This window comes from Gopherus flavomarginatus, chromosome 5 (assembly GCF_025201925.1).
Source record: "Gopherus flavomarginatus isolate rGopFla2 chromosome 5, rGopFla2.mat.asm, whole genome shotgun sequence".
NCBI lineage: Eukaryota > Metazoa > Chordata > Testudines > Testudinidae > Gopherus > Gopherus flavomarginatus.
The window spans coordinates 63,778,704-63,832,972 of record NC_066621.1 but is presented as its reverse complement, the minus strand read 5'-3'; the positions used below and the strand labels follow the sequence as shown (position 1 = coordinate 63,832,972).

Below are 54,269 nucleotides of genomic sequence, written 5' to 3'. Positions count from 1 at the left end.
TATTTAATAATGGGCTCTTCAGTTTAGAAAAGAAAGATGTAACGTGATTCAATGGTTGGATGTTGATGTTTGACACATTCAGACTGGAAGTAAGGCATAATTTTTTAATGGTGAGAGTAAGTAGCCAGTGGGACAATTTACCAATGGCATCAATGGATTCTCCTTCAATGACCATTTTAAAATCACAATTGGATGGTTTTTTTCTAAAAGATCTGATCTAACAGTTATTTTGGGGAAGTTCCATGGCCTGTGTTGTACAGGAGGTCAGACAAAATGGTCACAATGGTCCCTTCTGGCCTTGGAATCTATGAGCCATAATGGCCCACAAGCAGTTAGACTCTACAAAAGTTCATGCAGCCATTTTCAGTGCATAACTGTTTTTATTATACGGTCACATATTATATATAAAAATATTGAGCCAAATCCTACAGTCCTTTCTCAGTCCTTCCAGTCAACATGTCCATTTCTGACTGAGTCACTATTAAAGAGGGCAGCCTAACAGAAACTAATAGATGAATATGACTGATTTCAAGCCTTCTATCAACAATTCATAAAGTGTAGTTTCAAAGCCAGACACAATGGACCTGATTCTCCTTTCACTTAAACTGATGAGAGTCATCGCAATCAATGGAGTTAAACTGGTGTAAACAAGTTAAAGGCAAATCAGACCCAGTAAAATGTACCAAAAAAAAAAAAAACCAAAACAACTCTGCTAAATTTACAGGATGTTGATATTATTAAAAAGATGCAAGGGATTAAAATGAATATGAGCCCATGAAATGCATCCCTTATCTTACAGATCCACTGAGTTTTCTAAATACAAAATGAGGAGCTTAATGTCCAAAAGCCACATTCAAAGGAATTTTAATCTTTACTTGGAAAACTGTAAACCACCCAGAAGTCACAGAAGTAAGGTCGCTAGAGGTCATGGCGAATTTCATTGTGAAGGCAGAACTGCTGAAGCAGATGATGCGAGGTACCAGATCTTCACTGAATTTAGCTGTTGTCTTGAAAGTTTGAGTAGTTTGGAAATCCTTATGCCTTGCCTGCATATGGTAGCAATGCATTCATATTAGTGAACAGCACAGAGAGCAAAGCTGTTGCATCAGCTCTATACTGATTATATTTTATGTAAACAAGCCCTCAGCAAGAATTTCTGTAGTTAAATATGTTACCAAGACTGGCAATTAATGTTAAATTATCTTAACTAGCAGAAGTATTGCAAAATTTAAAAATTGCTGCTAAAAAAAAAATCACCCCATGGGGCAGAGAAGTGGATTATTCTGCATTTTAACTCAGCTTCCTTGCTGTAGTGGCTATCACAACAAGTTTAGACACCTGCAGCAAGATCCTCAATTGGCACTAATCATCACTCCTAGGCTGAAGTCAACAAACCTGCTCCAATTTATACCAGCTGATGATCTGGCCCATAAAGAGATACTGTCCCACTCAATTCATGTTACTGAGTAAAATGCAAAACCACCAGTACTGTAACAATTGTCTTCTGTACCTGAAAAACAGATCTCAAATTGAAAAAGCTGGAGCCTGATTCTACTCCCATCGAAGTTGATGGTAAGATTCTCATTGACTTCTGCGGGAGCTCCTGAAAACTAGCCTTTTTATTTTAGTCAATACAGGTCCTTACATGACCCTCATCACTGTCATATTTGAGCACCTTCCAATAGTTCACTGAGTGACGTGACTCACAAGCGTCACATTCATTTCATTCCCTCCCTCTCCTATCTTCCTTCTAATACCTGCAGATTTCTGAAATTATGTTAACCTGTAATGTGTGACTGCCCCAAAAATACACAGGTTAAACAATGGGTAACTTAACTGAAGCTAGACTCAAGACTATCAATGAGTTTGGAATTTGGCCTTTACTGTATGGGAACGTGTTCAGACAGATTAACACACTATAGGTCAAATTCTGCCAACAGTTACACTGCTGGAACCCTACTGACAGAGGAGAAATCTGCTTTCCTTGACAGATTTATATGCTAAGTTTGTATTTGTTATTTGGGGATGCACTACAACAAGGCCTGTTAGAACTGGTCTTTTGAGCTGTATAGCACAAAATTGAGTAGTTCTAGAAAAATGACAACTGGAAAAACTTTTAAAAGATTCCCTGGTGAAACCTTCCAAGGGTTCTCAACTAACCTGTCAAGACTATACGTTCATACGCTGGAATAAATGGAGATGCCACTGAAATTGTTTTGTCATCTAGTGTCATTACATTTCAAAAAATTGGAAAAGCAAAGTAGATTAAGGAAACACACTACTGACTTGAAGAAATAGAATCAAAGGTAAGAATAATAATATATGACAGGGGTAGCCAAACTTACTGGCCCTCTGAGCTGCATACGATAACCTTCAGAAGTTCAAGAGCTGGGCTCAGGATGCGCCTGTCAGGGCTCAGGGCTTCAGCCCTGCAGGGCGTGCTTGCCTGGACTAAAGGTAGGGTGACCAGATGTCCCGATTTTATAGAGACAGTTCCAATTTTGGGGTCTTTTTCTTATATAGGCTCCTATTACCCCCTCGCCCCCTGTCCTGATTTTTCACATTTGTTGTCTAGTCACTCTAACTAAAGGGGAGGGTCTTGGGCATCAGAGCTTCAGTCGCAGTGGGGCTGAAGCCCCAAGCCCTGACGGGCATGGCCCACAGGGCAGAGGCCCCGAGAGCCCCCCTCCCACTGGGCAGATGCTCAGAGCTCTCTCCCCCATCTCCAAGTCTGGTAGGTGGAGAATGGGGTGTGGAGGGCTCTGTGAGTTGTGCTTTAACTGTAAAAGAGCCTCATGTGGCTCACAAGCTTTGGTTTGGCCACCCTGATATATGATGAAGAGTCAAGGCTGAGATTTGCAAAAGTGACTATGGATTTTGAGTGCTTCCATTCCCGAGTGCCTAATTTGAGACATGTTAAAGGGGTCTGCCATTCAGAAAGTGCTAAGGACCTGCCCTCTGAAAAGGACTAGGCCCTTTTAATGTGCCTCCGGCTGGGCACCTAAAGCAAACTCTGTGGCTTCTCTCCCCCCCCCCCGACCCAATACATACCAGTATTGTTAATATAGTGATTGATCCAGTCAATGAAAACAGCAACGTTTGTATATACTCCTGGGTAGTTTTTTCTTCCACAACCAAAGCCCCAGCTTATTAGTCCACTCAGAGTGTAAAATCCTGACTCTTCTGAAGGACAAACTAATGGTCCACCTGAGTCACCCTACACGGTAAGAGAAATTAGTTTATGTTACAAATTAACATTGCCTTTTCAATATGCTGCCATGACAAACCTTGACTCATTTTATGTTTGATTCATACTTAACTCATTTCTTTTCATCCTTTTTTATCAAAGGCTCAAGATGTGCCATTTTGGGGATATGTGGGTGGGTGTGTAATATGAATAGCTGATGGCACTGTTGGAATGCCAAATTGTTTCACAATGTACCAGGTAAGTAATTTTTGTCCACAGTGAAGCAAACCTTTCCACTTACATCTCAGCACTCCCTATGTCAGAATCAAAGATCTTTTCAGTTCCCTGCTAAGTACAATAGTGGCACTTTGTGTTAACTTACTGTGCACGAGTCCTTTCCCTCCTCCAGAGGGAATCCAGCACAGAGCATCCGCTGGGTCACCTTGCTGGGATAGTTTACATAGTAATTCTGACATGTCTCGGAGACTAGGATTGGGACTTCCAGCTGCTGAAGTTTATTGGATTTTTCTCTGTCTTGAAATGAAAAATATCTTAAAATCAGCAAAAACACAGACCCGTGATGAACACTGATATATATCTACCTCCTGCCATAGACACGAGCGCTGAAAAATACCCCTGGGATCACCAAGCCCTTCCTCCTGACAACGCAGGATTGCTCTCTACTAGACATTCTGTCATGCTTTGTCCTATCTTTTGTTGTCAGAGGTGTGTTGTCAGATGCTACCGGTGTGGTGCTTTGCTCCGCTCTCTCCTTGTTGGTATCACTCGGCTGCGTGCGTGTGTTCCCTCTGTGTGCTGCCCCAGCTCTGAGCAGATAGCTGACACAGCAGACCCGAAGAGAACCCCCAATGACCACAGAGTCTAGTAAGGTACGAAGGCACGTCAGCCAGGTTTATTGCCGCATTGGATACAGTAGTAGTTCTCCACAGATTACTTAGTCTACCAAGCATACTACAAATATGTACGCACAATCAATGGACTCGGCTCAGTCAGTGGCGGGACTTTCCACTGCCCCCCCGGCCGGACAAAGACATCGCCCCAAGGATGCATTCTTATACACAGGTACAAACAAGTTACACATCACTCCTGACGTATTGAGGTACAACCCTTCTACGTAGCAAGGTACAACCCCTCTACGTAGTAAGGTGCCGCCTCTCACCTTGTACATGTTGGTTTGAACAAAACAACTCTATCCATCATATTACCCTTTTGCCCCTGTCATTGGGATGGGTCAGTCTGTTCTTTGTTATCTATGTGGAATGTGCAAGTATGTGAATGTTCTGATCTCTAGTGTCCAGTACCTTTTAGGTACGTATCTTCTTGCAGCATCAGCCCTTTCCTTGCCAGCTTCTGTGAGCAGGGCCTGCCTCTGGCTCACAGCTTCACTTTGCTTTATGTTAGCAAAGTCTTGGCCATTATTTTAGTTCAGGCCTCAGGCCTCATACTGGGCCTTTATCAGGGCCTTCACTTACTACATCTTTAAATGTTTCAAGTGACAATGTTTCCAGTACTCCCATTCTGCAGACTGTACCACATTTTAATATATCTGATTCTTACCATGCCCCATTCATACCTCACCATCCATGTAATCAAGAACAGCTCCCAATTAACACATTACTTTTCTAGGAGCCAAATAAAGATACGATTCGCTGTCTCATGTGCCCTATAGTGTTTGTTAAAATATATCTGCAGTATGCAGTATGCACAGCTCCATGAAATGAAAAGACTTGCATACCTTCATTATGAGTACCCCACCCTGTGGTGGTGCACACCCTAGAAGGCTGAACCACCTCATTCTTCTCAGGCAGGCACACTGGACGCACGTAGTGATTAAACTCCAGGGGCTCAGTCAATTGCAATAATGCAATATCGGAATCCATAGTGATCTCGTTAAAATCTTGATGAATAATGTACCGCTTCACTGATCTTCTCTAGAAAAGGGAAGACACAGCAATTCATTAAATGATCTGGGAGCCTGGTGCTTTAAATCATTCCAGTTTTATGAATGTGCCTGGAGCTCTGGTTATGGTGTATGAAGAACCACCAAGATTATTAATGATTAAGGCTGCATGTCTGTCACAGAGGTCATGGAAATCATGGATTCTGTGACCTTCCATGACCTCCGTGACTTCTGCAGTGGCTTACCTGGGGGCGCTCCCTGGCTCCCACCAGCATGGCCCTGCAGCTCCTAGGCAGCATGGCCAGTGGGGCACCACCCCTGCAGCTCCCATTGGCTGAAGTTTCCAGCCAATGGGAGCTGCAGAGCCAGTGCTTGTGGCAGAAGCAGCGCACAGAGCCCCCTTGGCTGCCCCTCTCCCTGGGTAGGGAGCCTGTCAACCCCACTGCCTAGCCCCCTCTCCAACCACCAATGAGGGGGTCCCAGACCAGCACCACCCAGCACCCCAGCCTTTCTCCCTGACACCCACAGTCCCCTGGCCCAAGTTTTAGTTAGGGGTATATAGTAAAAGTCATGGACAGGTCATGGGCCATGAATTTTTGTTTACTGCCTGTGACCTGTCTATGACTTTTACTAAAAATACCCGTGACTAAAATGTAGCCTTATTACTGATTAACTGCTTGAAAGTAGTTGTCTTGTCATGATAGGTAAGGGATACACATGTAGGACATTCAGGAACTAAAATCAGCAGAATGGGATGCGGAAGGGCTGCACACAGACTGAATTGCCACTGTTCTATGACAACAGACAGCGTCTGTATTGGCAACGATCACCAGGTCTTACAGAACATAGAGCTAAGATACTGGAGCAGTTGTGGCTGAGCCATTCCTCCACCGTGAGCTTTCTCCTTTGCACCATGCACACTTGTGAGTTGGGAGCAGTGCTCAGAGTTTGGGGCTCACTGCTGCTCATTTCCAAGTTCTGTGCTGGCACCTAAACTTCCTCATGCGCATGTGTAGCCTCCATTAACATTTGCGCAGCAGCTCAACAATCTGCTGCATCCTCCATGCTGCCAGTTAGTGAGAAGTAGTTAATGTACAAACCAGGTTTAATTCATAATACCTGACTGTGCTCTTGCTCTGTAATATCATGGAGTCCAGCAACCACCATCCATAAATCTCTGTACTGTTCCCTAAAGAAGAAGAAGAAAGCAGGAACATTCTCAGGGCTGTTCTCACCATGAAGTTTATTTAACAATCTCTGGCATGATTAATCCTTAAGAATCTAAGATTAAAATTCAGGGGCCCAATCCTATCCCATAAATCAACGGGAATATCTTCAGTAGCAGCATGATCAAGTCCTGTAACTTGGCAGTGTGATTAGGCAAAATAATAATTTGGGCCAGGAAGAAAGAGCTTGTGGGGTCTGATTCTCATGCAAAGCATCTAGAGAAGCAGCAGGACACAGACATGCTTGGAAATGGCAGAGATGCTTAATGACTTCTTTGTTTCGATCTTCACTGAGAAGTCTGAAGGAATGTCTAACATAGTGAATGCTTATGGGAAGGGGGTAGGTTTAGAAGATAAAATAAAAAAAGAGCCAGTTAAAAATCACCTAGAAAAGTTAGATGCCTGCAAGTCACCAGGGCCTGATGAAATGCATCCTAGAATACTCAAGGAGTTAATAGAGGAGGTATCTGAGCCTCTAGCTATTATCTTTGGAAAGTCATGGGAGACGGAGGAGATTCCAAAAGACTGGAAAAGGGCAAATATAGTGCCCATTTATAAAAAGGGAAATAAAAACAACCCAGGAAACTACAGACCAGTTAGTTTAACTTCTGTGCCAGGGAAGATAATGGAGCAAGTAATTAAAGAAATCATCTGCAAACACTTGGAAGGTGGTAAAGTGATAGGGAATAGCCAGCATGGATTTGTAAAGAACAAATCATGTCAAACTAATCTGATGGCTTTCTTTGATAGGATAACGAGTCTTGTGGATAATGGAGAAGCGGTGGATGTGGTATACCTAGACTTTAGTAAGGCATTTGATACGGTCTCGCATGATATTCTTATCGATAAACTAGGCAAATACAATTTAGATGGGGCTACTATAAGGTGAGTGCATAACTGGCTGGATAACCATACTCAGAGAGTAGTTATGAATGGCTCCCAATCCTGCTGGAAAGGTATAACAAGTGGGGTTCCGCAGGGGTCTGTTTTGGGACCGGCTCTGTTCAATATCTTCATCAACGACTTAGATGTTGGCATAGAAAGTATGCTTATTAAGTTTGCAGACGATACCAAACTGGGAGGGATTGCAACTGCTTTGGAGGACAGAGTCAAAATTCAAAATGAGCTGGACATATTGGAGAAATGGTCTGAGATAAACCGGATGAAGTTCAATAAAGACAAATGCAAAGTGCTCCACTTAGGAAGGAACAATCAGTTTCATACATACAGAATGAGAAGAGACTGTCTAGGAAGGAGTATGGCAGCAAGAGATCTCGGGGTCATAATGGACCACAAGCTAAATATGAGTCAAGAGTGTGATACTGTTGCAAAAAAAGCAAACGTGATTCTGGGATGCATTAACAGGTGTGTTGAAAACAAGACATGAGAAGTCATTCTTCCGCTCTACTCTGTGCTGGTTAGGCCTCAACTGGAACATTGTGTCCTGTTCTGGGCACTGCATTTCAAGAAAGATGTGGAGAAATTGGAGAGGGTCCAGAGAAGAGCAACCAGAATGATTAAAGGTCTTGAGAACATGACCTATGAAGGAAGGCTGAAAGAATTGGGTTTATTTAGTTTGGAAAAGAGAAGACTGAGAGCGGACATGATAGCAGTTTTCAGGTATCTAAAAGGGTGTAATCAGGAGGAGGGAGAAAACTTGTTCACCTTAGCCTCTAATGATAGAACAAGAAGCAATGGGCTTAAACTGCAGCAAGGGAGATTTAGGTTGGACATTAGGAAAAAGTTCCTAACTGTCAGGGTAGTTAAACACTGGAATAAATTGCCTAGGGAGGTTGTGGAATCTCCATCTCTGGAGATATTTAAGAGTAGGTTAGATAAATGTCTATCAGGGATGGTCTAGACAGTATTTGGTCCTGCCATGAGGGCAGGGGACTGGACTCGATGGCCTCTTGAGGTCCCTTCCAGTCCTAGAGTCTATGAGTCTATGCTAGGGACAAAACCAACACTTAACACCATTTTTTTAGTTTCATGTCAGTTTTTTATTAAAAAAATTAAAAATGATTAACAGAATCACAGAGATAAAAAAAACACAACAGAAAAACCCTGCCATACCCTTTACAGTTGTTTCTCTTTTTGTTGAGACAACAAAAACGCTGAAGGATTGACTAAATCAATTAATGCAGAACCACTAGAGGTCATATAAAGATTCTGATGGGATGATATCATGCAAAGTAGAATTTTCCTCTGACCACAGTTCTCATAGGGTTGTTTTCTTTTGTTTTTTTAAATAAAGGAAATCAGGACACGTGGGGTAAAATTTCCAAAGCCACCTAAGTCCCATTTTCAGAAACGGCTTAGGCAGTTCAGAGCTTAAGTTCCGTTAAAAAAAAATCAGTGGGGTTTAGGACCCTAAATGTCGAGTCACTTCTGAAAATTTGACCTCTGATCTTTAAAGACAATCTCAAAATTATTTGAAAATGGACCAGAATTTCTAGGGTGAACCCTGGGAGAAGAAGCTCTTGCAGAAAGAGAGCCCCTGCTGTGGAAAGAAAACCTGATAGTAAGAACAGGAGGATATATATGTGCTTTTCATTAAATTAGAAAATGAAAACAGTCATATAAGATTCATTACAAATGATCTAGAAAACACTTAAAAGAGTTACAGTACTTATTGGAAAATATATTTTTAGAGGGAGCTGCTGCTGTCCAGATCTATGATTAACTCCTTCCATAAAAGTGTCCCCCCCAACACCGGTAACAAGGAATAGGATCTGTGGGTTTATGAGTTTCTTAATAATGACAAGCCTATCACAACCCTCTGGGCAGATAGACCAGGCCTCCTGTTGATATCTCAGAGTCTAAACAGATTCTGAGGGATCTTCTGGATTTGTGGATGGGCCCTGGCAGTTCATGCTTTGGAGAGGCACAGGACAATCAGGGAGGAATTCCCCAGGGCTGGCAGATAGATTTGGGGACTATAAATCTTGTCAGTATCCCCTAGTGTCAAATTAATTGTATGAGAAGATGTTAGCTGCCCATGCTTTACACCAATCTAATAGAACAAAATCCAAAAGCATACATCACATTGTACATGACATCTTGTGATAAAGAACTCCCCATAGAAATCTTATAGTATCTTCTTCCCACGTGTACCTACTTATAATTAAAGCAGTGAGCAGCTGTGACAACCCACTCTTTGGTAAGAGCTGCTCCTCCACAGATGTGCTCGGCTGAAATCTGTATGCTGACCTGCCAAGGCCATGAGTAAGGGACAGCTTCCTCACCACCCATTATCCTACTGAAGAGAAACCTGGGCTGATTTGAAGGCACTCCACAGATGTCATCTGTTATATGGAACAGAAAGGGTTTATATACTCAGGGAGAGTTCAGTTTTCAGTTGGGGACAGAGTTTACATTTGCTTGACTGCATTTACTGTGGCGGTAGCCTACCCTAAACCCTAAACCTCCCCCACTGCAATGCATCAAAACGTGTAGGGACACCACTGCCAAAAGAAGATGTTCATTGCAGAAACAGAGCCTATTTATAAGAGTAAGATCATCTACAGTACAGTTAATTAGCCTTAGGTCTGCAGTAAATTAAGGATTCATCTCAGTCTATAAACCTTTAGGTGTAAGAAGATAATTTCTAAAAGTACAGGCATGTTTCTCCAGTGCCTGGTGTTATCATTTACACTAGTACAAAGTGGTTTTTTGCAAAACGTTACCAAATCAAAATAGTGGCATTTTAAACCCACATTTTACTGGTGTGAGTGACTGCACAAGGTGCAGCACCAGAGAATCAGGCCCTACTACTCTAAAGCCAACTCTTTATTTCTTTACACCTTTATTTCTTTAGTTCTTCTTAACTGGAGCATCTTGGAGCAACTCAAGGTACAATCATAAGCCATTCTTCTCCCCTCCTTCCCCCCCAAATTGTACTACATTCCCACTGAAGAAGGCGTATCACAGGCTCACTTACCTAGAATTTCTGTGGTGGTATTTAGACCCTCAGGAAGTGCTGTTTCATTGTTCAAATCTGATATGTTTAAATCTAGCAAGTGAAAATAGCATATTAGTGCATTTCTAATGAAGTTACTCCTGGTTTTGTCGCAGAGACAAACTAGTAATTTCTTGTGATTTTAGAAACCTGTCTACAGGGGGACAACATCTGATGATGGAAATCTTCAGTTACATTTTACTGGGAGACTTACCCAGAGCAAAACCAGGTGAAATACCAAGATTCACTGTAGAGCCCCCATGCTGCCCCCAAGGCAAAGCAGGCTGTCACATATACATTATGTTTCAATTCTTTTACCTGTTACATGAATGAAGGAGAACATGGCTCGGAATCCCCCAAAGGTCTCGGTTTCATCTGAATGAAAGATGATCAGCATCACGCTGGATGTGCTCAAAACGGGTGCTGGGACAGCAAACCCACAAGACCTAGCTAAAGACAGACCCAAGATTTACAAATGATTAAATATAACTCTTATCATATATTTTACTGGCAACAGAAGAAAAGAGCAAGGAAGAAAGAAGCAGCACACTTTTTCCAAAACACAGATATGATTGGAAAGAAACCTAGTTTTGTATATGTTAAAAAGATCTCTCATGGAACTCAGCAACAATATTTCGATCCAAATTCCGAACTTCCCAAAAATCCAAGGAGTTTGAATCCAGGATTTTGGTTCATAAATATAGAAGCAATTTGCAAAATTCAATTTTGGGTTTAGGTTTTCAGATCCCTCCCAGGTCTCAGGATAATTAGATCTTGGTCCATGTCTAACCTCAGCTATCAAGATGAGGATTTGTGGAACATTCGTTCATAGATTTATATCTGTCAGTTCTGTTGTGGGTATTTTGTGTCCTCTTCATCATGTTTCACAACTGTGGGAGTAATACATTGGGGATTTGGCTTTCCTTGCATCCAAGCATCCTACTGTCATTAACTGATCAAGTTATTACAAAAAATGAATATAATTTGTTATTTACAAATGGTACCATACCGTTAGACATTTGATGTCCCTTTTCCTCGCACCTTCTCATCTCAGAAAAAACTACTGTTACCTTCCAAAGACACAGAGCTGCCCCCAATAGTACAACAACACTCTCCAGCTGCTTTCAGGTTCCTCCAAAAAAAGCCAATTTTGGTCAGTAAAGAGCAATCAAAGCCTACAGATGAATTCAGCCTTGCTGTGCTGCCGCAAAGGGGCTGAAAGTAACCATAAGACTATCCTGGGAAATATCCCTGGTGCAGGAATCCCACTCCACCCAATCCCATGGATGAGATGGCTGGAGTGGCCAGGCATTGGCCATGGCAGTCCTGTACTCCTGCACAGCCTATGGGAGTCATTGTGGGAGGTGCACGTTAAGGCAATTCTGAGGACTTCCTTAGACCATCAAGGGCCCATCTGGTCCCCAGCAGTCCCTGAATAAAGGGAGGCACAAGCTACATCCCCTGTGCCTTTGCTCCAACACTAGCACCAGCACAAGCATGACTTGGGCCTATTATGCATTCCAAGCCCTGGACAAACCAAAGAACAAGTCCTTGGGCCCAATTCTCCTCTAACTTACTGGTACACTGCCATAAACCAGGAGCAATTCCAGTGAAGTTAATGAGAGTTACACCAATATTCAACAGGGATAGTGAAGAACAACAAGCCTCTGAAAAGCAAACTGAACTCAGGTCACCTCAGGTGTTTTGTATAATCAATGCATCAAACACTAGTGCTGCAAAACAAATATCTGGCAGTATTTCCTAAGCACTGCATTTAGCATACAATTTAAATATCTACATCATTAAAATCTTGGATATATGTTTCTCTATCTAAGTAAATGGATAGTAGATAATGTTCCTCTGAAAAGGATCAGTGGTGAAAAATGTCAGTGTGTACCATACTGAGAATAGTATTCAGTTCAGCATCTAGTGGCAGTAGAGGGGAATTGCTCTTTTTTGATTTGTTACTTGGCTTTACAGGCTATCAAGTTTTTACTTGCTAAATTATAGTGTTTGGAGATACAAAATGAGAACAACAGAAGCCAGGTCTGAATTAATGACCTGGATTCAAAATAAAAAAAAAACCAACCTATTTCTTCCTCTTTTGTTACATCCTCATATGCTGTTACAGAGTCATAGGAGCAGTCTTCATTTTCCTCTATTTCAAAATACTCATATGTAAGCTTAAAAAGAAAAAGGAAAGAATTAGATTATAGAGCTAGTAGTAAGAGATGGGAAGACCGACTACTGATCTTTAATACCCTCTAAGGTCCTCTTGCTCCTCTAAGGATAGGATACAGTCCCCTGACAGAAGATCTATGCGATGTTAAACTGATGCTCTGTTTTGTCTTCAACAAAAGGCTAATAGGAGGAAAATCATTATGTTCATAGCTAATAAGAGAAATATACTTTTAATTTACATTAGTAATGAACCAAAACACCCAATTCAAACATCTCCAAAACTTTGGAGAAATCTGCATTTAGACCTGGATCCAGATCCACAATTTACAACTAGTGCAAGCAGACTGAGTCTAAATGATTCCAAACTTTGTTACAGTTCTAATAAATCTGAAATATCATGAGAACACAGCTGGTTTTGGGGTGGAATGTAACAGCCATGCACTGGACCCAGCAGCACAACACAAGAATTGAAGGTGCAACTAAAATAAGCTTTCGTTGCCAGCTCTTAGCGTATGACTTATTTCTTTCCAAAAGAAATGATCTGCACAGAATGAAAGGTGTAAGACCTTCCTGCATTGTACCTTGATTACGTGGCTCTCTGGAGCATGAACAATCCAGTGACAGTCTGCCAGATTGTTGTAGGGCTCAGGATAGTTCATACTTTGTATCACTCCTCCTTCAAAGAGGACAGCTAAGGACCTGCAGCCAGAATCTAGAAACACATAGGAAAACAAAAATCAAAGGGAATCAAGTGTTTTCCTATTAATTGTCCGTCCATTAACTTCAAATCCTGAACAGCACTCTCACAGGTGAACTGCAGAAAAAGAAAGGGAGAATGATTTGGCCCATTAGTGTGATCCATGCATAGAGGGAACCCTCTCCCCTCAGATTATCCCTCTCCCAGATGGAAGAGAGAGCCATCCCACTGCAGTAATGTAAGGTTCTTCTCCCAGCCCTTCAGAGAGCACTCTGCAGGTACTGGGATCCAAGCAGAGCCACAGCAGAATGAGGGTGACAAGAAAAGGCCAGGGAGCTGCACTTCGCCTCCACCCTATACCCCTCACGTTGGAAAGGTAACATGGCCAATGGATGTGCTTCCTCCAGATGTCAATCTCCTTTAAGAGGAGTGCTGGAGGGAGTTGCCACACAGCTGCAGAAGCCTTTGAAAAGGAATCACTCTGCCAAGGAATGAAGCAGAGTCACAGAGACACAAAGCCTCTCTCTGTTCGATATGGGGATCTTCCAGATTTGGAGGCTGGCCCTGGGACTTGTTCCATGGGGAAAACAAACCCTACCCAAAAATATTTCCTCCTACTTAGCAGTCTCCCTTAGATTCCCTGCTAAGAAGGAGTGATTGGACTCAGGATCCTTTATAGCATCTTTTGCCTGAGGATCTCTGTCACTTTACAAATATTAATTAATTAAATAAGCTTCAGAATACCCCTGTGCTATAGGGAACAGGATGTGATCCCATTTGGTTGGTGGGGAGGAAATTACAGGGGGGCCTCTCACTGCGACAATCTCTCTCCTAATTCCTCATAGCAAAAGGGTTTTTCAGGACAGCCCCCTGGTAGTCCCATTTGCAGCTAGTTCCCTTGTCCTCTCCATCCCATCATCTGCTTAGAAAGAGAACTCACACACCATCATCCTTTATGCTAGTGCTTTTTCAGCCTCAACCCAAGCCTCAGTCTGAATTTAATCAAGATCCATCCCCACTTCCTCAGGCCATGTGCCTGACAATGCAACTACATAGGTCTCAGAACAGATAACTTCATTGTATAAAATCCAATGCATTCTTGAATTAACAGGGAAGATATAATACAGCACTAACACTTACCAGGAAGAGCATCTGGTGAAAGAGCTCTGTACACCATTGAAAATCCAGTTCCAGATACCTTGTTATCAGAGACAAATTTCAGCTTTATACCATTGGAGCTGACCAAAATAGGTAGTGGAGACTCAACCCCACAGAATCTCCCTGCAAATTACGTATTTATTATTAGAAAACGATCATTTTAAAAAAAAGATAGTAAAGTTAGTTGAGAAAATATATACACATCAAAATAATAAAACCTCAGCTACAGTATTTGGTCATAAAAGAAATCAAAAGTACACAGATATAACTAGAATTCTTACAGCCCCCTCAGTTTGGGCTTTTCAAAAGTCCAAAAGCTTTTACAGCTGTAAAAGCTAGAAAAAGCCCCAAAGCTAGAAACTATTATCCTCTGTGCTGGCTCATTATCATTTCACTGAACCTCCAGTTCCTCCTGCAAACATTTTCGCCCAATAAATTGCAATAACTAGGTAATACCACTCACTGCTGCATGAATGGTCAGCAGGCTTTCAACCAAGGAACTTTTTGTTTTTAAAAAAGTTTTTAAAAAAAAGGCTAACAGGCTTTATTTTCTGGAATTTATAAAATGGCTCAAGGCAGCTCCTGCTTTAATATTTACAATGCAAAACATATCAGTAAATGCACAAGGGACTGTACAGCATGGCCACTGCCTGGCAGAGGGCTAGGAACGCTCCAGTAGCCACGCTCAAGGCCAGGAGGGGTTGTGTCTATTACTCAGCAGACAGACAGCTCCCTGGCACTCCAGACAGACAGGGTGGGAGCACAGCAGCATAAGCCAGATCACTGGGAGAGCACACACTGAGGCAGCACAGCCTCCCGGAGCTCACAGCAGCAAGCACATCACACTGCTGGTCTGTACATTTCAGCTCCCTTTCTCGGACAGTGGTCAGGCTCAGGTCTCACTGCTCCGAACCTTGCACTAGTGCAGCAGAAGGAAGGGACCCCAATGGGGCTGCAGTGGACAGAGCTGCTCTCAGACAAGTCTTTACCACTTGAGGTTAAAGGGTAACACCATTAGCTAGCAGAAGTAGTAAACTGCTATCATCTAGTGGCCAAGCTCTTGAGGGAGACATAACATATAACTTGCAAGCATGAGTTCAGTGGGATCAGTGACATCACACACACAGTCTGACACCAGTGGATCCAGTTTCTATTATAACTTTAAATTTTATTGAAGGACTCTATGAAAATATTTCATAGAATCACTGAAAAACAACTCACCAACAAGTCTGTCATCTTTCGAATACACTGACAAAGAATCATAGTCACAGAACGTCTCTGACTCCACATCAAAGTGGGAGAAATTAAGTAGTATATGCATTCCTTCTGGGACCAGCAGAGTCCACACACACAACCTGCAATGACACAAACTGGATGAGTTCTTGTCTTCAGTTAAACAATAAGCTACAGCTGCAAGATCATTGCATGTAGCTTCTGAAAAAGGAATGCTTGCATCTACTCACTGGTTGTTTTGATAGAAAAGTTTGGTACTTTCTGGGAAATGTAATTCACCTTCATTGCTGGCGAGTTTACCATCCTGGATGCTACATGATGCTGCATTGTGGGGGTTTGAAATGAAACAACAGAAAATCAGGTTTGAGACACATTCATCTGCTACTCCCAAAAGCTCATCTAGCATGTAAGGAGGATTACGAGATTACAGTTTTAAAATTTCCAGATACATTTTTGTCACAAGATTAGATTTGTATTGTGTCCCCCTCCTGCTTACCCCTTTATTCACAGATATGTGAACAGACAGCAAAGTTTTGATGCACAGTGAGGCCCAGAAAAAAAAAATCTAAATCCCTTTATATTTGTACTATAAGAGCATTAGTGCAACATTTTTATCGTAAGGACTGTCAAACAATTAAAAAATAATGACAAGAAATTAATTGCAAGATTAAAAAAATAGTCACAATTAATCACAGTTTTAATCGCACTGTTAAACAATAATAGAATACCAATTTAAATTTATTTAAATATTTTGGATGATTTCAACTATAACACAGAATACAAAGTGTACAGTCTTCATTTTATATTATTTGTGATTAAATATTTGCACTGTAAAAAAAACAAAAAACTATATTTTTCAATTCACCTCGTACAAGTACTGTAGAGCAATCTCTTTACAGTGAAAATGCAATTTATAAAAGTAGAATTATTATTATTATTATTATTAACATAACTGCACTCAAAAACAAAACAATGTAAAACTTAAGATCCTACAAGTGGAAGCATGAAGAAACATACGAACGTTTAGCGTATCTGGCACGTAAATACCTTTCAATGCCAACTATAATAGTGCCATGCAAATATCTGTTTTCACTTTCATGTGACATTGAAAATAAGCAGGCAGCATTATCTCCCATAAATGTAAAACTTGTCTTAGCGATTGGCTGAACAAGTAGAACTGAGTGGACTTGTAGGAGGTAAATTGAAAAATATACTATTTCTTTTGTTTATCTTCTTACAGCGCAAATATTTATAATAAAAATAATAATATACAGTGAGCACTGTACACTTTGTATTCTCTGTTGTAATTTAAATCAATATATTTGAAAATGTAGTTAAATAACCAAAATATTTATAATAAATTTAAATTGGTATTCTATTATTGTTTAACAGTGTGATTAAACAGTGATTAATAGTGACTATATTTTTTAATCTAGTTAATTTGTTTTGCATTAATTGCATGAATTAACTGTGATTGACTGCCCTATAAATAAACCTACTTGTTTACTAAAGAGTACAACTACTTAGTAGAAAAGAAGAATGCAAACCCCAAACTCTATTTTTTACACATAACATTTTAAAATATGCTCACTAAGTTTCTGGTTCTCATGTACTATTTGACTTTTCATTCCTACACTGCAGGGGAATATTTAACTATTTTTAAAAATATCTGTTTACAAGGAATGCAAATAAAAATGAATGAAAACATTTCTTTTTTTATATTAGGTGCTCTAAAGGATTTTTTTAAAAATCCCATTGACCTTTCTGAGGTCAACTATATTTAAGCACACTCTTAGGTGCTTTCGTGAGTAAAGACTTAAGCATGAGCTTAAACTTTAAACACATGCTCAAATGCTTTGCTGATTCAGGGTTTAATTGTTTACAAGATCAGACCATAAATATGTATTTTTCCCCATCATACCTAATGTAACAATAATAGAGTTTTTATATCATTTGCCTTAATATCGCTAACACAGGTAGAAGTTTAAAGAACTCACCTGTAGAACTTTTCATTTTCAAATCTGATTTGGGGAAGGAAAAAAAGGGGATTTTAGAGAAGCACATTCAGTGTCATGACAAATCGTCTGTACACTTTGCCTTTATTGGAATGAATAAGTTTGTAAAAACTACAGTGAATTTTAATCAAACTTCTATTTTCAATCAGAAATTGCTAACTCTGGGCCAGACTTTGCCATCTGTAGGGTTTGTCCGCAGTCACATGAAAGTAATTCTGGAATAAGATGGGGGTGTGAATTTTAAAATGGGTATTCCAGAATAACTCCATATGTGGACACACCTATTCTGGAATAATAGCACTTTTTATCAGTTTAGTTTAATCTATTTTCAAGTGGATTAAGCTAGTTCAGAAAAAGGCACTCATTCCGGAATAAGAAAGTGTGCCCACACACATAGCCATTCCAGAATAACTCATATGCAGACAAGTCCTTAATCAAGTAGAGTAGCATCCTATTCTGAGTAGTCCCATTGAGTTGAATGTGATTACTTGTGGAGTAAGGTACTACTTAGCAAAATAAGGGGGGCAGAATCTGGCTGGTAGTGTCATAAAAATGACATTCTGGGCCAGATGCTCAGATGCTCAGATGTTGTACTGATCTGACATTGCGAAGGGGCCATAAGGTGGGTGCAAATGGAATTTATGATATTTTATGGGCTGCTTCTAAAGCACCCCTTTTTATGTTGAGCTAGGTTATTTCCAAATAATTTAAGCAGAATAACCAATGTAAGTAATAAAGAAAAATAGTATATGAATAGGGCTAATAAATTTTCCATTCAAATGTTTTCTTGATGGAAAATTGGAATTTCAATTAAATGAAAATCTGCATGGAAAGCAGATGCTTTCCTCAAGACATTTCAATTTTTCATTAGAAACCAAAACCCTGGAAACAAAATGTTTGTTTTTTTATTTGATTTCAGTTTTTTATATTTCAGTTTTTCAAATCAAAAGTTGAAACTTTGCAGTGACATTTTCACTAAAAACTTTTTAAAAATTTTTTTTGTTTAAATATTCTGTGGAAAAAAATGTATTCCAGACAGTATATGTGAATCTCAGCTAATGCATATTTGTCTCCACTCATACTCCCACAATCCTTGATCTCATTTAAAGAAAATAGCCCAAATTTGAAGAAAATATTAGCTCAATTTATAACTGCTCTTTAAGTAAAATTCACCCTTATGTAGAGTGACAGCAAAAAGCCTATGCACCATTTAAGTAATCAGCCCCATTAATTTAGAAGTGGTGAATAATCCTTATGCTGACCCTCTGCAAAACAGTGAATTTCACCCTCTGTTCACAGCGAGGGAATAGGTGTGAGAGGTGGAGAACTCATGCGAGTATGGACTTCTCCATACAGTTACAATGCCTGACCCAGCACAGCTCACTCAAGAAAAGCTCCCATTGACTTCAAAAAGTGCAGGTTTGGGGCCAAAAGATCACCAATATTCTGCTGTAAATTAATGAAAAGGGTGTAAATGAATGAAAGTTCCACTTTAACATACTAACTGAATTCAATCCTTGAAACTCAATTGTTTTCCAGGGAGAAGATAAAATAAAATGATAATAAAATACTCACCATTTGCAACAGTTCTAAACAATTACCTTTCTATTCTATCAGCAATCAAAGTGCTGTCCAGCTAGACACATAATGAAATCCATAATAGTTATTTGCTATGAAGCAAAGCTTAAAAAAGAAAAGAAAAATTTGGAACCATGAAGAACACACCAGGAAGTCTTTACTCCTACTTATTACTAAAGTATTTATGAAGGTTTTATTACCAGTATTGACGTTTTCTTGAATCCAGGAGAGCACCTTACGGAGATCTGTGAAAACCCCTGGTGATCCTCTCTGATTATACTTTTTCCTCATGTTATCATTCCAGCTCCGAGCACATCCCATACCCCAGGAGGTCACCCCCGCTAGAGTCCAGGCACCATGCTTACGCCTACACAAAAGAGGGCCTCCAGAATCACCCTATAATAAAGGTAACCCATCTTAATATAAAGCATATATGTGACTAAGCAAGCATGAACTCCCTCTGGATGATTCCAGAAAAAATCCAGCTGTATTTTGTACAGGAGTAATCCCCCTGTTATTTTAGGGCATGTCCCTTTAAGACAACCAAGGAAATGAGACTGTGCCTCCATAGCTGGACTTGCTGTATTTAGTCAGGATCATTGTGGGAGGGAGTTAAAAACAGATAGACAAACATGTTCCCTGTCTCCAAAATGCATATCCACATTTTTTAGTGCCAGAGTGGCCTTAGCACAGAACTGAAGCGAGGAACTCTTGAGTTCTAGTTTTGATTTTGACATTGACTCCCTCTGTGGCCAGGAGTGTGTCATTTAACTTCCATGCCTCAGTTTTTCCTTCTTGATAATCAGAGCACCACTTTGTTTGTTACCTCCCTGGGATATTATGAGGCTTCATTAGTTAATGCTTATGAAGTGTTCTGAATATGGGAAGTTCCAAGTGTGATTGCACTGGGACATGTTCCAAAAGGCTAACCTGAAAGGTTCTCCAAACCCTAAGTAAGTTTGAGGAACCCATACCACAAGGGATGTGAGAATAAAATGGAGTGAAGTCATAAGTGGATTATACTGGCCATCCTTGAAGAGTTAAAAATATCAAATGGATTACAATGCCTATCATATTACAGAGTATGTCTATTAACTCAAACACAGACACACACATATGTGAGCTACAGCATGGTCTGCAAGGCTATCTGTTCCACCAACCTGGCATGCATCCTTTCCTCCATCTGGAAATCCAGCACACATTAAAGTGTCTCCTCGGATCGGATTCCGTAAGGTTGACAAAGCTCTAGAACATTCCTTGTTGTCTATGATTGGCAAGTCTACTTCATGCAAGACCTGAGGGAGGATTCCATCTAAAAAAGAAAAAATAAGGAAACTAGTTTGCTAGACATACTGAAAGGTGAACTGAAAGTTCAGTGGATAATGATAGTTTTGGTGGGGGGGTTGGTGAAGTTTCATCTTCTAAATGTTGTATTTTGAGAAACAGCCGTTGTGTATATGAATGTGTGAGTTTTATGTGGATGTATATATTTCAAATCAAATATTGATCCTTGGCTGCATAAAATTTCAGCTGTCTTGATTTGAAAATGTCAGCCACTATCCAGTAGTGACATCTGTGCAGGCACTGGGATCTGCCCATGCAGAGGCCATTGCAGGATATGAGCCTTAGAAAACATGTTTTCATTAAAAAGAGACCACTTTTAAAACAAAAATCAGCTTGTTCCCCCCACCCAAAAAGTCCTGTTTTCATGCAAAACCTCTCCCTGACCTTTTCACCCTATGAAACTGGATCATTTTTGTAACATATGAAATACAGCTCCTGATGTTAAGATTTTCATATATACCGCAGATGTATTTTAAGTGTGTTATAAAACCCTTATTGATACATATAGAAAGAATTTCAGTTCTCCTTTAAAGAAAAAGCAAAACTATTCCACCCTCAGACAGTTGAACTAAAAGAAAAGTTCAAATGTTCAAAATAAAATACTTGGATATGTAGGAGGACTTGAATTTATACCGCCTGCATCCACAATCTCCTTTGGCAAACTACCAGTACTTCTGTAATGCATTCAGGGTGAAATTTACTCTTGTGCACAGTACAGAGGGGCCACACAAAGCCATTGTACCACTTAAGCCCTGTCTTGAGGTTCCAATTCTGATTCATACCTGCTGTTTTCTTCCTGGCCCCCTTGTGGCCTAGATGCCTAAATTGTCTGTTCTAACTTTCAGATACAAGCTGACCCAACCTAATATGTTACAAAACTGAAGAGTCAGAAAAATGTCTAATGCAAAGACTTATAATCCCAGTTAAAAGAACTCTCTCTCACAGAGTTTACACCATTTGTCTGGTCTGTAGATCTGATGGGCTGCACATACCGCTAAACATCTAAATAGAAAAGAAAATAAAGGAGCTTATAAGCAGTACTAAGAAAATTAAAAAGTTACTTCAGTGGCTTACTCTCTTTTAGACGGCCCCAACCACAAGTGGTACAAACATCTCCTGGATCAAACTTATCACCCACATCAGGAAGGCAGGCTGGCAAAACTGATGAACCTACCATGAATATACACGGTATTTCTTGTTAAACATTTGAAAGAAGAGCCTAAGAACATAAGCTTTGTTTTACTTCTCAACTAATCCTTTAAATAAAATAGCACTGTAGTTTATCGTGACATCTATCAGAGGGTTAATCTGAAAAAGACACCTGTTACAAGCTGCTGGAAACTCATTCATGCCCTCAGCATCTGATAACCAATGCCTGTTTTTCAAAGCACCTCTGAGGAGGTTACCTTCTTTCCTGGTGCTTTATTGGATGAATGTATTCTTTTAACCTAAGAATTCATTGGTTCATTGTGTTGCCATTTGTTGGTTTGACAGAATGGAAGACCAGATTAAGTTAGGTATTACAGACCCAGGCCCTCAGATCCTCAAACTATCTGTCTATAACAGAATCTAAATTTTCCTATTAAAAAATAATCTGGTGGTCATGGTTGCAAAGGAAACCATGCAAATGTGAACCAAGTGTAAACAACACAGTAATGCATGCCCGAGTCTGCAGAGAACCTGAAACAATAGGTCTGAGAGAGATAACTGGCTCATGCACCTCAATGTGGTGTTAACATCGAGACACACTGCTCCAGAAGGCACTGTCAACACTACTCCAGGAGACACCCCTGTGTAAAATGAGAGAGTGCGGTGGGCCCAGCTCGCCAACCCTGACTGCTGGAGTAAGTACTGAAAGAACGAATGAAAGCTGCTGTCCCTGCCTCTGTTTCCTACTCCCAAATGGAGGTGGGTCCATGCTGCCACTACTGGGGTTACAAAGAACTCCATGTCCTTTGTCTGCCTCTACGGGAAGGAGAGGGGAACTCCAGTCACCTCTACTGCAAGTGGTTAGTTGGTTGATGACATGGCAGCAGGGCCATAGAAACGGCCTATGTCATGTTATGTCTAGGGCCATAGATGCTGGAACAAAGGGTGCTACCACACCCCTGGCTTGACATGGTTTTCATTATATACAGGGTTTACAGTTTGGTGCAGCAGCACTCACCATCCCCTCTATACAAATTGTTCTAGCACCACTGTCTATGGCCCTGAATTGCCTTAATCTGGCCCCGCTGGAACATACTGGGAGTGCCACTCTGTGGACACACAAACCTAATTTCTTTTCAACACAAGCCTTTCAGTTAAATACTTAGGGCCAAATTCTAACACCTGTACTTCCAATGAGTAATATCCTATTCTTCAAGGTTCTGCTCCATGTGAATAAGTCTATTCAACTCAGTTATTTTTCTGACTTGCCTCCAGACCTTTAATTACTCTTTCTCCAAAACACAAAGGACATGCACACTGATGTATTCTTTTTTCTCCGTCTCCATTATGGTACAATTATTTTTTCTGTGAAGAAATGCATTTAAAATTATGCATAAAATATTTCTCCTTAGGAGTTATGCTTTAACAAATATGTTTAACAGGGAGGTCTATGAGCTTGATATTTATAATTGCAAACTATTGTATAGAATTGTGGCCTTACTAAAGTTGAAAGCACCATCCAGCTTCACAAGGGCAATATCATAATTCATTGGTCTTTTGGGGTTGAAATTTGGGTGTTTAATGATGGCTTTAACTGGTAGTGTCTGCTCTCCTTCGTCTATGAGACTTAAATCATGTTCTCCGGCAGTGATGTTCAGGTAATCACGTAACTGTCTGTAGGATAGAAAGTAAAAGTTTAAAGAGTAAAAGTAGAAAAATGCAACAATGAAAAATATAGGCATTTTTAGGGATGTCTGTACTGCAATCAGAGGTGTGATTGCAGCATGTGCAGACACCTCCAAGCGAGCTTTACTTTAGGAAGCAGTAAAGCATGGACTTCACCATGGGCAAGCTGTCTGAGTAAATACTCAGCATCCTGAGTGGGCTTGTACAGCCCATGCTGAGGCCTGTGCTGTTGCAGATTGACTGCTGTTGGTATTGAATCCAGCTTGAATCCAGCTATATCTACACATGCTGCAGTCACACCTCCAAATGCAGTGTAGACATCCCCTCAGGCTTTATAACATACAACTCTGATAAGGACTGCCATTATGTAGCACTTCCCATCCACAGATCTTAAAGCACTTTACAAACATTAATAGATTATCCTCACAATACCCATGTGAAGCAAACAAAGATAGGGAAAGTGAGGCACACAGTAGTGACTTGCTCAAGCAAAACAGCAAGTCAGTGGCAGACTCAGGAACTTCCTTATTTCTAGCCTTGTGCTCTCAATATTAGATCATGGATTTTTTTTTCCCTTCAGATGGGAAAATTAAGCCACAGAGAAACTAACCTGTGACTTACCCAGGATCATCCAGTGAGTCAGTGGCAGAATCAGGACTAGATCCCAGATCAAAATATTCCCAGTTCTGTGTCCTAACAGTAAAGGTGAAATTCACCACTGTGCAGAGGAAAGCACCTCCTATACACTATTTAATTCCCATTTGGACCCTATTGTGAGGACATAAGTGCCATTAAGTGATATATCATCCCTGTGCTGGCTCTCTGCATAGAAATGGATTCCATCCTAGATCTCAATGAAATTAGCAATGCAGTACAGTAGTTACACAAAATTACTGCACATATAGATTAGACACCAGTAGTTAGGAAGTGCTGGTTTTCTACAGAGAAATTCAGTTTTCATCTCCTTAGGCTGAGATTTACAAATGCACATAAAGGAGTTAGGTGCTAACTTTCCACAGAATTGGCACCTAACTCACTCAGATGCCTCTGAAAATCCCAGCCTAATTTGTTAAAATTATGTAGTAACCAGACAAGGCATTTTCCTTTATTAACGTTCAAAACTGAACCCCCGTCCCTTTGATGAATCTGCTCAGTGATATGAGTCATTCTTAATTTTTTAAAAGTAACTGCTATACATTGATAAGCATTGGTAGCTTTCTGATCTCTTAATGAAAGTGCTACTTCATAGGGCTTAAGCCAAGGGACAGAAACTGAGGCTAATTCAGCTTCTACTTCTCCCCTCAGCTCCCTGCTGCGCAGGGCCGGCTCCAGGTTTTCTGCCGCTCCAAGCGGCGGAAGAAACAAGCAAACAAAAAAGGCCAATTGGCCACTCTGTTCTTCAGCGGCAGTTCGGCAGCGGGTCTTTCACCCCTTTCTTCCTCTTCGGTGGCACTTCGGTGACAGCTCAAAGAGGTAGAGAGGGATTGAGGGACCTGCTGCCGAATTCCCACTGAAGACCTGGGACGTGCCGCCCCAATAGCGACCGGATGTGCCACCCCTTTGTATTGGCCGTCCCAAGCACCTGCTCCCTTAACTGATGTCTGGAGCCGGTCCTGCTGCTGCGGGAACTTTAATTACTATGTGTGACCCAGGGACCCCTTGATGCCAACTGGCAGAGGACACAGGGAGTATATACAGTTTTATAGGGATCCCTTGATTCGGATAGATTCATAATAGTTCACCGAAAGGTAATATGTAAGGTCTCTACTGAGAGCCAGTACCTCATAATCATCATTGTGACATGTATGGATAGATAATTAAGGAGTTGTGTATCTATACTGAAAATTATGTTCTTAAGGTCTTGGAGGCAGGTCACCAGGAGGTGACATACCTCAGAAATGTTCCTTTCAGGCAGGAAGTAACAGACATTTATCTCCCTGTCTGGCCATTTGGGTAGTGTGTATTGTATGCCTCCCAATGTATGCCTATTTGCATACTGAGCTAAGGGCTAAGTAAGGCTGTGAAAAAACACCTCCTGAACGACAAAAGTTTTAGCACTGAAAAGTGCCAGTATAGACAGCACTTTATCACCAGGAGAGTGGCTCCCAGCAATAAAGCTATCACCCCTCATTTGGGGTGGTTATTTATCATTGCCAGGAGAGCTCTGACCCAGCGATAAAGCATAACTACACTGCCCATGTCACAGTGCTGCTGCTGCCATGCTGTAACGTGGGCAGTGTAGACATACCCTAAGACTGCAAAAATTGACAAGAGAGGAAATCTACAGGATGAAACAAACAACAGGGGAATTCCCTACTTATGAATAAAAGATTAAAGGTTGTTCTGGTATATCTTGGAGTGCAAAGGAACACACTAGGCCTGTCACCTAGGAAGCAAGTTGACAGCGAGCTTGTCTCAGAGAAGGTCATGGCCAAGCAGAGCTGTAAAGTGCTGCAAGGATTTTGGGTGCTCAGTACTCTACAAGACACGATTATGTGTAGGCTCTAGAATGTGTGTTATTTTATATTTTATTTAACCATTTGTTTCCAATACTTCTCTTTGATACTACCCAAATCTCTGTACTTTGTTAAATAATCTTATCCTTGATTTCAAAATACACATATCTAAGTGGTGTGTGTTAGGTGGAGTGGTGATCTGAGGAGGAACCGGTAAGCTGGGGCATGCTGCTTCTTTGGAAGCAGCGAATCTGTGACTACTGCAAATATGCAGTCAGTGGACCAGAGGCTGGACACTCCAGAGAGATGCTTGGTGGGCTCAAGGGTTGGAGTGTACCAGTCGCTAATCTATAGAGTGACAATGGAACCTGCAAGCCTTAAAGAAGAGAAAGTGCTTGTGTTGCCCATGGAAATGGGGAACTGACCTACCACAGGCATAGACAAGGCTTCCTCACGCTAAGGGCAGGTTGTAGAGAGGAGCTTCATAAGTCTGGGTTCCCTCGAGATGGGTCATACCATGGGAGGCTAGGTCAAGGGTATCAATCATTGCTAATTGCAAAGAGACTCTCCAGCAGCAGTGCACTCCCTGGTGCTATAATGGGATCCAGTTTGTACTCAGAGGTAAGAGTGCCACCTACTGAGTCTCTAGCTCTCTTCCATTAGCACCTTAGATTTTATTGGACATCTTTCATCCAGCAAGATTCCAGTTTTTGTTAAGGTCTGTTTCTTTTGAAGAGCCTGATCCTGCATTTCAAAATTCCCAGTTATTTCACTGGAAGTTTGTGGCATGCAATTAGTCAGGATTGAGCCCTTAGTGTCTTGCATTATGCTGCTTCTAAGTAACCCTTACAGAAGTATTACACTCCACTGGTATTACTGGATGTATATTCCCACCCCCGAACAACATAGCTGCTCCTTACTACTCTTTGGGTGTATTTTCCTCTTTTAAATTGCTTGTGAACTTTTATGAGTTCCTTTCCACACACACCCCCCACTCGCCCAATAAAAATTCAATTTGCAAGCAGTATTTTTCAGATGGAAAGGTTATTGGTGTCTGTAAACAATTTCCACAGACAAATGCCATAGCGCAAGCACTTTTACTAGCAATACACTTTTCTTCACTTGCAGCCCTGTAGCGAAATTCCTCATCCATACCTGTCTAAAACACAGTGAGCTGCCGTGACCACCCATTGAGCAGAAACAATGGTGCCTCCACAGAAGTGCCTTTGCCATCGTTTCAAGGAAACCTGCATTATAAAGAATGCCTGTCATGTTAAAAATCCGTACATCTGATCTAATCTAGGAGAGAGAGCATTCTCAAAGCCTTCACCACATTACAGTTACCACTGTTTAAGAAAATTCAACAATACTTCTTGGCATTTGGGCGGGGTTTGGCGTCCTCAGCTCTTAGAACTCCCACTGAGCCCCAGTAGGTGCTTAGTTTTATCTCCAAACAATTTTGTGACATGAGTACAAATTATATATATTTCACAGAGGCAAAAAGACGGACATATTCAGCAGGGGACTGGGTTGTTTAGACTCTATACATTATTGATCCTAACTGAGACAAGTTGCCAGAAGCCTTCACAGCTGTTTGGTGTCCTGTGTGAAATGAGTTTGCGGTCTCAGACCACCAAACAGTACAAGGCACCCCCCTCTTCCCAATCACTACATTCTCTGGAGGTATGTGATGGTTCTTTTATTTTCCAAACAAGTTCACCCATCCCTATTTACAAGAGACCAGCTACAGACTCCCTTTAAGACCCAATAATAAACATAACAAAAGTTTCTAGGAACTTGGAGAGAGTGGAAATTATTCCTGCCTTCTGTCTGCTTCACTGCTCTTGCTAAAAGCAGCATGGAACTCAACAATAGAGCACCAGATGTGCCAATGAGCACAAAGTACCCCTGCCTTTCTGCTTTTGTTACATCTATGAAAAGTTGGGCCTTTGTTCCCAAAGTGGCACAGGATAAAACCGCATTCCCTTGCGCTAACCTGCCATGGATGCGAGCCTTGTTTCACCTGGTTCCCACCAACAATGCGAGTGAGGTGGTTGAAATTATTCCATGGCTTCATTTCATGTGGCTTCTGTCCACACCTAGAATCTGAACAGTACCAAAACCAAACCAAAGAAAAGAAAAAGAAAAGAAAAGAAAAGAAAATGAGTTTGTGTGGATCATTCTGTTCTTGACTCTCTAGCATCAGAGATTTCAACACCAATAAGCATGCAGACATTCAGGGGTAGAATCAAGTAGGAGACATAAGGGACCAATCCTGTAGTCCTCTCATATAATCAACTCCCACTGAACACTCATTAATGTGCTTGGTCTCTATAGGATAAGGAGTAATTCTGTGTTTCCTCATTGCCTTTTTATTCTGGATCTAAAATGCTGCAGCTGCACCACTGTAGCGCTTCAATGAAGTAGCTACCTATGCCAACAGGACAGGCTCCCCAGTCAGCGTAGGTAACCCACCTCTCCCAGAAGCAGTAGCTAGGTTGATGGGAGAATTCTCCTGTTGACCTAGTGCTGTCTACACCAGGAGTTAGATCGGTTTAACTGCATCGCTCAGGAGTGTGGATTTTTCCCCTAATGTCCTCGTGTAGATCAGGCCTCAGGTTCTCCATTTTTTGTGCCTGCACAGTCAGAAAGAAACTTCAGCTTTCAAGTTGACAAACGTTGCTCCACTGCTGCTTTTCTTCAGCCCTGCTTTGAAGCACTCACAAATCCAGGGAACAGTTTTAATACGTTCTAATACATCATGGGACACTGATATTATGAGTTGTCTGTTTGCTCTGATCTGTGTTTCTGAGTAGTGGCATCAGCTTCCTTTATTTTGGGAGGAGAGGGCAGATCTGCATTTTTTCTTACACTATGAAGCCATTTTTAGGCATTCCCAGCTTTTCCTCCGATAGCTGCACTCCTTGTTTTTCAGATTGTAAGCATTTTATGGGGTAATTCATGGTAGAGGGAAGATGGGGACCCATTTCTACATCCCGTGAGACAAAGTGAACCTATCTTCAAGCCTGATCCTCCAATCAGTTTCACACTGGAAGACCACTTCACCTGTCCAGAGCCTTACTGACTTCAGTGGGGCTCTGCTGAAATGCAGGAGTGCAGCTCAGGCTGCAGGACTAGAGCCTCAGTATTTGTCTTGCATTCTTGAATTTGCCACCAGCAAAGTGCACTTTATTGGCTAATTAATAGAGGGAAGCAGTGGAGCAAAAGTCTGACCTAATTGGTTTAACCTGCAATTGGTGTTATAGCTTATAGAATCATAGAAATATGGGGCTGGAAGAGACCCCAAGAAGTCATCTAGTTCAGCCCCCTCCATGCTGAGGCAGAACCAGTAAACCTAGTCAACCCTGACAGGTGAGTGCCCCCTCACCTAAAACCAGCTCTATTTCTAAGTACTTCATGCATGAGACCAGTGACTCACGTGGCTGTATGTTCTGAGATCTGAAGGCAATCACTAATATAGAAAACCTGTTAGACCAGCCGAGAGCAACTGTTTACATACTACAGGAGCTCTCCATTCGGGTGTTCTCATGTTTTATTTTTACTAATATGACTTTTTTTCTGCCATGAACAAATATCAGAAGGCAAACAAGGAAAAATATATTTAGGAACACTTAAAACCCCTTTAATCTGAAATTCCCTTTTATAGAAACTTTGGGAATGAATTGCTGTTCCACTAACTCCCTCAATTATTGGACCATGCCTTTAGCCAAACTTTTTTGCATCCCTCAAAACATTTTGGACAAATGGGGTTGAACTACCCACTACATAGGCTTTGATAATCAACAATATATGGGTGGACTTTTCAAAAGCATTCAGCACTGGCCTAACTAACTCTGTTCCCACTCAGTTCAGCTCTCTAAGGCAGAGATATATTTATATTTTTTAATGTGTGGTGCAGAAAAAACATTTACAGCAATAATACTGAGTTTATAGAGGTTTATTGCAAAGCTAAACGCAATCCTTCCAACTTCAGCAACTACTTGCAATCTGTATTAATGAAAAGGGCATTGTTCTGATGCATTTTCCAAACCCAGCATATTACCCATAATTCCCATTTTTGCTTTTCTATTTGAAACTGTATGAAAATTTTCAGTGAAGTCCAAAGTCTCCAAAGCACTTAACAGACCATGTATATAGGGTTCTCTCAACTATCTCTGCAATGCAACCACTTGTGTGGCAGAATGCTGCAGTAATAATATGTGCCATCATTTAGGATACCAAGAGTAGCTGGCCATGTTTGTAATAAAATGCTCCAGGGACACTTCTGACTTCAGTATGCGTGAAAACATTAAAATAAAAAAAACAACAGTGGAACTATGGTAATTTGCTGGGTTTGAGCAATGCAACTCCAAAATTTCCCTTTTCACTAGTTCAGCTTTGCAAGCATCTGCCAGAACTGGATGGTTTGCTGCGAGCTTTGGCGCTCCACCACCAATAAAACTTAGTCCCATTGCTATCAGAATATTTTGTCTACACATACACACACACATTTTACAAAACAACAATTATATTGCTGCCTCAGTGAATCAAGCATGAAATTTAATTTATCCTTTTGCACAAGTGAAGTTGAGTTCACAAAAAAATAGAATTGGCCTGATTCTGATCTCATATGGATTTACTGCATTGGAGTTTCTCTGGATTCTCAGACTGTAATTGAAATCAGACCCAGCTGACCACAGGCATATTTTTGTATTATACAATAAGAAACTGATGGAAATCCACAACGTGACTGTTAACACTTCTAATAATGATTGCCATATTCCTAAATCAAACAGCAATTAAAAAAATCATGAAATGTGATTAAATTGGACACAGTTGCGAAAATAATCCAGATTAGTCATTATATTTCTACCTGGTGTGGCTGGAGAGACATTTCCAACAGTGGCTTGTGTCTTGACACCCATATAAAAAGTGAAACAAATAATCTACATAAATGAAATAATTAGGAATATTCAGGATTTTTTTTCCCAAAAAATTGGTCCAAATGGAGTACACTCTGGGATTTTAAAATACAAGACAATTTAAAAGAGGAGCTAGTCCAAGTCATTTCATTTCAACTGAAGTAAAGACTGTGGGTTGGTAACGTACAATTGGCATTGAAATAATGACAGCAGTTTTAATCCACAGCTTTTGTTATTTTGATACAAACCTGTGAAGGTCTTTTTTTGATTTAGTTCAGCGTGTTAAAGGAACAATTAAGCTAAACTGAAAAAGACTTTTATTCTCCAGTGTCCACTCATAGACATGCAGCGACATAACAAAAGGAGTGGATTAAACCTCATACTGTAGACCAGCGGTTTTCAAACTTTTTGAGCTGAGCTCCCACCCTTTGAGTTACAATTTTTGGTTGCGCTCCCCCCTTAACCACACAAAAAGAGATTAGTCAAGGACGGAGGTGGCGTTCCGTCTCTGAGCCCTGCCATGCCAGGCTGAAGCCCAAGCCACCTGGTGTTGCTGCTCACCACCCCAATGTTCCTCTGTGTCCCTTTAGAGGGGCGCACCCAACAGTTTGAAAACCTCTGCTGTGGACAGACACGACCTAGGGTCAGATTCTCAGCTGGTATAAATTAGTGTAACTCCTTTACTTCCATGGAACTAGACTGTTTTACACCATCTGAGAATCTGGGCTTTTGCCTTTAGAAAATGATTAAATTTTGATCCTACCTTTTTGTAGACGCAGTGGGACGGAGTTTCCTTCTCTAAGACAAACTATCCCAATCATGAATAAAAGCAGCTCGCCTAGGGCTACTGACATTTTGAGGCTGTAAGTGACCAAGTAAAGATGGGAAGAGTTTTTATAGGGGGAAAGAAGAAAATAACGCTGTGGGAGACCAGCAACTGACTAATTAAAGTGAAGGTTACTCATTAATCCAGCCATAAAGCGTTTACTGGGCACAACTAAATTTTCCAAATTTAACCAAGCATGATACCTTCATAAACCTAAAGTTACTGAGGTCTTTGTTGCTAAATATTTTCTGAAGTCTCACAGAAAAAATAAACAGCCAATTCAAGACAAATGGCAGAACCATAAATTATTGCATGCTCCCCTAGCTGATATCTAGCTAATACAGTACACATATAATAGCATCACACCAGAGAAAACCAATTGGTTGTAATTCTAGGTCACTACAGTTTTCACAGTTCTTATTGCTGGTGTATGTGAAGTTCACTTACTGTATTTTACATGTTAGCCAACACAGCAGATCTGAGAAATATATTGATTATGGTACGCCCACATCTCGAATACTGTGTACAGATGTGGTCTCCTCACCTCAAAAAAATATACAGGCACTAGAAAAGGTTTAGAGAAGAGCAACTAAAATGATTAAGGGTTTGGAGAGGGTCCCATATGAGGAAAGATTAAAGACGCTAGGACTCTTCAGCTTGAAAAGAGGAGACTGAGGGGGGATATGATAGAGGTATATAAAATCATGAGTGATGTGGAGAAAGTGGATAAGGAAAAGTTATTTACTTATTCCCATAATACAAGAACTAGGGGTCACCAAATGAAATTAATAGGCAGCAGGTTTAAAACAAAAGGAAGTTCTTCTACATGCAGCGCACAGTCAACTTGTGGAACTCCTTGCCTGAGGAGGTTGTGAAGGCTAGGACTATAACAGTGTTTAAAAAAGAACTGGATAAATTCATGGTGGTTAAGTCCATAAATGGCTATTAGCAAGGATGGGTAAGAAATGGTGTTCTTAGCCTCTGTTTGTCAGAGGATGGAGATGGATAGCAGGAGAGAGATTACTTGATCATTGCCTGTTAGGTTCACTCCCTCTGGGGCACCTGGCATTGGCCACTGTTGGTAGACAGATATTGGGCTAGATGGTTCTTTGGTCTGACCCGGTACAGCCATTCTTATGTTCTTATTATGTGTTCAAGCTGTACAAGACACAAAATAAAGACTGTCCCTGACTCAAAGAGCCTATGTGTAAAATTTTCAAAAGTGCAGAATCAAAGTCCTATTTTCAAAGGGACATAGGCACCTAAGGCCCAGATTTTTAAAGGTATTTCAGTGTTGTTCAACTCAGCGTTGCCAGGTCTAATTGATATAGATGACAAGGTCCCATTTTCAAAAGTGCCCTTGACACTTAGGAGAGAGAGAAGGTGGGTGAGATAATCTCTAATATACTGGAAACAACTTGGCTACAGCACCACAAAACAAAATTGACACTTAAGAGTCTCTTTGAAAGTCAATGGGACTTAGGCTCCTAATTTTTGAAGTATTTTTGACTCACAATGACACTCAGGTTCCTAAATGTTGATCTCATTTTCAAAAGTGACTTCAGTACTTAGGAAACTAAGTCCCACTGACTTTCAAGGAGATTCCTAAGTGCCAAGGTCACTTTTTGAAAATGGGACTTAGGGCAGTGCAACACTTGTAATGCTGAGTGAAGCAACACCTAAGTACCCTTAAAAACCTGGACCTTTGGACCTGATATCTCACAGGACCCTAAGTCTGATTGTGAGTCAAAGTGTCTAAATCATTCTTGAAAATGGGGCTTAGGCTCCTAAATCATTTTGCTGTTTTTGAAAATTTTGTACTAAGGAGCCTAAACAAGACAGACAGAGTAGACAGGTTGCACTGGGAAGCCTAGAAAAGAGAATGCATCACCATTTTTTCCTCATTAAATTAGCAAGCAACTGTAGTCTGGTTTGAAATATTTGGAACAAAATAAAACAGATTTGACCAAAATATCAGTATAGCAAAAGTGAACTTGAATGAAATACATAAGGACCAAAATTAGGTATCACCACAGTTTGAGTTATCACTGAAGAAAATAAATAATCCTAGGAAATCTGAAAGACACAAATAAAGGTACAAGTCTTATCTAAACTGGGAAAAAAGATGTACTCTTACAATGATCACTAACAGATTGTAAAATCTTATTGCAGTCAGGGCAAGTTATAGTTTTACCTCAGTTTAGCTTGCCAATGTAAATCCTAGGCTCCCTCAGCTGTCATGTTGTAAAAGACACCATTTTTCCTAGTGTAGCCATACCCCCCAAAACCAAAAGGCAATAACACTCTTTCCTGCACAGGGTGTACATTAAAGTCTGAGACAAGATATGAGATGAACAATACGTATGTATTTCTAAATATCTAGCTATTTAAAATCTTGAGCAAATTCGGAGTCCACCAAAATACACATATCCACACAGGCTCTAAAAAATGACATAACTCCACACTGCAAACAGATAATGTGTCAATTTTTTTCCCTTTACAAGAAACAAAAAGGACATTTCATTACTAAGATTATGATTACCATTTTCATAGGGGCACATATATTTTCTTTCATTCATTCATGCTCTGAAAATAAATAATTCCCCACTGATCACATAAATATGATTTTGCCTGTTAACCTCTAAATCTCTTCCGAACATGTTCTCATGTGCACTGCACATGCCACTTTCTAATCAGCCATTAATTTCACAGTAGCACACTCCAAACTTCACCGCTTCAGCATTGACCACATGATCCAATATTCTGTTATAGATTCTTGCCATTCGCTTCCTGATTTTCAACCAAACTCAACTGTATACAGATCATATCCTAGAAACAGCCTTAAGCAGCTGCTCTTCTGCTGAAAAAAGACCCCGTTTCCTTGCTGGTCCTGAGGGCTGCCTTTTTCTGACCCCTCATACCTGCTTTGCAAAGTAAAGAATAAAAATCAACAGCATATAATGAAGAGGTCACTGATTAGCCCATCACAGTGACATCTTTCAGGATCACAAAGCCTAACAGCTATAGTGTAACGACTTATTTTTCCATTCGTCACTGAGCCTGACATATCTATTTTTCATTGGTAAGATGACAATGTATTCACACAGTGTCACTTACAATGAGAATAAGCAGTCAGCTCGTTTGGAATTTAGAATACAGACAGGAAACACTTACTGTGCAGTGACCTAGGAGGTCCAAGGGGAACGGCACAGAACAACATGGACTATACACTCTGTCTCTTGTCTAAGACAACAAAAGAGGAGCATAGGCTCTTGCCTTCTCTAACTGCTCTTTGTTCTCTTCTTCCACTGCCTATTTATCTTTGCCCTACTGCACATTGGATAAGATGCAATAGCAGCTCCAGACAAAGGTACTAATAAACCCATCCTCATTCTCCATTGCTTGGCTGCTGTCGCTCCCATACCTTGCAACCTTGGCAATCAGCATCACAAGTCTCATTCCATACACACTAGACATGGGCCGGAACAGAAACTCTGAATTTGATCATCCTCTTCTATGTGTTCAGAATCCAAACCCAGATCTAGATTTGTATTTTCCAAATGGTCACTATATTTATAATAGGTCAAACCAAACCCTTGAACCCAAAAGTCCAGGAACTTTGGGATGTTTGAAATCCAGGTCTGGATTTAACAGCTTGAGCCCATCTCTAATCCCAGTATTACAGTGCTGGCCAATGCCTGACTGCCCGTTCTGTCACTTTTCCAGCTGTATATTTCATTTTCAGGTATTATAAAAAAGTTTGCATTCCATTGTACTTCAAATGCACCAGGGCCTTGCTTCCTCCCTCTCAGATTATCACACAAAGAACATACTTACCAGCAAGAACAGGCAAAGAAGATGGAAAATCCCTGTCTTTAGAACTGAGTCTTATTCAGTTGAAGCCTAAACACTTTTTTAGTACTACAAAATTTGAAACAACTCTGGCTGTTTTCCAGAAGAACAAAAAATACTCAAAACTTTCATTACATAGCAGCTAAAGTCAAACAGCAATGGGCAATTGTCTTTATTTGATCACTGCTTGAGCAAGCGGTTATTTGTTTCAGTGGCATAAAGTTTTGGACCCAAGCAAAGGCAGGGCCCCATTTGCAGACATCAGAGTGGCAGAAAGATCAGAGGCTGTGATTTGCCTCCCACTTTATCCCACTACCAGAAAAGGACACTGGGTATGGAGTTTGCCTCACTTCCTATCCAACACAAATGATTAGTACGCTCACCCTTTGGTCTTACTGCCAGAGGACAAAAAACAAAACAAAGACACCCCAAGCAGTTAAATTTACAATCAGTTCCAATGCTGGAGGGTATTTAGGCTGCTAGAGGTCTCACAGGAAAGACTTAAATGAGCAAAACATTTTTACAATGAGTTAAAGCTTTTAAAAGGTCACCTAGTCACACTTGTTAAATTGCTCATGAGAGGTCATTGGCAAGAATTGCAAGTTTTAATGGTTAGACAAAATTAAAACTTGGAACTCCACTACGTCACTCATCCATAGATATTACAATTTCATTACCCTTGTAAATCCAACCCTTCTTATTTGAAAGGAATTCGATTCAGGATGATTTAGACAGAGCTGCCCGTGGAATTTAATTCCCTAGGGCCTGATTTTCCTCTCATTCCACTTTCACCCCAGTGTAACTCTACTGATTTCAAACTGAGTGCTTGTCTACACTGGCACTTTACAGCACTGCATCTTTCTCGCTCAGGGGTGTGAAAAAACACACCCCGAGCGCTGCAAGTTTCAGAGCTGTACAGCATCAGCATAGACAGTGCATCAGCGCAGACAGTGCATCAGCACTGGGAGCGCAGTGGAGGTGGGGGTTTTAAGAGTGCTAGGAGAGCTCTCTCCCAGTGCTCTGCTGTGAGTACATAAGCAATGTTAAAGCGTTGCCGCGGCAGCGCTTTAACGCTGCCAGTGTAGACTAGCCCTGAGTTACTCCTGATTTGCAGCTGTATAATTTAGAGGGGACTCAAGTTTGTCCAAAAGAAATAGCTGCAACTATTACATAACATTTACCAAAGAATATAAAAACAGTTGGTTTTACAGCTTCTGTCATTGATTACACACAAGGAAAGAGGCCCTTAATAAAATAAAAGCACATCTGCAATTTCAATAGGCTAGTTTCCTCTTTTAGAGAACATGTACCATACAATATCTGAGAAAGGTTGACCTTTCATCCACTTACATAACCAGACATTCCTTACCATATTTCAGTGATTTATTTATAGGAAGGGGAGTCAAGGAAATTCCCCTCTTGAAACTATCCAATCTTTGGCTGTAAATGTTTAATAACTTTCCAGCCAAAAAATATACTTTTCCCCTACCTCCCTTATACATTTAATTGTGGGTTGTGTTATCATTTGCTAAGTATATTAAGACATGCAATTTAACTCCATCTATGGCTTGGAGATATTTACATAACTTAGTCCCCACCTCTAGGAAATTTACAAATAAATCACTGGTGTAGTTATGCTGTTTCAGACAAGAATATAGGGCCTGATCTGAAGTCAGTTGAAGTCAGTGGGAGTTGCTCCATTTGGATCTGATCCATAGTTGTGTTCTACAGTTTCTCTTTACTTTTTTGAGGAGGTTTAGTTTTAATTTATCATACATAACAGTCAACTTCAGCCCTCAGCAAGTGGGTGCAATTCTCACAGACTTCAGTGGCAATTGCATCCACTTATGCCAGGGCTGAATTTTGTCCACCTGGATTTTATATTCTATCACATCTACTATCACAGAGGAGAGTGGAGGAGACACAGAAATGGTAACAGCTGCAGACTCTGTGACACACTTTGTGAGGGACCAGGACTGGGATCCTAAGGTGTTGATCAACACTACTAATGATTAAAACAATCATAACTGTGACATATTGAAACCATGCTCTACATAGCATATATGGCAGGAGTACTGAAGTACCCTTTACTAGTCGGTTGAATAATCCACCAGATTGGAGTCAGTTCAAACTGCACACTAAGTATGTACAGTAAGTGCAGAGAGGCTGGTGACATAAAAAAGAGAGTGGGTGAAAATGACCATGAATGTATGATCAGTGGTAATTTATAGCAGTGGATCAAGATCACAGTATATAGGATTAAAATGGAACAGGCTCAAGCCTACCTACTCTAAGCACTCTCCAGAGATTAATTGTAACCTGGAATATCCTCCTACCACATGAGGACAAGAATTGCATAACATCAGAGCAGAATCCATAATGTTCAAGATTTTCAGATTGTAAGGCTAGCAGGGGCCCTTCTGATTAGGTAGTATGACCTGTATAATACAGGTGATAGACTTTCATTCAGCAATTCCTGTGTCAAGTCTGTGACTTCTGGTTAAGCTAGAGATGTTTGATCATTTAGGTTCATAGATAGAGCTGGGTACATATCGCCAAAAGGATTTGTGGACAGTTTTTCAGATGGGAACTGGGAATTTGAACTGAGTATTTGCAATCCTTTTTATTCGTTTTCCACAAACATTCAGACTCATGATTTTTAAACTGCACGGATGTTTCTGGAAAGTGAAAGTCTTGCTGATGCTCAGTCAACTACATATTTGGGCAAAACCTGATGTCAGAAGTGTTTGTCAAGTGCCACTTTAAAATCTCTTTGATTTCCCTTTGTCTGTTAGTAAGAATTTTAATCATTCAATTAAGAAGAACCACCAATGGCTTAAATGACCAATAACATGCCATGAATAACAAACAACAATAGCTGAAAACTCACTTTGGGCAAATAGTTTCCAAACAAACTGTGAGATGTATGTTCACACAGAGCATCCATTTAACTATTTGAAATCCCTCGCCTTTTGTTTTGGTGGGGTTCACTTGTTTCTTGTTTGTGATGGAGGCTTTTCGAGGAGGCTGAAAGTCTTTATTTGCTTTAATTAGAACCCTGGGGAACATACTAGGCATGCTACAGCTTAAATTTCTTAGTTCTGTCAATAACTCATACACACTTACTAAAGGGATCCATAACTTTTAACAGTGTCTTTCATCTTTAACCTTTACTACTGTTTGCTATTGTTCCCCCCAACTCCCAATTACTACATGTGGCATTCAGAATGGGCATAGATGTGTTAAGTGAGTACTTATGCAAAGAACCACTAAAAACCCCCATTAACCGAACATCTCAGGAACCATAAGGAAAAAGGTAATCGTGCATTTTTCTCTTCCTGATTGTTCGTATACTAGCACATATTTTCAGTCTATTGTGTATTATTAACAAAAATTGAAAAGCCCTATGTAAACCACAGAGACCACATCTTCACAGCTTGTCCTACTGGCCCCCTCTCCTCCCACCCAAGATCCCACATGTGACTGCAAAATATCCCTGCTCCAATTACCATTGCTTACAAAGAAAAGTAAAGGAGTGAAATCCTGGCCTCACTAAAGTCAACAGGAATTTTACCATTGACTTTAGTAAGGCCAGGTTTTCACCCAAGGCGTTTAGACATCTTAACTTTAACATAATAACCACTTTGTCCTTCTTGAAAATAATTGATGACTCATACTGTCTCCTTTGGTTCTTCATTTAATCCCTCCCTTCTATCTTCTTTGTTCCTCTGTCCTCCCTTATTCCTCTATACAGGCTTCCTGTTCCCCTTCTTTCCCACTCCTCTGTACCTGCTGTCCAGTGCATGGTTTACCTGGCATGTATTACCTTGCCACTTGCTCCTCCTCCATATGCAACCTGACTATCTGGCTCCTTTCTCCCATATTCCCCCTGCACATGCTGTCAGAAGCCTGATCCCATTCACCACTGGACACTGCCTCTTCTGAAGTTTGCTCACTAGCAATTGCTGGCTCCCCTTTCTCTCCCACTAGCAGCATTGGTGCTTCTGCTCCCTGAGGCCATGTCTACGCCAGAAATACCTAGATACTAACACCAGCCTAGGGGCCAAGAGGGGCTCCTTGATGTGGCTTTTGCTTTGTATACAACAATAATATGAAGGAACCACACATAAGCGGAGCCCAAATTGATATGTTACTGAATATACACAAAATGTGAGGTTCAGCTACATATGCACACTGGTATTCTTAACAGGCTCTGGAGACTCCTAAAATATAGAACATGGTGAGCAGCACTAGGGCTCACAAACTATATCAAGGGATATTCCTATTCACCAACTCCTCTTTCTGACCATAGCAACAGGCCATAATACAGCCAGTAGGCTGGCTCCTTCTTGTTTTTCCTGAGATTGATTGCTTACTCACAATGAAGAGCTTAGAGCCTTTAGAAGAACCTGGAAACAAGAAGCAGGTGCCAGCACCGTGTGAGCTGCCTGCTCTCTGCAGATTCCCAGGCAAGTGCTCTTCAGTTTGAGAATCACTGCATGAGAGCATTTAGCTATTGAAATGTGTGTTTAAGCACTTTATCTTTGATCTGAAATAGTTCACTCTACCTTATCTAATGTGGGGTACATGAAGTGGAGTGCAGAACAAGATCTGAGAGTACTCCATTGTGGTGCAATGACAGAACATTTCCATTCATCTGTTTCTATTTATAACAATAATGTGCTTTCCACCTGGGTCTATTGTACCAAATTTCTTAAAGAAACTCATACTGCAGGAAATAAGTTTCTTATGGAGGGAGTGTTGCCTAGTGATCAGAAAGGGTAACTGGGAGCCAAGTGTTATGGGTTCTATTCCCGCTCTGCCAATTCTTTATTATGTGGTTTTGGGCAAATTGCAGCATTTGTATGCCTCAATTTAATCCTCTGGAATATGGGAACAACAGCAGCAGCCTGACAGGAGCTGCAAGGTTTACTTTGCTAATGCTTACAGTGGTACTTGGAACTCGCTGGATGAAAACCAGGAAGGTCTTATTTATTTATTTATTTTTAAAGTAAGGCCCCTTTGGCAGCATTAAAGGAGCCTTAAAATGAGAGTAAATGTAAGTTAAAGTTAGTCATAAGTCTCTTTTTACACTTCCAGAAAAGACTAAAGTGGCCTTAATGTAATTGAGAATCTGCACCCATATACACACACAAACACCCATATACACATACACACACACACACCCATATACATGCACACATGCAAACACACACACATTAAGTATTATTTAAACCCAAAGACAAAATTCTCTTGGACTGAGACTGCTTGCTAATGACTTGGTTCATTCACCAGTTCCTCTCCCACTACCATTGTACTCCCACTATCACCTTCTATGTAAGCTGAAAGGGCTAATGTTCTTGCTTTACATGGCAACATTTAGTCATGCTTTATTGCTTCCAATTAATTAAAGGAAGGAGGCAGATGGAGATAAAATTAGAAAGGCTGGTGTCTGACAGTGTTTTCTCTTGATTTGCTGTACCCTTTAAGTACTTATGCTGACCCTTCAGAGCACAGAAACAGTACAGTGGCAAGACAACTGACTCCGTATTCAAAGGGCTGTGCACTTGCAATACACACACAGAAATTCCATGGGCATCACTTAGGACCTTTCTCCCCAGGTTTTCAACTTTCAAAGCTAGCTTCTAAAATTGCAACAAGATCAATTTGCTTGCACAAACAGTGGTGCAATTTTCAAAGCCAGCTTTGAAAATTCCACTACCTGTGAATAGAGGGCTAGCAGGGATAGTACTCCTTCCCAACTTTACTCTTTTGAGACCACTTCAATTTTTCCTGGTCTCCAGTGAATTTCTGTTACTCCTGAGCTAGCATGACTTATTCTATTAGGACAGACATGTGCTTCTCTATGACAAAAGCAGACAAAGCTACACTTTGAAATAGTTTATATTTGAAGCTGTTTTCTTACTAGTACTGATTTTACCCTTAAGGTTAAAATAAACAACAACCCACGCACACATCTTTCTATCACAGAAAGGTGACCAGTGTCAACAAATGCAGAGTAGTTGCAAATGCTATGAACAGTACAAGCATTTGAGACTGACAAAGACCAAAAAGACTTCCTTTGGGTTAGAAACTGCCCCTAGATTTTCCGCACAACTGAATAATGAAACAGGTAATAACTTGCACTTATCTACTTTCTTCCTTTCATTTGAACATCTCAAAGTGCTTCACAGCCAGGCAGTGCCCCAGCATGGAGACCCAGGGGCCTGAGCATGCCGGGTAGCTCCTACCTGCTTCATGTATGTCAGCTCTCGGCAGGAGGCGACGGTTTTCAAACTATGGGGCGTATGAGTCCACATGTTCCCCACGCCACCCCATTTTTCCACTCCCATGGCTTTACACCCTGAGTGGCTGCCCCACTCACTCCACCCTGGTTACAGCCCTGACACCCATGTTACACAGGTGTCATTGATGATACAAGGTAGCACAGAATCAGGCCACATGTTTCCAGTTAGCTTCTCTGCTGTTTTGCATTAAGTTAATTGCTGTCCCATATTTCACACATTTATCTCTGCAATGCTCATTATCCTACACATACAGAGAGTCTGAAACTGCTTTGCCAGTTAGAAGCTGCATAACATTTTTTTAAACTTATTTTACACCATACTCGTGACAGGGAAAAATCACTGCTATAATTTCACTGGTTTAGCAAAACAGATATCTATCAGCCAGGCTTAGTAGAAAAATGTTATCTTCATGGACAGCCTGTATCACAATAGTTCTGAATGTGAGAATCACAGAGCTATGACATTTCCATTATGAACACATAAAGAGGGCAGTTTTCTAAGGCAACTGGACAGTGAACTCTCCCTGCCAAGAACATCCTTTACTCAGTTTTCTGGACATATGTTTCTCCTCTTACTCTCTTGATGGCTCTCATGAGAAGGATTCTGAGGAAGTGATATTGCTGCTCTCCATAAATGTTTCATCCAGATCATGCACAGCTGTGGACATTTTCTCTCCGGCCCTAATCCTGTGAGAGGCCGAGTGCACTCTGTAGTCAAAGGTTTTCAGCACCTTGCATGATCAAACCCTTCTCTGACAGCTGGGAAGATCAAAATGAATGTCTTTTCGACATACTGACTTGAGAGCATGTAATATTTCTTCTCAATTACTTATTTCTTCTCTTCGTTTTGTAACATCAAGGGAGAATCAGCAAGTCATTCTTACGTGCAATTTTACAAGAGACAGGCAAAGGAGGACCATGGAACATATTCTCTTCTTGAGCACTTCCTCCTAGGACTGTTCTAAGAGGATATTCTACCTGTGATTTCACAGGTCACAAGTTTGGATTGTGCCAGCACATTTATTTCTACTGAAGTTCAAAACAATTCCGAAGAGGAGCAATTTCTGCTGATGCTCATATCTACTTAGATGACATTTATATTATACAAATAAATTGCACATGCCTCCATCTAGCCAAATCAATGGGGGACACATTCATGGTTCTACATAAAAATCTAACAATGTGATTATTTTGATTGCCATGATTTTTCATACCCCATGCTGAATGTGTTTGGAATTTAGATTAATGTATGACTAGACTGGAGGAAGGAATCTAAGTTGTCATGAGATAAAAGGGAAGGTCCTTTCATGGACTGAGATCTGGTTAAAAGATAGGGAACAAAGGGTAGGTATGATACAATTTACCATTGTATATTTACAATGGTAAATTCTCAGAATGGAGAGGGGTAACTTGTGTTCCCCAAGGGTCTGTCCTAGGACCAGTCCTATTCAACTTATTCATCAATGATCTGGAGAAAGGGGTAAAAAGTGAGGTGGCAAAGTTTGCAGATGATACTAAACTGCTCAAGATAGTTAGGACCATAGCAGACTGTGAAGAACATCAGTAAGATCTCATAAAACTAAGTTATTGGGCAACAAAATGGCAAATGAAATTTAATGTGGATAAATGTAAAGTAATGCACACTGGAAAAAATAACCCCAACTATATATACAATATGATGGGGGCTAATTTAGCTACAACAAATCAGGAAAAAGATCTCGGAGTCATCGTGGATAGTTCTCTGAAGACATCCATGCAGTGTGCAGAGGCAGTCAAAAAAGCAAACAGGATGTTAGGAATCATTAAAAAGGGGATAGAGAATAAGACAGAGAATATATTATTGCCCTTATATAAATCCATGGTGTGCCCACATCTTGAATACTGCATACAGATGTGGTCTCCTCATCTTAAAAAAGATATACTGGCACTAGAAAAGGTTCAGAGAAGGGCAACTAAAATCATTAGGGGTTTGGAACGGAGAGATATTAAAGAGATATTAAAGAGGCTAGGACTTTTCAGCTTGGAAAAGAGGAAACTAAGTGGGAATATGATAGAGGTATATAAAATCATGAGTGATGTGGAGAAAGTAGATAAGGAAAAGTTATTTACTTATTCCCATAATACAAGAACCAGGGACCACCAAATTAAATTAATGGGCAGCAGGTTTAAAACAAATAAAAGGAAGTTCTTCTTCACACAGCACAGAGTCAACTTGTGGAACTCCTTGCCTGAGGAGGTTGTGAAGGCTAGGACTATAACAGAGTTTAAAAGAGAACTAGATAAATTCATGGAGGTTAACTCTATTAATGACTATTAGCCAGGATGGGTAAGGAATGGTGTCCCTAGTCTCTGTTTGTCAGAGGGGGCGATGGGGGTTAGGTTCATTCCCTCTGGGGCACCTGGCATTGGCCACTGTTGGTAGACAGGATACTGGGCTAGACGGATCATTGGTCTGACCCAGTACGGCCATTCTTATGTTCTTATGTACAATCTTAAACTGCTGAGGGCTTGTCTACATCAGAAAGTTGCAGCGCTGGTGAGGGAGTTACAGCGCTGCAACTTAGGAGGTGTACACATCTGCAGGGCACCACCAGCGCTGCAACTCCCTGTTTGCAGCGCTGGCCGTACTCCCGTTTTGTCTCGGGTGTAGAGGATCCAGCGCTGGTGATCCAGCGCTGGTAATCAAATATAGACACTTACCAGCGCTTTTCTTGACCTCCGTTGAATAAGCAGGTATCCCAGCATACCTGAGGAAGCCTCTGGTAATCAAGCTGGTCTCCTTCCCCGGTTTGCTCTCGTGTTCCCCGAACCCCGAGCAAGCAGGTCTCCTTCCCTGAGGTTTGCTGGGTGGTTCCGGGAACGCGAGAGCAAACCGGGAAAGGAGACCAGCTTTGCCGCGGTTTGCTCTCGCGTTCCCCGAACCCCGAGCAAGCAGGTCTCCTTCCCTGAGGTTTGCTGGGTGGTTCCGGGAACGCGAGAGCAAACCTGGGAAAGGAGACCAGCTTCGCCGCGGTTTGCTCTCGCGTTTCCCGGAACCACCCTGCAAACCGCAGGGAAGGAGACCTGCTTGTTCGGGGAACGCGAGAGCAAACCGCGGCGAAGCTGGTCTCCTTTCCCGGGTTTGCTCTCGCGTTCCCCGAACCACCCAGCAAACCGCAGGGAAGGAGACCTGCTTGTTCGGGGGTTCGGGGAACGAGAGAGTAAACCGGGAAAGGAGACCAGCTTCGCCGCGGTTTGCTCTCGCGTTCCCCGAACCTCCCTTGAAGCCGCCCAACAGCGCTGCAGTGTGGCCACATCTAACACCACTTGCAGCGCTGGTTGCTGTAAGTGTGGCCACTCTGCAGCGCTGGCCCTATACAGCTGTACTAATACAGCTGTAACAACCAGCGCTGCAAAATTTTAGATGTAGACATGGCCTGAGTAATATACTCATAATAGCAGATGTTCTCTATACTCTACCTTAGGCAGACACAACAGCCAGTTAAACTATTACATTTTTGCTTGGAAAGGTACTGAAACTGTCTATGCTAACAACGATGCTGCTGCTCCAGTGAAAATGATACGTGTGCCTAGTAGCATGATACCAGACTCCAAGCCCATACATCAGCAAGCTGATATACATGGACTGTACTCCAGGTGCACAACAAGATCTTGGTATCAATTATTTTGTTTTTGCACAACCCATTTATAAATATGTCACAGCTGGCAGCCTCATACAGAGATCCAGGTGGGACAGAGTCCAACTAGCCCTATCACAGCTACTGGACCTATCAAACTGGCTCAGGATTCCAGAGTGAGGAAGTGTTAAACCAGTTGGTGCATTGTCTCCTAGGCAGTCAACAGTGAATATTTTAGCTATGGCAGGAAGCTGGCATGCAACCAGGGACTATTTGCTCTTGGCTATGCTTGGTCTCCATGGCCAAAATAACTCTTACCACCTAGGACCACTGCTAAAAGGCAATCAGTAGATGGAAGAATCAGACAACAGCCACAATGGACAGAGATTAGCATCATCTTTTGGGATTAATGCAGGTTTGCAGCCATCAGTTGAGGTAAGATTTTGTAGAGGCTAAAAGGGATGATGCAAGATAGTTACAATGTCCTCATGGAAAAGAGATACAGAGAATAGTTCAGTGCAATATTAAAAGCTGAGTATTATGATCATAGTGTTGCTCCTTTTCAACTCTAATAGCTACTCAATGTTCGGGGCCTGAGGATGTTCCAGTTGGAAGTGTAAATTGATGGAGTCTGGTATTTGCTTTGATGCAATCTTGTTTATTACAAGAAATGCACAAATTTCTGCTTCACTGAATGCAGGAGAAAGCAAGAACAAAGGGAGCCTCTTTAGCCTCTGTAGCCTCTTTAGCCAACAAACCCAGAAGGTTTCTCTAGCTTTTTTCAGGGCCGTCTTGTCTTTGGCCTCTGTTTCTCTCTCTGTTCCAGTTTCTGAGAGTGCTGCCCTCTCTCTCAGGCCTCGTCTACACTACGCTTTTAAACCGAATTAACCCTGCACCCGTCCAACAACGAGGCCCTGTATATCCATATAAAGGGCTCTTTAAACTAGTTTCTGTACTCCTCCCCGATGAGAGGAGTAGCGCTGAAATCGGTATTGCCACGTCGGATTAGGGTTAGTGTGGCCACAAATAGACAGTATTGGTCGGGCGGTATCCCACGGTGCACCATTGTGACCGCTCTGGAAAGCCATCTGAACTCGGATGCACTGGCCAGGTATACAGGAAAAGCCCCGCAAACTTCTGAATTTCATTTCCTGTTTGGCCAGCATGGACAGCTCAGCAGCACAGGTGACCACGCAGAGCTCATCAGCACAGGTAGCAATGCAGTCTCCTGAGAATTGAAAAAGAGCTCCAGCATGGACCGCACGGGAGGTACTGGATCTGATCGCTATATGGAGAGAGGATTCCGTGCTAACAGAACTCCGTTCCAAAAGACGAAATGAAAAAACATTTGAAAAAATTTCCAAGGCCATGATGCAGAGAGGCCACACCAGGGACTCAGTACAGTGCCGTGTGAAAGTTATGGAGCTCAGACAAACCTACCAGAAAGCCAAAGAAGCAAACGGAAGGTCCGGGGCAGGGCCGAAAACATGCCCCTTCTATGCTGAGCTGCATGCAATTCTAGGGGGTCCACCACCAGTGCCCCACCCCTGTCCATGGATTCTGAGGTGGGGTTGGTAATCTCAGCCATGCCTCATGATTCTGCGGATGGGGAAGATGAGGAGGAGGAAGAGGAGAATGAGCTTGCAGAGAGCACACAGCACTCCGTTCTCCCCAACAGCCAGGAGCTTTCTCTCACCTAGATGGAATTACCCTCCCAGCCCTCCCAAGCCACTAGCCCAGACAATGAAGCCATGGAAGTGACCTCTGGTGAGTGTACCTTTGTAAATATAAAACATGGTTTAAAAGCAAGCGTTTTTTAATGATTAATTTGCCCTGAGGACTTGGGATGCATTCGCGGCCAGTACAGTTATTGGAAAAGTCTGTTAACGTGTCTGGGGATGGAGCAGAAATCCTCCAAGGACATCTTCCTGAAGCTCTCCTGGAGGTACTCCAAAAGCCTTTGCAGAAGGTTTCTGGGCAGGGCAGCCTTATTCCATCCTCCATTGTAGGACACTTGACCACGCCATGCATGTAGCAAGTAATCTGGTATCACTGCATGACAAAGCCCAGCTGCGTATGGTCCCAGTGTTTGCTGGCATTCAAGCAACATCCATTCTTTATCTCGCTGTGTTATCCTCAGGAGAGTGATATCGTTCATGGTAACCTAGACGAAATTCAGGAATTTAATTAAGGGGACAGACATGGCCACTCCTACTGGGCTGTTTGCCTGTTGCTTAAAAGAAATCCTTCCTTGCAGGTAGCCAAGCAGGGGGTGGAGGGGAATGGTGCTGAGCTTTTTCGCGTTTGGCTAGCAGTGATCTTCCATGATACCAGCCACTGGTTGGGGGAGGGGTAAAGCGATCATCCCAGAGAATTGGATGTGGGGGGGTGGTTTCTGCTGCTGCATGTTAATAGGAAAGAAGCAGCACTGAATGGGATTTGCTTGGTATTTGGGAAAGGAGGGCACTGTGTATATGAAGGCTGCAGAAGCCGAAAGACAATGGCTTACCATGGCCGCATGCAAGCTGAATTCTGCTGCCCAGACCTGTGTCTGTGAGATCTCTAACACCAGAACCGCAGGCACTCAATATTAAGATGCAAAATGCGACCTTGTAGTGAAATCACATGTGCTATGTAAGGTGAATAGTGTTGTTCACCGTGAAAGAGTATAACCATTGTTCTGTAAAATGTATCTTTTTAAATACTTCTCTCCCTTTTTTCCCTCCCTCATGCAGCTGCAAATGTTTTCAAGCCTCCTTACTCCATCCCGAAGGCTCTCTCAGATAAGGCGGTGGAAAAAGAAGACACGAGATGATATGTTCTCGGAAATCATGGAAGTGACCCGCAATGAAAGAGCTCATCTGAATGAGTGGAAGGACGTGGTATCAAATTACAGGAAAGATGCCAGTGAACATGAGGACAGGAGGAACCCTCGAGATGAGAGGTGGCGGCAGGAAGATCAGAGGTGTAGGCAGGAAGATCAGTGGTGGCAGGATGCAATGCTGGGGCTGCTGTGTGATCAAACTGACATCCTCTGATGTCTGGTGGAGCTTCAGGAACAGCAGTGGGGTCACAGAGTGCCGCTGCAGCCCCTGGGTAACCACCCTCACCACTCACCATGTTGCATATCCTCCTCACCCAGACGTGTAAGAACGCGTGGGGGAAGGCTTCATGCACTCACCCACTCCACCCCCATGAACAGCCCAACCAAAAGGCTGTCATTACTTTGAAATTTTTTTAGTGGCCTTTTCCTTCCCGCCTATCCTCCTCCCAAACCACACCTGGGCTACCTTGTCAGTTCTCTCCATCTTTTTATAATGAATTAATAAAGAATACATGATTTTTAAATGATAGTGACTTTATTTTCTTAGACAGCAAGCTGTAATCAAAGCGGGAAGGTGGGTTGCTTATGGGGAATGAGTCAATCAAGGAGGGGGGGGGATCATCAAGGGGAAACAAACACAGCAGTCAGACGGTACCCTGGCCCGTGATGAAACTCGATTTGAAAGGTTCTCTGATGCACACTGCTTCCTGGTGTGCTCTTCTAATCGGTCTTGTGTCTGGCTGTGCATAATCAGGGGCCAGGTGATTTGCCTCAGCCTCCCACCCCGCCATAAAGGTCTCCCCCTTACTCTCACAGAGATTGTGGAGCACACAGCAAGCAGCAATAACAATGGGGACATTGATTTGGCTGAGGTCAGAGCGAGTCAGTAATGTGCGCCAGCGTGCCTTTAAATGGCCAAATGCACATTCTACCACCATTCTGCACTTGCTCAGCCTGTAGTTGAACAACTCCTGACTACTGTCCAAGCTGCCTGTGTATGGCTTCAATGAGCCATGGTATCAAGGGGTAGGCTGGGTTCCCCAGGATAACTACAGGCATTTCAACATCCCCAACTGTTATTTTCTGGTCTGGGAAGTAATTCCCTTGCTGGAGCCGTTGAAACAGAGTAGTGTTCCTGAAGACGCGAGCATCATGAACCCTTCCTGGCCATCCCACGTGGATGTTGGTGAAATGTCCCTTGTGGTCCACCAGTGCTGGCAGCACCACTGAACAGTATCCCTTGCGGTTTACGTACTGGGTGCCCTGGCGCTCTGGTGCCAAGATAGGGATATGGGTTCCATCTATCGCCCCACCACAGTTAGGGAATCCCATTGCAGTAAAGCCATCCACTATGACCTGCACATTTCCCAGAGTTACTACCTTTCGCAGCAGCAGCTTAATGATTGCTTTGGCTACTTGCATCACAGCAGCCCTCACAGTAGATTTTCCCACTGCAAATTGATTCCCAGCTGACCGGCAGCTGTCTGGCGTTGCAAGCTTCCAGAGGGCTATTGCCACTCCCTTCTCAACTGTGAGGGCTGCTCTCATCTTGGTATTCTGGCATTTCAGGGGAGGGGAAAGCAAGTCACAAAGTTCCATGAAAGTGCCCTTACGCATGCGAAAGTTTCGCAGCTACTGGGAATCGTCCCAAATCTGCAAAACTATGTGGCCCCACCAGTCTGTGCTTGTTTCCTGAGCCCAAAATCGGCGTTCAATGGCTAGAACCTGCCCCATTACCATCAGGATCTCCAAAGCGCAGGGGCCCATGGTTTCAGAGAATTCTGTGTCCATGTCCTCATCACTCTCGTCACCATGCTGCCGTAGCCGCCTCCTCCTAGTCTGGTTTTGCAGATCCTGGTTCAGCATAGACTGCACGAGAATGCACGAGGTGTTTACAACGTCCACGATTGCAGTCTTGATCTGAGCAGGGTCCATGCTTGCTGTGCTATGGCGTTTGCACAGTTCACCCAGGAAAAAAGGCGCGAAACGATTGTCTGCTGCTTTCACGGAGGGAGGGGTGAGGCTGTACCCAGAACCACCCGCGACAATGTTTTTTGCCCCATCAGGCACTGGGATCTCAACCCAGAATTCCAAGGGGTGGGGGAGACTGCGGGAACTATGTGATAGCTATGGGATAGCTACTCACAGTGCAACGCTCCGGAAATCGACACTAGTGTCGGTACATGGATGCACATCGCCGAATTAATGTGTTTACTGTGGCAGCGTGCACTCAACTTTATACAATCTGTTTTAAAAAACCGGTTTCTGTAAAATCTGAATAATCCCGTAGTGTAGACGTACCCTCACAAACACACACCCCTCCCCCTCCAACCCCAAAAACCTTATATCCACTCAGTCCAAACCCCCTGCGTGTTTTTTCAAAGCCAGCTTTGAAAATTCCACTACTTGTGAATAGAGGGCTAACAGGGATAATACTCATTCCCAACTTCACTCTTTTGGGACCACTCCAATTTTTCCTGGTCTCCAGTGAATTTCTGTTACTGCTGAACTAGCATGACTTATTCTATTAGGACAGACAAGCTTCTCTATGACAAATATCAGAAGGAGCTATACTTTGAAATAGTTTATATTTGAAGCTGTTTTTCTTACCAGTACTGATTTTACCCTTAAGGTTGAAAAAAAAAACCCCACACACATCCTTCTATCGCAGAAAGGTGACCAATGTCAACAAATGCAGAGTGCCCATGCCCATGGGGGATGGAGGGAGAAGACTTCTTATTGACTCAACCTGAAAGTTATGTTAATTAAAGAGTCTGTACTCACCCAGTCTCAGAAAGGTTTGTGATCAATGTAGTCACCCGTCTCCCCCCCCCCTCATTTTACAGATAGGGAAATTGAGGCACAGAGTGGTGATATGAATTGTCCAAGGTCACCCAGCAGGTCAGTGGCAAGGCAAGGAACAGAATCCAAGGTCTCAGCTCCCAGTCAAGCACCTTATCTACTGAACCACACCAGTAGGTGTTTTCCAAACACAGAGGTAGACACTCCCACCACCAAAGAGCACACAGTCTAAGAAACAAACAGGAGAGGACTAAGATGGACAGGCAGGAGGAGCAGGGTGAAGGTGCAGACAGTATTTGTTAGCTCCAGGCTGGAACCTTTCAGAGACTGCCATGTTGCAGGCAGGGGAAGGTGGAAGCCTGCTGGAGGAATGATGCAAGCTCTGGTGCCAGGAGAATGGGAATGACAGAGGCTATGATGGTGGCTGCTGCCTGTCTAGGTGCCCATGGAACCTGGAGGGGGTGGGTGTCCAGGAGGAGGAGAAGTCTGGAAAGGCCCTGTACTCATGCCTACACAATGCTCCTGTAGCTGCCATGATTTCTCTGGCCACCAAGGAAAACAGGAGTAATAACTTATCTTGCAGCCACCTCTCTGCTTCTAGGTGCATGTAACTGAGTAAAAGTATTCAGAGCCTTGACACAGCTCTGTTTGTATCAGTTTTTGAGTAAATTGCATAACTGTGACACTACAACAGACCGTCCCCTCTCACTCACAATAACTGGCCTTCCTGGCTACTGAAAATGTGGTGCAGGATTTGGAGATCATTAGAGGGCACAAACTCTAAAGCAGAGAGGCCCTCCCATAAGAATGTCTTGCTGCCTCTCCTTGTCCCCCGGGAACAGTCAACCAGTGCAGTCCAATGGATTGCAGCTGCCACCAGGGGACATAGTGAGGGGTGTTTTCAAAGGCAACTAGACCCTAAATCATTTAGGTCAGTGGTTCTCACTTTTTTTGGGGGGGGGGAAGGGGGAGCAGACCACTTGAAAATTGCTGAGGGTCTCGGCAGACCACTTAATGATCTTTCCAAATTTTGTTTGGACCATTAGCTAACTTTCGTAAAGCGCTTTGGATAAAAGCGCTATATAAAAAATTTTTTTTCTTCTACAAATAAAAGCACACAATTCATATTTTAATATCAGTAGTCTCACCTTTCTAATGCGATGGATGTGCCCTCTCTCCCCCACTGCAGCAGCCCCTGATCTAGGGCTAGGAAGGAGGGGGTGTCTCTCCCCTGCCACAGCAGCCACAGAGCTGAAGCTGGGAAGGAGGGGAGTCTCTCCCTGGTAGCTGCAGCCCTGGAGCTGGGGAAAGTTGCCCCTATCTCTGGCTGCTGCAGCCCTTCATGTCCCAGGTTTCCCCTATCCCCCTCTTCTCACCCCACTGCCCCCTATCCCCCTCAAGGCCACCACCTCACCTTACACGTGCATCTTCTCCAGGGTCCAGGCACCTAATTAGTGGAGCCATGTCTGCGCCGCTCCACTAATTAGGTGGGTGGCCCTTCATTCTCTCGTGTGCTGCCACCCCGGCCTTCACTTTAGAGGGAACTACCTGTGGACCACCTGAATGGAACTCGCAGACCAGTTTGATAACCCGTTTTAGGTCTTCATAGATAATTATCAGCATCCTGAATTGCACCTGGAAGTGAACTTGAAACAAATGAAAGGCAGGAGAGTATGGAGCATCAATGTGATGTGCTCATGCCACCCTTCTCCACTTAGAGGCTGCAAGCCATGATCTTCACTCACTAAGCCTTCTGACTGGTGTCCAACGGTTATGGCAAGCAGAATGCCTTGTGATAGTCTAGCATGACAGTGACAAAGCCATGCAGAACTGTGGCAAAGTCTTCATCATGGGAGAAAGGGTTACACATTCCAGGCCACCTGAAGATGACAAAATCCCTTCAGACACGCCCCCCCCCAGCCCAACAATTAAGAGTCCAGGAGCATGGAGGGCTCTCATAAGAGCTCTAGACTGTACCTCCCCAAGAAAAAAACACGTGACCACGGATTCCAGCACACTCCTCCCAACATAAGCAGAGCAGAGCTGCCTGCTGCTTCTAGAGGCACAGCAGCTATGACTATGGCACTATCCTGCAGAATTGCTTCCTACTAGCCCAGGCACAGCCAAGCTGTTTGCAGCTGCAAATGCTGAGCTGTGGCAGTCTGAGTATTAAGTTAAGGGTATTATGATCTGGGAGTCGTGGTGGGTCAGAACCTCAACATGAATCAACAATGCAATGCTGTTGCAAAAAAAGCAAATGCAGTTTTGGGTTGCATTAACAGGCATGCAAGTCACTGTAGGAGAGGTGATAGTACCACTCTACTTGGTGCTGGTTAGGCCTCAGCTGGAGTACTGCATCCAGTTTTGGTCACCAATATATAGAAAGAATGTAGAGAAACTGGAAAGGATCCAGAGGTGAGTGACAAAGATGATCAAAAGAGACGGAATGCAAACCATATGAGTAAAGGCTGAAGGAACTGGGTATGTTTAGTTTTGAAAAGAGGAGATTAAGGAGGATACATGTTAGTGGTCTTCAAATACTTGAAAGGCTGCCATAAAAAAGATGGAGAAAAATCATTCTTTCTTGACACAGAGGGAAGGACAAGAGGCAATGGGTTCAAAACTACAGCATAGCAGATTTAGAACAGATGTTAGGAAAACCTTCCTAACTAACTGTTCATTGTCCTGCTGTTCTTACAGACTGCTTAGGCAAGTCATGGAATTTCCTTCACTGGAGGTTTTCAAGAAGAGGCTGGAGAGCAATCTGTCTTGGATGGTTTAGACACAACAAATCTTGGGTCTTGGCAGGGGGTTAGAGTAGATGACCCTTGCAGTCCCTTCTAAGCCTATGGTTCTATGATCTAACTGGGACAAGAGCAAAATCCACTTCCAGGATGCATTTGAGCATTATTATATTTATGCAAATTAGTCTCTTGATGTACAACATCATTGATACTCTGTTCCTAGGCAGTTATAGAGCAAAAATGGACTACCAAGCCAAATTGTAACAGGGATGAGATCTTCAGACTCCAATCCAGTTGAGATCCAAGCTTGAACAGGAATCTCCATCTTCAGTTGTGAAAGAAAATTTCATTGTTTCAGCTGCCACCAAGACCCTACTGGCAAGCTAAGGGCCCATTCCTGCATTCCTTGTGCACCTACATACCCACTAACTTCAGTGGGCATTTTTCGTACTCCTGGAATAGAGGATCAGACTCTGTATGGGCATGTGACCCAATAGGAATTGTGGGTTCTGCCTATTTCAAAAGGGAATGAGGTTCAACAAATTCAGAGACTCCAACAAAGCTGTGTCACTTCCAACTATGCTGA

The 54,269-nt window shown here is 42.1% G+C and overlaps 1 protein-coding gene across 1 annotated transcript; it reads right to left on the bottom strand.

The window, feature by feature from the left end:
• Positions 1 to 925: 925 nt before the first annotated feature.
• Positions 926 to 31,565, bottom strand: OVCH2 (ovochymase 2). Its single transcript, XM_050955063.1, has 21 exons — positions 31,475 to 31,565; positions 27,786 to 27,895; positions 26,945 to 27,036; positions 23,149 to 23,321; positions 21,573 to 21,668; positions 20,315 to 20,466; positions 19,355 to 19,550; positions 17,559 to 17,582; positions 15,792 to 15,882; positions 15,550 to 15,683; positions 14,311 to 14,451; positions 13,055 to 13,185; positions 12,382 to 12,475; positions 10,611 to 10,742; positions 10,275 to 10,346; positions 9,453 to 9,639; positions 6,228 to 6,297; positions 4,944 to 5,139; positions 3,570 to 3,721; positions 3,052 to 3,217; positions 926 to 1,046 (listed from the first exon to the last, which is right to left on the bottom strand). Exons 1-21 carry the CDS (start codon positions 31,563 to 31,565, stop codon positions 1,036 to 1,038), a joined length of 2,511 nt encoding a protein of 836 aa, XP_050811020.1. The 3' UTR covers positions 926 to 1,035.
• Positions 31,566 to 54,269: the final 22,704 nt, after the last annotated feature.

Excerpts from the sequence above, each read along its gene's own strand:
- OVCH2 (XM_050955063.1), bottom strand. The coding sequence starts at position 31,565 with ATGTCAGTAGCCCTAGGCGAGCTGCTTTTATTCATGATTGGGATAGTT. Across the intron at positions 23,322-26,944 it reads GCTCACTGTGTTTTAGACAG|ACAGTTACGTGATTACCTGA; the intron begins GTATGGATGAGG and ends TCTATCCTACAG. Across the intron at positions 17,583-19,354 it reads TCAAGAAAACGTCAATACTG|ATTTGAAAATGAAAAGTTCT; the intron begins GTAATAAAACCT and ends TCCCCAAATCAG.